Genomic DNA, 72,089 nt, shown 5'->3' on the forward strand with positions numbered 1-72,089 from the left:
AAGATATTTCAGATCACAGAAAAGAATGGAATACTCCCAAACTCATTCTATGAAGCCAGCATAACCCTGATACCAAAACCAGGTAAAGACAACACAAAAAAAGAAAATTACAGACCAATATCTCCCATGAACATAGATGCAAACATCCTTAACAAAACTCTAGCCAATAGAATTCAATAAAATATCAAAAAAAAAAAAATTCACCATGACCAAGTGGGATTTATACCAGGTTATTTTATGCAGAGATGGCTCAATATAAGAAAAACAAGACATGTAATCCATCACATAAATAAAACAAAAGACAAGAACCACATGAGCTTATCAATTGATGCAGAAAAGGCATTTGACAAAATCCAACGCCCATTCATGATAAACCCAGACCCCAGTGCCGTGGAGTCGATTCCGACTCATAGCAACCTTATAGGACAGAGTAGAACTGCCCCATAGAATTTCCAAGGAGCGCCTGGCGGATTCGAACTGCCAACCCTTTGGTTAGCAGCTGTAGCACTTAACCACTACGCCACCAGGGTTTCCAGTTTCATGATAAAAGCTCTCAGCGAAATAGGAATAGAAGGGAAATTCCTCAACATAATAAAGGGCATTTATACAAAGCAGATAGCCAACATCATCCTAAATGGAGAGAGTTTGAAAGCATTCCCCTTGATAACGGGAACCAGAAAAGAATGCCCTTTATAACCACTCTTATTAAACATCATGCTGGAGGTCCTAGCCAGAGCAATTAGGCAAGAAGAAAAATAATAAAGGACATCTAAATTGGTAAGGTAGAAGTAAAAGTCTCCGTATTTGCAGAAGATAAGGTCTTATACACAGAAAACCCCAAAGAATACACAAGAAAAGTACTGGAACTAAAAGAAGGGTTCAACAAAGTATCAGGATACAAATAAACATACAAAAATCAGTTGGATTCCTCTACATCAACAAAAGGAGCTTCGTAGAAGAAATTATCAAATCAATACCATTAACCATTAACAATAGCCCCCAAGAAAATAAAATACTTAGAAATAAATCTAACCAGAGATGTAAAAGACCTGTACAAAGAAAACTACAAGACACTACTGCAGGAAACCAAAAGAGACCTGGGAAAAAAAAATTGGCTACAACATATCCAATCAGTGTCTAGTCTCTAAAATCTACAAGATACTGCAAAACCTCAACAACAAAAAGACAAATAACCCAGTTAAAAAATTGGCAAAGGATATAAACAGGAACTTCACCAAAGAAGACATTCAGGTGGCTAACAGATACATGAGAAAATGCTCAGAATTCACCATTAGAGAAATGCAAATCTACAAGGAGATACCATCTCACCCCCAACAAGGCTCGCATTAATCCAAAAAACATAAAATAATAAATGTTGGAGAGGTTGCGGAGAGACTAGAACACTTATACACTACTGGTGGGAATGGAATATGGTACAACCACTTTGGAAATCGATTTGACACTTCCTTAAAAACCTAGAAATAGAACTGCCATATGAACCAGCAATCTCACTCCTTGGAATATATCCTAGAGAAATAAGAACCATCACACAAATAGATATATGCACACCAATGTTCATTAAAGCACTGTTCACAGTAGCAAAAAGATGGAAACAACCAAGATGTCCATCAATGAACAAATGGATAAACAAATTATGGTATATTCACACAATGGAATGCTAAGCAGCACTAAAGAACAATGATGAATCCATGAAACAACTCATAATATGGATGAATCTGTAAGGTGTTATGCTGAGCAAAATTAGTTAGCCGCAAAATGACAAATATTGTATGAGACCACTCTTATAAGAACTCAAGAAAAGGTTTAAACACAGAAGAAAACATTCTTTGATGGTCACGAGGGTGGGGAGGGAGGGAGAGAGGAATTCACTAGATAGTAGATAAAAATTATCTTAGGCAAAGGGAAGGACAACACACAATACAGGGGTAGTCAGCACAACTGGACTAAACCAAAAGCTAAGAAGTTTCCTGAACACAACCAAACACTTCAAGGGACAGAGTAGCTGGCGTGGGGTCAGGGACCACGGTTTTGAGGGAAATCTAGGTCAATTGGCATAACAAAGCTTATGAAGAACATGTTCTGCATCTCACTTTGCTGAGTGGTGTCTGGTGACTTGAAAGGTTGTTAGCATCCATCTATGATGCATCAATTGGTCACAACCCACCTGGAGCAAAGGAGAATGAAAAACACCAAAGACACAAGGAAAATATGAGCCCAAGAGACAGAAAGAGCCACATAAACCAGAGGCTCCATCAGCCTGAGACCAGAAAAACTAGATAGTGCCCAGCTACCACCAATGGCCACCCTGACAGGGAACACAAGGGAGAGTACCTGGCAGAGCAAAGTGTGGTGCAGAACTCCAATTCACATGAAAAGACCAGACTGAATGGTCTGACTGAGACTGGAGGAGCCCCAGAAGACATGGCCCCTGGACTCTCTGTCAACCTGGAACTAAAAGCATTCCCAAAGCCAACTCTTCAGACAAAGATTAGACTGGACAATAAAACATCAAAAAATACTCATGAGGAGTGTGCTTGTTAGTTTGAGAGATACCTGAGACTAAATGGGCAGCTCCTGTCTGGAGGCAGGATGGGAAGGCAGAAAAGGATAGGAGCTAGTTGAACAGACATGGGAAACCGAGGGTGGAAAGGAAGAGTGTGCTGTCACATTATAGGGATTGCAACTAGGGTCATATAACAATATGTGTATAAATTTTTGTATGAGAAACTAGCTTCAGCTGTAAACTTTCACCTACAACACAATAATAATAATCTTTCATCAATGCCCAAGATTGAGGTCCTGGAAAGTACAAAGACCAGCAAAAGCAAAAATAACAAGATGATAGAAAACAGGGGACTTGGGAAAAATTTCTTGTTAAATATAAACATTTCCAGGAAGCATTCACTTTGGAAACACCTGCTTTTCCTCGTAAGCTTCCTTCAGAACTACCTTCCCCATGTTAATTATTTTGTGATCCACTATGGAAGAGTTTCCCACAATTTTACATAATATAGACTACGCTTCTTAGCGAAAAATCTTCATCTAGCCTTATTGGATTGAATGTCTTTTGCAATTACATTTCCCCTTACTTTATTTTCTCAGGACTTAGAAAATGTTTCTGTGCCTGTCTGGTCTTTTCACACGTGGTGATAGAGCTTATGAATACCCTTCCCTGGGACTGGCACCCTACCAATATATTGTGGGGTGGGTTGTACAGTTCTCCTCTCCCAAACACCCACCAACCAGGTTTGCACAAAGAGAAAGGATTAGTTATTGATAAATTCTTCTGTTTAAGGGTCCTAAAGTGAAAAATACATACGTCAAAGCATTATATAGATTTAAAATTTTATGGGTGTTAATTTGCAGTATCTCATGACTGCGGTTGCCAACACGTTGATTAATTAGAGATTGATGTGCTCATATTCTAATAAATTATAAAATATCTAATTCACTTCTCCTCATTTCCTCTCTACCCTTCCTTATTTCATTATGAAAGAGACAATCTATGGCAAATCTGGGCTTCACTGAATGTCAGGTGTAGGTCACCAGGAAAAAAAATGAGGCAAAGGGACATTAGCCATCTGTCAATGCTCATTCACATAAAAGCACAACGATACATTCTATACTGTGAGATTGTGTGGGTGAGCATACACGTTGAGATGGGAACTTCTTGTTCACATCAAAATGAGTAAGCTGGCATGATGGGAGTGTTAATAGGTTTGAAGAGATGAGTCAATGTTACTTTTCAAAAAAAAAAAAAAATGATGCTGTACTTCTATATAAATTCTCCTGTCCAAATTATTTCAGTTATGTCTTTAAAATTGTTATGTTGAAGAGGAAGTAGGTGTAAAAATAGGGTTATTTTATATATTCAATCCCTGACAATGGAGGGAGCCTGGGCCTTCAGTTGTCATGGGCTTGGTATTTAATGATCCTGAGGTGAGCCCTGTCTGTGAGGCTAGAAATCTTATCTGTCTTCTCCATTGTGTCTCTGGCCCTTATCACAGTGCCACCTAACATATATTAGATGCTCCATATTCTTTATTGAATTAGTGAGCCAATAAACTCTATTACTCACCCAAACTACAGCCTTCCCAGTTGTCCACCATGTTGACCTGAGTTATATATCTGAGCTTCTGATTTTTACTTCGTTCTCCTACAGACAATGGATATTTGTCTTCAGCCCTCTCAACTGGGCCTTACCAAATCGACTACCTCTTACCAGCTTTCTCCCCAGAGGCTGAACCTTGTCTACCATATATGCCCTTCTAATAAATAGATTTTAATATTCACATGTCTTTGATTATCATTCATACTCTACATCTGTGCCTCTTATGCCTCACCAATGCAATTTAGATTCATTGGATATGGTGTATCTCATGAAGTGTGTGGTGGCTTCACATATTCTTCCAGGAAAGGCTGCAGGAGGAATCCTACTCTTTGAAACCTGTCACCTTCTCTAGGAAGTAACCCAAGCAAAGATAAGTCATTGAGAGCTCTATTGTTATTATTATAACAATCATAATAGATATAATAATAGAACTTACAGTATAAAAAAACCAAACCTGTTGCCATCGAGTCAATTCCAGCTAATAATCATAATAGAAATAATAATAGAACTTACAGTATACACATTAAAAATTAGTATTTACAGGGCTTAGAACATGGATCCCAGTGAGAGCTGACTCTAGGCAATGTTTGCATTTAGTTTCCTACCTTGTCTTTCCTTACCCCTTTCTTTTCTAGGTTCTTGTTCTTGATCTTAGTTGGCATTCTACCCAAGGATACTGGCTTTGATATAGTGTCCTATTCTGTAATCTATTCAACAGTCTTCAAAATGTCCTGTGTAACATTCTCAAAAGAGCCCTACTTGGAGCCAGTGGTACAGTGGTTAAGCACTCAGCTGCTAATTGAAAGGCTGGTGACTCAAACCCACCCAGCGGCTCCATGGTAGAAAGACCTGGCAATCTGCTTCTAGATTACAGCTAAGAAAAACCCTGTGGGGGCAGTGCTACTCTGTTATATGGGGTTCTATGAGTTGGAATTGACTCAGTGGCACACAACAACAACAAGGTAACTGGTTTAGTAACCTGATAAATGGCAAACATACACCAAAGTCTTGTTATTGAGCTGAGCTGAGCTGAATAAGGTGCTAACGGGAGAGCTTGACTTCTGTGTATCCCAAATGATACTTGATATGGTTAGAGCTGTCAGGATTTTTCCCCAGAGGTAAGAAATGACAAGGTGATTATTTGGGCTTGCAGACCGTTTTATATGACTTAAAGTCTGTGTTAAAAAATTGATTAGTTGCCAACATTTAAAAATATGAGGATAAAGTTCCAAATTCGGTCTTCTCATGACACATCAGCAAATATAGTGACACTGGGTTCTTCATGGCAGAAATAGCAGTGACTGAGGAGCAACTGGCTTCTTTAGAAGGGGAAGATCTGTCCAGGGTACCAACGTCCCTGCCTGCACCACTTTATTTATTTGTGTGCCCTTTAGGATCTAAGTTTGTGACCCTTATTGAACTCACAGATTAATCTAATTAAAAACTCTATTTCATAACCAGTTTGTCATGGGTAAAATCATGGACAGATGGTTTAAGGTGAACATATGCTGTTCATCTGTTTCTCTTATTTTATCAACCACTGTGCCAGCATTTTAAACAGCCTAATCATATGTCATAAACCATAACTGGAGCAGCAGTTTCTAAGGGGATAATCCAGAGTTTTGTTGAGCTGTTTATTTTTAAATTCCAAATGAAAGCTACTTGGAGTTTTGATCTGCAGTTCAAGGTGTAATTTACCCAACTCTGTAAATGTGAGTTCCAGGAATGTTCCAAACTCCAGGTCTGATATATTCCTGTGGTGTCAAAGTACTAAAAAGGATATTCTGGCATGGGTTTTTTCCAGCATAGATTTACGAAAGGAAGAGTCTTCCATGAAATGTCACTATGAGTGATATGTTAGAGGTAAGGAGCAGGAGACTTGGAGACTTGTTGATATTGGTGATACCTACCAGCACCTACAAAAATCCTCACAACTGAACCAATAAACAACATCATGATAAATGGAAAAAAGATTAAAATTGTCAACAATTTCATTTTAATTGGATCCACAATCAACAGCCATGGAAGCAGCAGTCAAGAAATCAAACGAAGTATTCCATTAGGCCAATCTGCTGCAAAAGACCTCTTTAAAGTGTTAAAAAGCAAAGATGTCAATTTGAGGACTAAGGTGCACCTGACCCAAGCCATGGTATTTTTCAGTTGCTTCATATGCATGTGAAAGCTAGACAATGAATAAGGAAGACCGAAGAAGAACTGATGCAATTGAATTATGGTACTGGTGAAGAATATACCATGGACTGCCAGAAGAGTGAACAAATCTGTCTTGAAAGAAGTACGGCCATGATGCTTAGAAGCAAGGATTGTGAGACTTCATCTCAGGTACTTTGGACATGTTATCAGGAGGGATGAGTCCCTGGAGAAGCACATCATGCTTCGTAAAGTAGAGGGTCAGTGAAAAACAGGAAGATCCTCAACAGGGTGGACTTACACAATGGTTGTAACAATGGGCTCAAACATACCAGCAATTGTGAGGATGTCCCGACACCAGGCTGTGTTTCTTTCTGTTGTCCATAGGGTCACTGTGAGTTGGAACAAACTCGACGACACCTAACAACAATATCACCATCTTCTAGAATTATCTGGATGCTTCATATGCCCCTCCTGTCATTCCCCAAGCATAAGGGAAGGAATGTTGATATGAATGAACCTAAGACAAGGATAAAATAGACCTATGTTAATAGTAGGGGGCAGTTTAACAGGGGGGACTATAAATAATATTGTCTGGGAACACAGTCTTTCTTTTTGCTCTTCAATTTCTAGAGTTCCCTTTTCCTAAAATCTGTGTATTTTATCCAGGAGACTGAGATTAAGGTTTGGGCCCACAGAAAGTGGATCAGAGTGATTGCTTGGTATACTTTTAGTGAAGGCTATAGACTGGAAGCACGAAATGAGTATCTGTGGTTCCACATGGTCTGGAACAGTTCACTAGGCTAGAACTTCCTCATATAGAGGTTTGAGTTTATAGTATTTCTTTGTGCAAATATGGGGACCTTTTAAGTGTGACCATGGCCATGGTGGGTGACTGGTCAAAGAACTGAGAATTGTGGATTCAAAGATAGATACTATCTTGACATTACTAATAGAATCACCAGTTGAAAACCAGTTGTTGTCAAGCCAATTCTGACTCATGGCACCCCACACGTGTCAAAGTAAAAATGTGCTCCATAGTGTTTTCAATGGAAGTAGATCACCGGGCCTTTCTTTCCTTCTGGATAGCAGTCAAGCATGTTACCATTTGCATCACCTGGGGATGCCTTACAGAAAACCAAAAACCAAACTCATTGAGGTCAAATCGATTCCTACTCATTGCAACTCTATAGCATAGAGTAGAACTGCCCCATAGGATTTTCAAGGAGCAGCTGGTGGATTCGAACTGCCGATCTTTTTGGTTAGCAGCTTGAGCTCTTAACCACTTTGAGAAGACACTCTTGTATGTCTAGCTTTGGGCATGGTCCAGTTATCCTGATGGTTACCAACCAACTGTTCATTTATCCATTGGGTTTGGCTGAGAGTGCTTTAGGGCTCTAGGGACAGGTGGCAGAGCAAATGCAAAGAGAACTTATCATTTGAGAACATTCATTGAGACAACGGCCTTCTTGCACAACTAGTAATTCAAACTATCAGTGTCCCTGTAACCTGGTGACTTATTGGCTCAAAATTGTCACAGAAGACCATGGCGATGGAGATTCCAAACCTCTATTTAGCATTTCCTACTTGTCATGAGTCAGGATGAATTCAGTTTAATTAGGAAGAAATAAATGGACAAAAAACATTACAATGATAGTCAAAGGAAAATAACAAATGTGTAGCATGGGGGGGAGTTAGTTACTTTTTCTTCTTGACAAACTCACAGACAAAGTACATGGTAAGATGGCACTCTGTGTCATTCCATCTGCCCGAGCTCAGCATTTCCACACAGTCCTCGTGACCATACGGGTCACTGGGCTCCCCCTCCTTCCAGTTGCTGTAGTTCTGCAGTGGAGTGTTGTCCGTAAAAACATACTGTCCCTCTCTCTCAAGGTCATTCACCCCAATGAACACCCGGAAGAAGCCACTCTTGGCAACATAGTCAGCAATGAGCGTGTTGGCAGCTTCATCCTTTGGCATGGCTAGCATTCCACCCCGGATCCGGCAGTGAGTCAGAGATTCCCTGTAGTTCTTCTCCTCTTGCACGATGTAGTAAAATTTCTCTTCTGTTTCCCTAATCCCTGCTATGACTTTGCAGGGAGGAAAGGAAGGATATGATTATGTATCTCAAAAGCAGGAAAATATATAATATTGCTGGATTTAAAATCACTTAGCCAACATTGAACAATTATTTTGCATGGCCTTATTATAAGGTAAGTACTAGTTTAATTTTTTTCTCCACCTTTCTAGTTATCAAACGGAGAACAAACTTCTACCATTTGTCTTCCTGCCCCTTTCACCTCAACTTCCAACACAGCAGATAGCTATATTGACAGAGATTTGTTCCATGAGCACCCACACAGCATGTCTCATTTTATTTTTTTCCATCCTAGTTTATGCTTTAGCCATACCTGCAGTCCCATGAACATGTCCTTTTCTCTCCTACCCCTGAGTCTCCATGCCTGGAAAGTCTTCTTGCTGATTCTCTACTTTGCAAATTCCACTTGTTCTTACGATCTCAGTGGAAGTGTTACCTCTTATAGGAATACTTCCCAATGCACTTGGACACAAATGCGGGCTGTTGTATGCTCTTCCCCTGTATCTCCGTTGCCCCTTCTACTTTCTCCTTTATAGCAAGCATCATATTCTAATCCTTTGCTTCTGAGTCTCTCCTAATAAACTATGAGCATCTTGAGGAAAATTACTGTGTCTTTTCCACACTGTAACCTCAGTTACTGGAACATTTCAGGGAATGATAAAAGCTTATTGAACTGATATGTGAAGAATATAGAACTTTACGCACTTTGGGTCCAACTCCAGGCTATAAATATGCACACACGCTGAGATGTCTACACATTCTTGCAGGTACATGAGAGAGACTGAACTCCTGAGTAAGCCTCAGGACAGAATTGGCAACTCAGAATCCTCCTGAGCTCACAATATAAGATCTACATATTGGGCTTCAGGGCCTTTATATAGACATTTTACAGTCCATAACTTTAATGAAACTCACAAAGAAATATGGGACCACTAAAATGTTAAGAGCTATTGTTCCATGTTAAACTTTTGAGGTCTGGTAATTCATGACAGTCCAAGTCATTTTGGAGAAGCCACCTTTGACATGGGCCAGAACTAGAGCTATAATTAGGGAGTTAATTAACATCAGGTGTTTCCTATGCCTCTTGTATTACAAGATGAGGATGCACACAAGATGGAATCTATGTCCTTCCAATAATGAACAACAAATATAGCTGGATTACAATACATGAAAATATAACAGAATGAAACCAATTATAACGGTAACTACAATAGCTCCTTCCTTCCTACTGTCCCAGAAGAAAACACAAAAGTTCTTTCCACTTTAAGTGTTTTGGTGCTAACTATTATGGGAAAATGGGCAAGGAATAACAATGACTAATGTGGGGAAGGAAACCCTGGTGGTGTAATGGTTAAGTGCTACGACTGCTAACCAAAAGGTCGGCAGTTCAGATCTGCTAGGAGCTCCTTGCAAACTCTATGGGACAGTTCTACTGCGTCCTATAGGGTCACTATGAGTCGGAATTGACTCAATGGCAAAGGGTTTGATAACATGGGGAAGTTGCAAAACTTACAGAAACACATAAAGCTCCTACTGATAAGTACTGTGGACAGAAAAGTCAGAGAAACTTGTATTCTAATCTCTGTTCCACTGCTCATTAGCTCCGAATCTGGGCAAGTTAACCTCTCTAAGCTTCAGTTTAATTATAGAACCTACATCATAAGAATTATGGTTGATTCCTGTTATTCATAGTAGACATGCCCTATAAAGTCGCCACAGACACTGAACTAGCAAATACTGAATCATTGCTCCTAGAGGAAACACAGGGGGAGGTTCCTGCAAGCCTCTGTTCACAATATTTTGTGTCAACTGATCAATACGAAACTTTGTTTTTCGTGTTCCTGTTTAAAAACACGTTCTTTAATATACATTGTTGATTTATTAACATTGAACTCATGGCCAACAGTGCTATAATTCATGCCTGGAAGAAGTTTATCTAGCACACACATTTTCTCCGTATGGAACATCACTACCGTCTTGTACTTGGAAACACCAGACAGCACTTCAACATCATACTTTGCGACCATTTTGAAAAAGCAAAATTACTAACAAAAAATGTGAAAAATGCAAAAAGGAACAAAAAGCACTAAATAGACTGTGGAAAGGACAATCGTTTATAGCATGGGAACTGAAACAAGAAGGCAGAGCGTTGCCTTGTTCAGCTAGGAACATGTGTGTTGGGTAACTCAAATTTTTCGCCCCCTGTGCATGTCTGCGAATGGCCACAAAAGTATCTTGAGTATTGATTTTGGGGTGACAAATAGATTTTAGCGAGAAGGTGAATTCACAAATACAGAATCTGTGAATAACAGAGTTAACTGTATTAGAGGATTCGGTGAGATGGTATTAGGAGTTGTGCACTATTCTAAATGCTTACGAAATTAGCTATTGTTATTATTACTTCTGTTTTCTGAAATGCTAGCTCTGTTTGACTCTTGCTGTCCCTTTTCATTTTTAAGGCACAGCTCACCAAACTTCGCCCTTTTCTCCATTCCCCTCTTTCTGGCAATGCACATATTTAAAAAAAAGAACAAAAGACAAAAACCCAAACCTATTGCTGTCGAGTAGATTCTGACTCATAGCAACCCTATAGAATGGAGTAGAACTCCTCCGTAGGGTTTCCAAGGAGCACCTGGTGGATTCGAACTGCTGACCTTCTGGTTAGCGGCTGTAGTACTTAACCACTATACCACCAGGGTTCCCTTTGCACATATAATAGCACACACTAAATAGGGGCACTGAATTCTAGCAAAAAGACGTGACTTAATGGTCTGACTGAAACCAGAGGAACCCTGGAAGACACGGCTCCCAGACTCTGTTAACCCAGAACTAAAACCATTCTCGAAGCCAACTCTTCAGACAAAGATTGGACTGGACTGTAAGACATAAGATGATATTTGTGAAGGATATGCTTTTTACTTCAAGTAGATACCTGAGACTAAATGGGCAGCTCCTGTCCGGAGGGAAAATGAGAAGACAGAAAGGGACAGGAGCTGCTTGAATGGGCATGGGAATTCTGGGGTGGAAAGGAGTGTGCTGTCATATTATAGAGAGAACAACTAGGGTCACATAACAATGTGCGTGAATTTTTGTATGAGAAACTAACTTATGCTGTAAACTTTCACTTAAAGCACAATAAAAAAAAAAGTGGCCCTGACGTGTCTGGGGTATAAGTGGATAATCAGCACTTCGTGAAAACTTTAAAGTGGTGACAAAATCTCAATAGCTTTTGCCCAACCCAAGGTATTTCCTGCTGGGGATGTTGGAAAACGGTGTTGAAAGTCACCAAAGAGATAAATATTATTACACAGCACAAAGAAAAATAAAATATGCTGCTCACCGTTCTTCACGAACTTCATAGATGTCTTTAGTCTAGCAACACTAATATCTAGTTGTCCAACAACTTTTCGGTATCTTCCACAATCACAGACAGTACCTTTTAAATGATAAAAACTGTGAATTTATGATGGAATACATGCAGGCCATTCACTTTCTTCCAAACACTGTCTTTTTCTAGTCTTGTTATATCTCTCTATGAACGGCTGTAGTTTTTATTTCGTATTTGAAACACGGTTTCCAATTTACATTTTCTTTAGGAATTCAGAAAATACCTTCTTAAATATTTCGAATGGGCTAAAAGACAGTTTTTAAACTGTATTTTTAAAAAGAAGAGTAAATATGACAAACCACTGTATACACTTTATAGACCATTTGGCATTTTTGTTGAACACAGAATTTGTCTGTCCAATTTCAGAATAAAATCTTTAGGGTTTTCTTAATACATTTTTCTAACCAGTCTTCTGTTACTGCATTGTTCCCTGCTTTACACAACTCTCCCAAGATGAAGAAACCTGACATAGTTTGAATCAAACACTAATCCTGATTATCCATTAGAAGTATGGCTTGCTTGGTTCAAGGGCTAAGTCCAAATCCTATGAGTAGGTCCAATTTACAATTTCAATAGCTATTTGTCCAATTTGTGGATTAACTAGGATGTGACTTCATTCTATTCCCCTTTGCTTACCTGCCTTTTGAACTACCTACTGGCACTGACATGACTGAAAAGGAAGATGACATGAAATTCAAATGACCTTCTCTTTTTCTGTTTAATGGCTGCTTTATGCAAGCACTTCTGTTTGCTTTTTTCATTGGTTGCATGAAAAGTGAAAAGAATTTCATTTAAATCTATGGCTTTATTTATCCATAACTACCAACCAGTTGTCATTATGTCAATTCTGACTCATGGTGACCCTGTGTGTGTCAGAGTAGAACTATGCTTTGTAGGATTTTTGATGGCTGAATTTTTGGAAGTAGATCAGCAGGCCTTTCTTCCAAGGCACCTCTAGGTGCACTCGAACCTCCAACCTTTCTGTGAGCAGCTGAACACATTAACCATTTGCACCACCCCAAGGACTCCTATTTATAACCACGGTTAAATATAAGGAATTTGAAACAGTCTTTAGAATTAATCTCCACTCTACCCCAATACATAGAAACAACTGAAACTATCTGAGAACAATCTGCCTCTTTCCTGCATACACCACTGCAAATAAAACCCTCTTTTAGAATTCAGGGACAATCTCCCTGGCCATTAAAAGTATATTCGGTGACCACTGGGGACTTTCTGGATCTGGCCAGTTTGCTGCTGGCAAAACTGCTGCCAGTACTTGGTTGAGGTGCTAGTGGAATGTAAGGTATGCTGAGGCAGGCCCTATGGTTGGGGCCCTCATGCACTTTTTCTTGGTCCAAAGAACAAGGGCTACTCCCTGATGCTTGGATTTGCTTCCTCTCAGGAAGCACGATGGGATGGAATGTGCCATCATCCCATTCCCCAGGGTTTGGAAAGTCACCAGTGGATGGAGAGGGAAGTTCCCATCTGCTCTTTGGGTTAGTAAACTAGCCTGCGGGAAGTAAGATTAAGCACACTGAGAGGACTCCTGTTTTTACTTAAATATATATATATATATATATATATATATATATATACATGTAGTGCTAGTTGTGGTTGAGTTGACTCGCACTCATGGTGACCCCATGTGTGTCAGAGTAGAACTGTGCTCCATACGGTTTCCAATGGCTGATTTTTCAGATGTAACTTTCCAGGCTTTTCTTCCAAGGCATCTCTGGGTGGACTCGAATCTGCAACCTTTTGGCTAGAAGTCAAGCATGCAAACCATTTGCACCACCCAGGGACTCCGAAATATGCATGTATATCACTGCTTACTTTGGAGATGAATATATTTGGAAAAATGCTAGAAATCAAAGAGAAAAGTAGATATACCTGCTTTGCCCTTTCCTCCAGGTATCCCAGGTAAACCCTTTTCCCCTTTGTCACCTGAATAAAGACAATAACAGCAAAAAGAACAATTAAATAAGATGGTCAGTTATTTCAGGTAGAAAATATCTTATACATTTAAAATTAGGGGAAACAGTTTTTAAGTCTCATTAGAAATATCTCTAACTAATATCCCTTGGCTTTATATAAATAATTCGAGTTGGCTGCAGAGGTATAACTAATCAAACAATTCATTATAATTTATTTATATACAATGTAGAATTCTAGCAGAATATGTAAGGAATATTTGTATTTGTGTTACCTATCCTTGTTGTTAGGAGCCCTAAGGCGCAGTGATTAAGTGCTCAGCTGCTAACCGAAAGGTTGCCGGTTAGAATCCACCAGCCACTCTGCAGGAGAAAGATGTGGCAGTCTGCTTCCATAAAGATTACAGCCCTGGAAACCCTATGAGGCAGTTCTACTCTGTGCTAGAGGGTCACTATAAATTGGAATTGACTTGATGACAACAAGTTTTTGTTGTTATCCTTCTTGTTGTTTACTATCAAGTTGGTTCCAGCTCATAGCGGCCCTATAGGACAGAGTAGAACTACTCCATAGGGTTGTTAGACTCTAATCTTTACAGGAGCAGATGGCCAGGTCTTTTCTCCTGTGGAGTGTCTGGTGGCTCAAATCGCTGTCCTTTTGGGTAATAGCCTAGTGCTTAACCACTACACCACCAGGGATCTCGTTGTTACCTATTCTACTAACATGTTTTCATAACGTGGCCTTCTGAACAAAGGTAATCCAATTCTCAGCATGTTTTTAAATTTTAAAGTTACCTTTCTCTGGCAAATCTGGATCAGTGGATTAACACATTGTAGTATCTTTGTATTTATTATGCTCCAAGTTATTCCATGTGTCTTTGCCCTTAGATTTTCAAAAACATGTATTGTGCTTTTTCAGTTTAATTCAATAAATATTTACTATCTGCTCACTCTGTGTAAGACAAAGGGCTAGGTATTTTGAGAGGATATAAAGACAGACAAGTTGAAGCTTCTGACTTGAAAGAGTATATAATTTTTAGAAGAGATGTGACTGATGTATACAAATATCTGTAATATAAAAACAGTGTCAAATGTATAATATCAAAATATCAACCTTTGTAATTCTCCTTTCTGCTCTTCCTTGTAAGTGACCATTTTCTTACCAGGTCAGAGGCATCCACAAAACAAGGAGAATTAAGATTGTCAAAGCAGAGAGAAAGAAAGAAAAAGAAAAATTTTTTTAACTTCAAAATAAATTTTTGAAGCTCACATTAGACAAAATAATTGAAAGCAAAAACTTTTTGATTTACAAAAGGAAATGTTTGGCTGAGGTTCTGGAGAATCAAAAGGGAATACCCTGATGGTAATAAAATAGAATTTATGCTTCAACAGTGATCTGGAAAAAGAATAAGAAAAAAACTCATGAGGGCTGAATACAGGATAAAGGTCACCTAAGCCGGAAAGAGGTATGGGGCTTATGGAGGGTGGTGCAGCCAGGGAGTTGGGTATAAGACCTGAGGGGACCATGTAAAGGAAGATGGAGTCAAAATGGAGGTTCTGTCTAGCCCTATCCCACACCAACAACAGGGAAAAAGTGGGAGCCACTCTAAAGCTTGTAGGGTGCCCTGTGTTGCCTGCATTGAGGAGGCCCATTAGCTACTTTTCTCGTCACTGCCTGCTGAGCGATGTCAATCAACCAAAAGAAGGCATGCCTGCTGCCAGGGCTCCAAAGATTTGCTGAGCCTTTCTACACCGACCCACGCGGACACCTTTCTTTACAGTGATGCCAGACATTCATGAGCTCTCTAAGCATGAGGAGGGGGTCCTGGAAATCCAAAATGCAGTTTAAGCGTGCACAGGGAAGCCCCAGAACTTGTACTTGGATAGAACAAGACAATGGTGAAACCTATGACGATAAAAAAAAAAAAAAATTTTTTTTTTTTTTTTTTGACGATAGAAGGTGATAAATGTGAGAACAGAGATAACATACTCTGAGAGGGAGCCAGAAGAGATAGTGTTTCAACTGGGGGAATAAATGAAAATTTCCCTGTGGCTCTCCTGTGGAGACAGAATTTGAACTTGGCCAGGAAAATCTTCAGCAGGTGAAGATAGGAGCAAGATAAAAAAAAAAAAAAAAAAAAAAATAGCGATGATAAATAGACAGAGGGAACAGTTGGGAAGAAGCTTCGAAATATGTTGAGTTCTTAGCTGAGGAATATTGATCTTCTCGTGTTTTAACTGTATCCTTTAACATCTTCATTGCCCTTATGTGCAAATTGGAAAAGGTAAGAACAAATTTTGGGTATACGTTAAAAGAACGAAGGAACTATATGTTTGCTGAATGCTGATTATGTGCCAAGTACCATTCCGGATACTTTATATATATTATCATACTAAATCTTACGTGCTAGGTAGCAGCAGGAACTTATTTAAGCACGTTCAGCAATTAAATGGCAATGCTGATATACAGACCCAACCATCTCTGACTCTGCAGTTCATGGTGCTTCCCAGATGAGTTATTCAAAGATTTAATCAAAGAAAACAAAGTGTTTGGAAAATATTATCAAAATCCTAAAGTAATATCCATCCTTACCACCACTAAAAATAATATGGACTTAACAGATCATTTGAGTATGGATCTAATATTTTAATTTAAAATGTAGTTTATTTGCTTTATATTTTAAGTTAGTTGAACAAGGACTGGAAGCTTATTCTGTTATGATTCAAGTTCTGGGCTAATCTCATGGACATAAAAAAAGCATCAATATAGGACTTCTTTTGGAGAAATGATGAGCTTATTAAAAAAACAAAACTCATATAAAAGGCCAAGGACATGGAACACTACCACATACTAACAGTGAAATAAATAAAATGCCTGGTAAGCACTCGGAAAGGGAAAAGATGGTTATGGATCATGGTAGAGATTCACGGAAGAGCTGACCCTCCAGCAAAGGCTTAACAATATGAGAAACAATTTCTTGAATTTATATGGGGCATTTCTTCTGAAGAGATGTAAGCACTTTGGCTACTTTTCAGCATTTTGAGATGAATTCCTTTCCTTTTTTGACAGATGGAAAAGCCAAAGCAATATGGTGGGGTGAACAATCATCAAAGTCAGCAAAACCACAGTTTGAATCCTGGCTCTACCACTTACTAGCTAAACTTGGACAGGTTACTTAATTTCTGTAGGCTTCTGTTTTTTCCTTTGCAAATGGAAATACAGTCATACCTCACTTAACGTTCATGATATATTCTGTGAAATAGGACGTTATGTGATTTGGACGTTGTGCAAACACTGTATTATATACGACATTGCCTCCTAACAATATTACCACTCTGTCTCTCTGTCTTTAAAAGCCTTAAAGACTGGCATTGAGTTGGCATCTTTATGGATGAAGATCCTTTCAGGCATTCACTGGGGCAAATAACCTCCCTCTAAAATTAGTTAATCTAAGGTTGCAACAAATTCTACTGCCTTCACATCAGCACTCTCAGACTCACCACTCACTTTCACATTAAAAAATACATTAGACAGTGAAAAATGCTGTTTGAAGCACTCAAACCACCCAAAGCTAGCACTAAACTGGTATCGTAGTCTAGTCCTACCTTCTCCTTAAGCATCTCGAACAACCTTTTGCCTTAGCAGCGACTGCCAACGTGCTGAGAGGCATTTCCTTTTGTGTTTGGTTCTCAATCCATATCATTAGCAATTTCTCCATCTCTGATATAGGTCCTTCTTGCATTTTCGTTAACCTTGTAGCTTTCAGTGGAGCCGATCCTTTAACAGCCTGGAGAATTTTTGTTTGTTTTTGAGGTTCATCGTGATTGTCAAGTGTGAATGCCTAAATCGTGAGCAATAGCATTCACTGATTTTCCAGCTTCATGTTCCTTAATAACCTTTTGTTTCACTTCCAAATCAATATTTCTCATTTGCCTCTTACTTCTACTACCACTAGCACCGGTTTTGCTGTGTTTAGGAGCCAGGATGCCCTTCACAGTAATATTTTTGAAAGAAAATTAAACAGAGTGTTAACTCTACAAACTAAAGAGAAGTGCGATACATGAGATTGGGTGTTGCTGCCTACGAGCTGAAGCATACACTGTTGTACAGTAAACTTTTTATTTTTAATTAGGGAAAGTTCACCTTAAAATAATGACAGAAAGTTTACAATGCAGTACATAATAAGCCAGTAACATAGGTGTTTATTATGACTATTATGACGTGTTATAGTTTATATGTGTACTGTATCATTATACACCTGGTAACACAATCACTTTGTATACAAGAGACATGAGATACACGTTGCCTGTGGGAAGCAGTTGTGTTTGATTCGTCCAGTTACTTCCACTAATCCTGTTCTCTGATTGGGATTTCTGAACTCTATTATAACCTTTAGAGCTCTGGTGGCACAGTGGTTAAGTGTTCAGCCACCAACTAAACGGTTGGCAGTTTGAATCCACCAGCTGCTCCTTAGAAACTCTATGGGATAGCTCTACTCTGGTCAGAATTGAGTCAACGCCAAAGGGTTTGCCTTTTTTTTTTTTTAATAACCTTATGGAACCACAGACGTACATGTGGCCAGACACTGCCCGAATGGATGCTGTGTGACACGACTATACTGGTATCTAAAATTATAAAATCATTAAACCAAAAAAAACCAAATCCATTGCCGTCGAGTCGATTCTGACTCATAGCAACCCTATAGGCCAGAGTAGAACTGCCCCATAGAGTTTCCAAGGAGCACCTGGCGGATTCAAACTGTCGACCCTTTGGTTAGCAGCTGTAGCTCTTAACCACTACACCGCCAAGGTGTCCATAAAATCATTATGGAGGATAAATCAGATAATGTTGTCTTATCAGGGGATTAGCACAGTACTCAACTGGTAAAGGATGCTTAACCAATGCTAGCTTCTGCTCCCTAAATCAGGCTTACACCACACACACCCACTGCTGTCAAATCAATTCTGACTCATAGCTACCCTATGGGACAGAGTAGAACCGCTCCACAGAGTTTCCAAGGAGCACCTGGTGGATTTGAACTGCCAACCCTTTGGTTAGCAGCCATAGCACTTAACCACTAAGCCACCAGGGTTTCCTAAATCAGGCTTACAGTAAGGAAATTCATACAAAGTACTTAGCAGTATGTGGAAAGTTTGAGCTTAGAATACCTATTTCTTGGAAACCAATTCTGGTTTAAAGTCATCCACAAAAAACTTATTTGGGCACATAAGCAGGAACATGCCAGTAGTAACTGTCTTAATGTTGAGGAATTAAAGCATGCATTGAAACAAAAAAAATAAATAAATAAAATGCTTTCAGTGTAAAACAATTATTAACCTTAAGTGAAAACATTTCTTTTGCTATAAGATTGAATTTGCCTATACTAAATCATTCTTCTTTCTTGTTCCTAAAATGAAATATTGACATCCAGAAAGTTACCTTATCCATGCTAGTGACAACACTAAGGTCAGCCCAGAAAGTTGAGATTAATCTGAATCAATGAAAAATTTAGAAGAGCTATTGACAAAATGAGGACAATAAATTTCAAAGTACAGATTAAAAATGAAATTAATCCAGGTGAGCCAGAACATTGTGCCTCCATTTTTTTAAAGTGTTGATGACATGGTCATAAATTCTGTTGGCACATCTCTGGGGAAGGAAATCTTAGTAGCCAATGCTGAAAATTGATGTTAAAGGAAAGAGGTATTTATATGAACAAAGAGTAAGAAAAAGGTCCATATTGTAGGAAATAATGTCTTTGATCATTCATTCATTCATTTATTTACCCTTAATTCAACAAACATTTTAAAGTTTCCACTATAAAATAGGTACTCAGGATAAAACAAGTAAAAAGACAGGCTCCTCATATACAGTTTATTTTATGTTTATTTAAGCAAATAAAAAAAAAAAAAAAGCAAATAGGCTCAGTAAATCTTTCACTTATTTGTTCCCTCCAGATGTTTACAGTCTATAGGGGAAACAGACAAGCTAACCGGCCATGACAATGAGTACAATGAAAGAGGTGTGCACTGGTTGCTGGAGTAGATGATGCTTGACCTAAGCCTTGAAGGATGAGTTGGCCTGAAGGAGATAAGGACAGTTAAGCCTGCTGCTAGGTTTTCCACATGTCTGGAAGTTCATCCACTTTAAGCTCAGGCAATCATACTAGAAACTCTTGATCTTTCCTAGTCTCTGTCGTCTACCATTCTCCCAGTGACCTATTCTTTTTCTTAATAAAAATATTTTATCATGTTTTCGGTGAAAGTTTACACAGCAAATTAGGTTCCCATTTAACAACTTCTACACAATTTGTTCAGTGACATTGGTTACATTTTTCACTGTATATCTACTTTCTCATTGCCATTCTCATTGTTCGATTTCCTGTAGTCCTGCCTCCTTGTCTTCTCGTCTTTGCTTTTGAGTAAATGTTGAGCATTTGGTCTCATATAGATGATTTTTTTTTAAGGAGCACAGTACTCATAGATGATATTGTTTATTTTATGAGCCAAATTGTTATTTAGCTAAAAGATGACCTCATGGAATATCTTTGGTTCAAGGTTTAAAGAATATCTCAGGGTGAAAGTCTTGGGGAGCTCTCCAGTCTCAATGGCTCCAGTGACCTACTCCTATTTTAAGAAAGGATTAAGACTTAGTTTATGATCACTAACTCTGCCTCTTCCAGTTGGAGTGCCAGCTAGACTTAGTACTCCCCAATCTATGAAAGTGAAACATATAGAATGAATTAATGAAATGAAGTTCATCAATTCTGTACTTGTTCATGGCAGTGACTCACGCTCCTCTTCCACTTCTTCTCATCGCTAGAGCAATACCAGGAATCTTAACCTCCTCTAACATGGCTTCATTTCAGAAATCGTGAACTGCCAACATCCCACTTTCTGGCTACACTTTCCACCCCTTTAGCCAATTGTTAAATGAAGCTGATAAGCCAGAGGCAAATCCATGATGTGTTTGCTCTAAAGCTTATACAGTTTGTAGGGCCCTTTTTAAGAAAAATATGACAAAATTACAAATAGAAAATTCATTATTAAAATGAATATTATGTTCTGGAACAACTGAATCCTCACATATAAAAGAATGAATTTGGTATTACACCTACACCACAGATGAATATTAACTAAAAAAAAAAAAAAGCACATAAAGTGATGCTCAACATCATTACTCATCATTAAAAAAAAAACAACTCATCATTAAGGAACTATAAATCAAAACCACAAAGAGATACCACTTCACCCCCGATGGTCGCCATGAGTCGGAATCAACTCGATGGCAATGGGTAGGATGGCTATTATGAGAGAAATGAAAAATAACAAGAGTCAGCAAGGATGCAGAGAAATTGAAACACTTATCCATTGCTGGTGGGAATGTAAAATGGTGTACCAATTTTTCAGAAAATTAAACATGGAGTTACCATACATCAAAACAAAACAAAAAAAATCAGTTGCCTTCTAGTCAACTCTAATTCTGATTCATGGTGACCCCATGTAGATCACCAGGATTTTCTTCATAGAATTACCATATGACCCAGCAATTCCACATCTAGCTGTCGTCGTTGTTAGGTGCCATTGAGTCGGTTCCCACTCAATAGTGACCCTATTCAAAACAGAACACTGCCCGATCCTGAGCCATCCTAACGATTGTTGTTATGCTTGAGCTCAATGTTGCAGCCACTGTGTCAATCCACCTCATTGAGGGTCTTCCTCTTTTCTGCCGACCCTGTACTTTGCCAAGCATAATGTCCTTCTCCAGGGACTGATCTCTCCTGACAACATGTCCAAAGTATGTAAGATGCAGTCTCCCCATCCTTGCTTTTAAGAAGAATTCTGGTTGCACTTCTTCCAAGACAGATTTGTTCATTCTTTTGGCAGTCCATGGTATATTCAATACTCTTCACCAGCACCACAATTCAAAGGCATCAATTTTTCTTCAGTCTTCCTTATTCATTGAGCAGCTTTCACATGCATACGATGTGATTGAAAATATCACGGCTTGGGTCAGACATACCTTAGTCCTCAAGGTGACATTTTTGCTTTCCAACACTTTAAAGAGGTCCTTTGCAGCAGATTTACCCAAGGCAATGTACATTTTGATTTCTTGACTGACGCTTCCATGGCTGTTGATTGTGCATCCAACTAAAATGAAATCCTTGAAAACTTCAGTTTTTTCTCCATTTATCACAATGTTGCTTATTGGTCCAGTTGTGAGAATTTTTGTTTTCTTTATGTTGAGATGCAATCCATACTGAAGGCTGTGGTCTCTGATCTTCATCAGTAAGTGCTTCAAGTCCTCTTCACTTTCAGCAAGCAAGGCTGTGTCATCTGCATAACACAGGTTGCTAATGAGTCTTCCTCCAATCCTGATGCCTCATTCTTCTTCATATAGTCCAGCTTCTTGGGTTATTTGCTCAGCATACAGATTGACTAGGTATGGTGAAAGGATACAACCCCGACGCACACCTTTCCTGACTTTAAACCAATCAGTATCCCCTTGTTCTGTCCGAACAACTGCCCCTTGATCTATGTAAAGCTTCCTCATGAGCACAATTAAGTGTTCTGAAATTTCCATTCTTCGCAATGTTAGCCATAATTTGTTCTGATCCACACAGTCAAATGCCTTTGCATAGTCAATAAAACACAGGTAAACATCCTTCTGGTATTCTCTGCTTTCAGCCAGGATCCATCTCACATCAGCAATAGTATCACTGGTTCCATGTCCTCTTCTGAAGCCAGCCTGGATTTCTGGCAGTTCCCTGTCAATATACTGCTGCTGCCATTTTTGAATGATCTTCAGCAAAAATTTTGCTTGTGTGTGATATTAATGATATTGTTGTATAATTTCCACATTTGGTTGGGTCGTCTTTCTCGGGAATAGGCATAAATATGGATCTCTTCCAGTCAGTTGGCCAGGAAGCTGTCTTCCATATTTCTTGGCATAGACGAGTGAACACCTCCAGGGATGCATCCGTTTGTTGAAACATTTCAATTGATATTCCATCAATTCCTGGAGCCTTGTTTTTTTGCCAATGCCTTCAGTGCAGCTTGGACTTCTTCCCTCAGTACCATTGGTTCCTGATCATATGCTACCTCTTGAAATGGTTGAACATCGACTAATTCTTTTTGGTATAATGACTCTGTGTATTCCTTCCATCTTCTTTTGATGTCTCCTGAGTCATTTAATATTTTCCCCATGGAATCCTTCACTATTGCAACTCAAGGCTTGTATTTTTTCCTCAGTTCTTTCAGCTTGAGAAAAGCCGAGTGTGTTCTTCCCTTTTAGTTATCCATCTTCAGCTATTTGCACATGTTATTATAATACTTTGTCTTCTCAAGTCACCCTTTGAAATCAGTTCTTTTGCTTCATCAATATTTCCTTTTGCTTTAGCTGCTCAATGTTCATAAGCAAGTTTCAGAGTCTCCTCTGACATCCATCTTGGGCTTTTCTTTCTTTCCTGTCTTTTCAATGACCTCTTGCTTTCTTCATGTATAATGTCCTTGATGTCATTCCACAACTCTTCTGGTCTTCGGTCAAATCTATTCTTGAGATGGTCTCTAAAATAGGTGGGATATACTCAAGGTCATATTTTGGCTCTCGTTGACTTGCTCTGATTTTCTTCAGTTTCAGCTTGAACTTACATATGAGCAATTGATCTGTTCCACAGTCAGCCCCTGGCCTTGTTCTGACTGATGATATTGAGCCTTTCCATTGTCTCTTTCCACAGATGTAGTCAATTTGATTTCTGTGTGTTCCATCTGGCGAGGTCCATGTGTATAGTCACTGTTTATGTTGGTGAAAGAAGGTATTCGCAATGAAGAAGTCATTGGTCTTGCAAAATTCTATCATTCAATCTCCAGCATTGTTTCTATCACCAAGGCCATATTTTTCCTTCTTCGTTTCCAACTTTTGCATTCCAAATCACCAGTAATTCAATGCATCTTGATTCCATGTTCTATCAATCTCAGACTGCAGCAGCTGATAAAAATCTATTTCTTCATCTTTGGCCTTACTGGTTGGTGCGTAAATTTGAAAAATAGTCATATTAACTGGTCTTCCTTGTAAGTGTATGGATATTATCCTATCACTGACAGCATTGTACTTCAGGATAGATCTTGAAATGTTTTTTTTGAAGATGAATGCAACACCATTTCTCTCAAGTTGTCATTCCCAGCATAGTAGACTATATGATTGTCTGATTCAAAATAGCCAATACCAGTCCATTTCAGCTCACTAATGCCTAGGATATCGATGTTTATGCATTCTATTTCATTTTTGACAATTTCTAATTTTCCTAGATTCATACTTTGTACATTCCAGGTTCTGATTATTAACACATGGGTGCAGCTGTTTCTTCTCATTTTGAGTCATGCCACACCAGCAAATGAAGGTCCCAAAAGCTTTATCCCATCGACGTCATTAAGGCCAACTCAGTTTGTCGAACTATGAGGACTTGTGTGTTGCTATGATGCTGGAAGCTATGCCACTGATATTCAGATACCAGCAGGGTCACCTACGTAGGACAGGTTTCAGCTGAGCTTCTAGACTAAGACAGACTAGGAAGAAGGACCAGGCAGTCTACTTCTGAAAGGTATTAGCCAGTGAAAACCTTATGCATAGCAGCAGAACATTGTCTGATATAGTGGTGGAAGATGAGCCCCCAGGTTTGAAGGCACTCAAAAGATGATTGGAGAAGAGCTGCCTCCTCAAAGTAGAGTCAATACCTGGCTATATACCCCAAAAGCTTGAATACAGGGACTCAGATACTTGTACATCCATGTTCATTGTTGCAGCATCATTTATAATAGCTAAAAGGTAGAAATAACCCAAGTGTTCATCAATAGATGACTGGATAAACAAAATGTGGCGCATATAGACAATAAATATTACTCAGCCATAAAGAGAAATGAAGCCTTAATACTTGCTACTACATGGATGAACCTTAAAATATTATGCCAAATGAAATAAGTTAGACTCGAAAGGAGGAATACTGTATGGTTCCACCTATATGAAATATCTAGAACAAGAACTGCGTAGAGGCAAAGTTTATCAGTGAGTAACAGGGGCTGGGGGAGGAAGAAACGAGGAGTTATTGTTTAAGGTGCACTGGGTTTCTATTTGGGGTGATACAGTTTTTTCTTTTGAAATGGTTAGTGGTGATGGTTGTACAGCATGGCTAATGGGATTAAAATGCCACTGAATTGTACACTTAAGGCTGAAACAGCAAATATTTTTCTGGTATATGTTTTAATACAATTGAAAATGAAGTTATTTATTATGAGAAAAGAAAAATGAATCATTATATGTTAAAAGTAGACAAATACTATAACATCATAAAATTCAATTTAAAAATCATAACCTTTTAATTCAATTTTCCATGGTACTGAGCTCCTCTCATCTGTATCTTTGCACAAGTATCTCTTGTGCACAAGTATCATCTCCCTAAAATGCCTCTTCCCAATTTCCATACAGTTTTTATTCTTCAAGACCTAAGTTAGTTCTTCCTAGATTGACCAGTATCAATTTTGCCTTACGTTCCTATTCAAAAACAATCTTTCCTTTCTGATCTTCATAGCATTTGGATATTTTCATATGGTTCCTATAGTAGTTGTATCACTCTGTATGATCATTCTTTTTGAGGAAGTCCTGTCTTCCTAAATAGTTGATGAGTTCCTTACAACAAAATTTTGATTTTCATACAGCTTTGTATCTCCAAACCATGTGGGACAATGCCTGCGTGAATTAGTGTATATCAGAAGCAAGCAATTATGCTACCACTGTAGGACTTTATGAGACAAGGGTAGGGATGGAATGCTTAGATAATGAAGAGAAGTCTACCTATGTTTTATAATATTGACTTTGTAATTGTGCAAAGGATCAGGACATACTTGAAGACAAAAGAATATGTACACATATACTTCAAGTTTCTTATCCTGTTAATAGATCACACTTGAAGAGTTCTTAGTTACTCCACTCAAATTAAGAAAGAAAATTATACCGTCCTCTGTCTGCTTTGTGTTTTATGGATAATTGTTTTCCACTACTGAACATGCCTCATGGTCCATGACACTCATTTTGTCTCAAGGATTAGTAGCCAACCAGGAAAGAATTCAGTATAAAGACTACTAGAATTTTATGCTGGATTCTATCCCTTGTTTATGTTTAATTTTGCTGGACACTTTTATTTTTTGGAATGTGAGACACTGTGCTTATATATGGAAGAAACAGTCAAAATAAAAGAGAGAAATCATATTTTAAAAGAAATAAAAATTATTTTTGTGATTAAAAAACCTTAAAAAAATATTGAGTGTCTGCTCAATTTGCTTTAAATTCATATTGGAGAATAGTAAAATGCAGCTTACCCTTCTTGCCAATTGGTCCAGTCTTGCCAATATTGCCCTGGTCTCCTATATCACCCAGTTCTCCTTTAATTCCTGAAATGCAAAGCATGCCATCTTTATATCCTGGGGTTTGTTTGTTTGTTGTTTGTTTCCTTTCTTCTTAAACGTATGGTTAATATATAATATTCATTTGAAGGAAATACCAGAAAGTCTATTCTGCTACCTGTGACTTATATCCTGTGATAAATTACCCATTTTAATGAAATTATAATGTATGTATTAAAATTAAAATGTGGGTAAGTATGACAATCATGGACATGATGATATTAAAACCCTTAGTGATGCAATATTTCTAGAATTACAACAGCAGGGGACATTTAATCTAGAGGTCAGATGGGGGGGTTGTGTGGAAGGATTCTTGTGCTCTACTCTGGTTCTACTCCTCACCTCTATGTTCATTTTGGCTTCACTTTGGGATTCTATTTCCTCCCTATTTTAAAATAAGGTTTTGATGATGTTACTCACTTGTAAACAGGGGAGGAAATATACAATCATGATACCTAGTGCTCAAGGGACATCAGCCATCAGCCCACTCAGTTATTCTCCCAAAAGATACGATTGCAGATCACTGAGTTCCTCCAAATTGTTAATTTTGTCTATTTTCTATGATGATCGAGAAAACATTCACCAGTTATAAAGCTATATTTTTGTGAGAATAATTCTGCAATTGATATATAAGTTCATAGAGTAAGAAAAGTTTAAGTCAGCATCTGTCAAACTGAGCTCTCAAGAGTCTGTGAGTCTTTTCTTCCTCTAAAATGCTCAAGATTTTAAAATAGTGGTCCAGTGCAATGACCTGGTAGCAGATGGCAGGGAATATTTCAAGTGCTTCAATGACACATGCTTACACATCAAACTCCAGAAACCCTGTTTTGGTGAGGTTACTCTTGGCTCCATGAGTAAAACACTCCCAAACAGCCTCTGTTTTGTTCTCATCTCCTTTGCTCCTACACCTTCAATAGCCCAGCACTTACCCCACTGTACAACTCCTCTGCATAAGAAAAGGGAGTTAAAGAAATAAAAGGACTTTGGGGAAAGGTGAGGAAATCTGTGGATCTGGGTATTGTTTCTGTTCCTTTTTATCTTCCTCCTGAAGCTCTGGGCCAGCCAAAACAGAGTTGCTAAGCAGTGGCTTTTGAAGGAGACATGGCTATAAACACAGTTGTGTTCCTAAAACTCATAGTGGGTTCCCAGAGTATCCCACCCCAGCCAGCACTAAGGATGCAGCTTGAGAAATGAGTCCAAGTCCTGTTGACAGGTGGTCTCATAGGAGTTCTCAGGTGGTGAGTTAATTCATGTCTGTAACATATTTCATGCATCTCTGGGACAGAGGCCTTTATGAAAGCTGCTAATCTCCTGTGCAAAGGTCAGGAGAGAAAGACAAGCAATTCTGATCTTACAATGTAAATTTCATCTCATTTTACCTACCTTTTGCTCCCACGTGTCCCACCTTGCCATGCTTTCCCTCCTCTCCTGGATCTCCTTTTTCACCATCATCTCCTTTTGAAACAAAAAATGAGGGAGAGTGAAGCAGATCAAATAGTAATATAAGCACATACTCCCCAGGGTGTGGTGAACATGGTGGAATACATCCCCCAGCTCAGTCCTTGCCTTCCAAATCAGCTGTAAGTCTGTATGTATGTAAGCTTATGTGGACTAGAACTCAGGTACAAAGAAGTTTCTGGCATCTTTTCTCTTTTACTTCTCTCCCCATCCAACTCTATGTTTAAAGAAATATCCTTGATGATTGCTATGGATTGAACTGCGTCCCCTTAAAAATGTATGTCAGCTTGGCTAGGCCATGATTCCCAGTATTGGGTGACTGTCCACCATTTTGCAATATGATTTTCCTTTGTGTTGTAAATCTAACCTTTATGATGTTAATGAGGCAGGACTAGAGGCAGTTATGTTAATGAGGCAGGACTCAATCTACAAGATTAGGTTGTGTCTTGAGTCAATCTCTTTTGAGCTACAAAAGAGAGAAGCAAGCAGAGAGACAGGGGACCTCATACCACCAAGAAAGCAGAGCCAGGAGCATATGTCCTTTGGACCTGGGGTTCCTGTGCTGAAAAGCTCCTAGACCAGGGGAAAGTTGATGACAATGACCTTCCCTGGTGGAAGGCCCTTGTCATCCAACAGGGAGAGAAAGCCTTCCTCTGGAGCTGGCACCTTGAATTTGGACTTCTAGCCTCCTACACTGTGAGGATAAATTTCTCTTTGTTAAAGCCATCTATTTGTGGTATTTCTGTTATAGCAGCACTAGATAACTAAGACAATGATGAAATTGAAGTTTGTTTAACTGGACAAATCTTTAATCTTGCTGGAGAATCTGCAATGTTCTGGGAGCATCGTGTACATAAAAAATATATATCTACCACCTGTCCGTCAGTTTGTCATACTGTGGTGGCTTGCACATTGCTACGATACTGGAAGCTATGCCAGTGGTATTTCAAATACCAGCAGGGTCACCCATGATGGACAGGTGTCAGTATACTTTCCAGACTAAGACAGACTAGGAAAAAATGCCTGGTGATCTACTTCTAAAAATTAGTCAATGAAAATTCTGCGGATCAGAACAGAATATTGTCCAGTAGAATGCTAGAAGATGAGCTCCCTAGATTGGAGGGCACTCAAAATACACAGGGGCCTCAACGATGGAGTTGAGCACACCAGTGATCAAGAAGATGGCATAGTACTGGGCAATATTTTGTTCTGTTGTATGTGGGGCTGCCATAGGTCAGAGCCAACTCAATGGCAACTAACGACAAATATATATGTATGTATAATTATTAGCCCCTGACTATATGCTTGGAAACTCCAAAACTGTAGGTGCAGATATGGCAGCTCTTAATAGGAGACTAGGGATGGTAGAGCCAACTTTACTGTACCTAACAACAACAGGAGTGGGGAACAACTGCAAAGCAGTTCAGTGTACAGACTGGCTTAGTCATAGGCGGTTCTAGCTCCCACACCTCACACAACAATGAATGGATGATTTAATGAAAGGTACCCTGGGCTGTGAATCAGAAGTCTTGGATTTAAATGTAATGTTAACCACAGATGGCTTGAAAAAGTCTACAACAGGTCAGTGATTGAGGTTATTGGCTTTGGAGTAAAACAGATCTGGATTTATGTTCCAACTCCACCATTCACTAGCAGGAGAAACTTGGATACTTTAGCTCTCCTTCTGAGTCTCATTTTCCTCTCCTGTAAAATGGAGGTAATGACACCTACAACAGAGGGTTTTAAGAAGATTAAACAAAATAATATGAATAACATAATAAATGCTCAGCAATGGTGGCTGTTGTTAGTCTTTCCTTCATGCTTCAGTTTCCTCATCTTTAAAGAAGGGAAAATGCCTGCCCTCCCTATCTCTCACAGTTGTTTTAGGATCAACAATGTAAGTATGTGGATGTGCTTTGAAAATATCAAGCACTACATACACAATATTATGATCAGATACCTACATTATCATAACTGCCATCTCAGAAAATGAAGGAGTCCTATCTAAGCTGAGAAATAAAGTAGAAACAAAGAATTCTAAAGAGAAAAATGAAGGTCCTGGGATTAGGCAGTTTGGGAAAGGAAAGTTGAGGTTTTTATCTATTTACCCTTAAAAAAAAAAATGGCTACAAATTCTTTTTTTTTTTTTTTTCTGAGAGCATATTAGGGATTAAATTGTATCCTCCACAAATAAGTACCATAAATCCTAACCCCTATACCTGTGGTTTGGAGCCCTGGTGGTGCAGTGGTTAAGCACTCTTTAGGTACAATAAACTAGGCTATACGAGAACTGGAAACAAGATTACTATTCACTGAATCTACAAGGACTGCTCTCCAAAGTAGAAGCAAAACCAAATTTGCCCAATGTGACTATTTCCAGGTGCCTGGGTGGCATAAGGAGCCCTGGTGGTACAGTGGTTAGGAGCTCAGCAGCTAACCAAAAGCTCAGTAGTTCAAATCCACCAGCTGCTCCTACAGGTCACTGTACCCTGCCCTACACTGTCTCTATGAGTCAGAATTGACTCGATGGCAATGGATTTATACCTGTGGTTATAATCCCGTTTGGGAATGGGTTTTCTTTTTCTGTTAATGAGGCAATAGAAGTATAGGGTGTGTCTTAAAGCAATCTCTTTTGAGATAAAAAAGAGCACAAATGGAGGGGAAGTTACACACCACAAGGTTGCCAAGGAACCTAGGGATAGAAGCTGAAAAAAGACAAAGACCTTCCCCCCAGAGTGGACAGAGAGAGAGGGAGAGCCTTCCCCTATAACTGGCACCCTGAATTCTGATATCTAGCCTCCTAAACTGTGAAGAAATAAATTTCTGTTTGTTAAAGTCACCCACTTTCGGTATTTCTGTTACAGCAGCACTAGATAACTAAGACAGAACAGAATGTTGAAATTTTAAATGAAAGCATGAGCAATATTTTTAAGTGTTGGTTTTTCAGATTGTGAGGTTGGTCAACCATTGGAATGGTTTACAAGCGAAGCTATGGAATCTTCTTCTATGGAAGGCTTTCAAAAAAGAATGTATAAAACAAAGTTACCATATAACCTAGCAACTCCATTCCTAGGCATATACCCAAAAGAAGTGGAAACATATGTCCACACAAAAATTTGTACATGAATGTTTATAGCAGCATTATTCATAATAAACAAAAGGTGGAAACAACCCAAATGTCCATCAACAGATACACTGATAAAATGTAGTATAGTCATACAGTGGAAGATTAGTTGCCCATAAGAAGGAATGGAGTACTGATATATGCTACAACATGGATGAATCCTGAAAACATTATGGATAGTGAAGGAAGCCAGTCACAAATGACCACAAATATGATTTCATTCATATAAAATGCCCAGAACAAGGAAATCAATATACAAAGAATAGATTAGTGGTTGCCTAGGGCTTGGGGACAGTTGGCTGAGGGAATAGGGGACTGATAGCTAAAGGATACAGGGCTCCTTTCTGAGATGATGAAAAATGTTCTAAAATTGACTGTGATTGCATGTATCTGAATATACTAAAAATCATTGACTTGGGCACTTTAAATAGTATATGAACTATATCTCAGTAAAGGTGTTTAAAAAAAAAAAGAATGCATAGATAATTTGTGTACTCAGGCCAGAGGGATAAAGTGGGTGGACTAGGTGACATTTCCTGGTTCCTTCTAGCTGAAATCAATAGTTAATGTTTATTGAGCACTTATAATGTGCACCAAGCACTGTGCTAAGGATTTGACATGTAATAATCAACAGGAATTCAATGAGGTGGAAGCTATTATTGCTCAAAAAAACTGAGACCCAAAGAGGTTAAGTTGCTTGCATATTGTCATGGAGCTTGAGAGTGATAGAACTAGAATTCAGAACCACGCGTGTCTCTTCCACTCCAGATCTCTAACAGTATACAGTTGTCCCTTCCAGTGAATGCTTCCATAACTCTGAACAGACCGTGAATTTCAGAAAACTTGGCCTTTTGCCAAATTTTTCAGGGAAGAAAGAGAAGACACAGAAAGAAGTGTAGTTTTTGTTCCCTTTTAAACAACAAAGGCAGTGAAAAGGAAAAAAAAAAAAAAGGTTATTATTTCAATTACTTAATTCATAGGGAATGTATCATTGAGATAGTTTAGTATGATGCAGACCTGGGTTTGCCACTCTCTAGCTGAGGGACCCAAGGAAGGCCTTCAGTTTTTCTGAGCCTTGTGTCACTCATTTGTAAAATGGATGAAATAGGACCATTTTCACAGGGTAAGGTAAAGGTAAGGAGCCCTTACCTTTAAGCGCTCGGCTGCTAACTGAAAGGTTGATGGTGAAAACTACCCATCGGCTCCACTGGAGAAATACCTGGTGATCTGCTTCTGTAAAGGCTACAGCCAAGAAAACTCTATGGGACAGTTCTACTCTGTCACATGGGGTCACTACGAGTCAGAATCTATTTCACAGCCCCGAACAACAGTAACAGCAACATAGTAAAGGTAAAATTAGGAAAATGATTTTCCTTCAGGAAACCTTATTAATGCTCCCAGGCTAGGCTAGAAAACCCTGGTGGGTAGGCTAGGCTAAATTTTCTCACTAATTGCCTTTGTTGTTCAAAATATCACTTTACACTGAATGTACCAATTGATCTGTGTCTCTCCCTTACACTTGTCTGTGAGCTTCTGAATGGCAGGAACCATGATTTATTCATTCTTGCATCCCCAGAACTTACTTAGCACTGTGCCTGATCCTGGTGCTTAGTAAATATAGTTGAACTACATATACTTTGAGATCCATAAAACATTTTACAAATGTAATCATAGTATTTATTGAGTACTAGAACTGCTCTTAGTATTTGACATATATCCTATCATTTGGTCCCCACAACAACCTTTGAGATGGGCACTAATCTTAGCTACATTTTACAAATGAAGAAATGGGGGCAAAGAGAGGTTAAGGAACTTGCCCAGGGTCACACAACTCACAAGTATAAAGTCAGGATTCGAACTTTGGCATTTGTTTTCAAAGCCCGTAATCTTAGTTTCCTAGTGCTGCTGTAACAGAAATACACAATTGGGTGGCTTTAAAGAACAGAAATCTATTTTCTCACAGTTCTGGAGGATAAATCAGAGTCTTGGCTGTGTTAATTCATTCCTTGTTGGTAGTCCTGGGTATTCTTTGGCTTTTTGGCGATCTTCACATGGTATCTGTCTTCCCTTCACCCCCATTTGTGTGTGTGTGTGTGTGTGTGTGTGAGTGTGCATGACTGCTTGTGTCTGTGTCTAAGCTGCTTTTTTTATAATTAAGAAGTGATTAGGTATAGAACCCACCGTACTCAGGTATGACCTAATTAGCATAACCAAGAAAATTCTCTTCCCAAACAGGATTACATTCACAGGTACAGGGGTCAGGGGTAGGGATTTTGTGGGGAGTCCAATCTAACCCATAACACCTATGTTCTGAACTAGCTGTGTGATCTGGAAGAAATTCCTGTTTCTACATTTCTGGGTCTCGGATCACAATGCTATAAAAGGAGACTAAAAATGCACGTCCTTCTCACGTAGGCAGAATCAGAGGCACGCACACATGTAAAGCATTCTGTAAATCACAAAGCCAGTTGTTAATTATCAACTCTGTTATTATTTTTCCTCCTTTCTTCCCGTTCCTTAGAGATTTCCTGTTCTTTTTCAAGCAAGTGTCTAACTGGTGGCAGCCAGGTGAGTGACTTAGCCATCTGCTGCTCCCTGGTGGCTCCTGGGGGAGACCTGGGAGAGTGAAAATAGGATTCTTCTTCTTCTGACCTGTGTGCCTGCACTCCAGCCTAGTGGCAGAGATGAAGTAAACAACTTGCGCCCTTGCCTTCAGCTGCGGTCCCAGGTTCATTTGGTCTTTGGGACTTGCTTTAATGAGAACAGAGGAAAGTATCAAAGGGGCCTTGGAAAGGCCCCCTCTACGTGGCTTGCAGTTGTCCACTTTTATCCTCTTGGCAATATTTCATCAGATTAGTAGGGCAATTTAGACTTCCTTTCCTTCCTTTAAAAATAGCCACTTACATTTGAAAATTAAATGAGAAGCTATAAAACTTAAATGAATTAATTTCAATTTTACAAAAATGATTTGTCTGGGCTCCCCCAGGCCAGCTGCTTGCTGTGATAATCTTTTCAGCTGAATTCCAGCAGAGAGCACAGTTGACCAATCTTTCTTAGGTAGTTTTTTCCCCAACAAGCAAAAACTTTTTTAAAATTAAATTCCAGTTTGAAATAAAATAACTGAACGTAGGTCAGCACCCCATGCTCAGAGGAAGTCATTAAAAATTGGTGATTTGGTTTTGGAAATGCTGAAGAAAAATCACTGGAAGCTGTGCTTTTTCCACTGCTAAATAGTTTTATAGGCTGGGGGGGGAGGGGATTCGGGGTGGGGAGGAGTTGTTAGCAATCTCACAATCAGTCTTAAAATCGAGTGGGATAAGCAGCATGGTGTGCTTTATTAAGAAGGAAAGAACTCCTGCCTAAAATATATCCTTCCCACTCCTACTTATGAAGGAACCTTGGTGGCAGAATGGCTAAGTGCTCTAATGCTAACTGAAAGGTTGTCGGTTCAAACCCATCCAGAGGCTCTGCAGAAGAAAAGACCTGGTGATCAGCTCCTGTAAAGATTACAGCCTAGAAAGCTCTATGGGGCAGCTCTACTCTGTCACATCGGATCACGCTGAGGTGAAATCGACTTGATAGCACACAACAACAACCACAACTCCTCCCCCTTACTCATACCTTTTTTCCATCTATTCTAACTGCATTCTTGTTCTTGGAATTTCAGTAGCCTTCATGATTATCCCCTGGACCTCTCACATACAGCAGACACACTAGCATTGTCATATCATGACCACCGCACAGTACCTGCTTTTTACCCTATCACAACGTCATCACTTTGCTGAAATAAATCACCCAGGCTGTTGGGCCTCCCTGGGATCTGTTATTATTTGCCTTCTCCCCATTAGTCCAGTTAACCAGTCCTATTGTGCCTCCATCTCCCTCACCTGTTTTGAATTCTTTCAGCTCAGTCACTTCCTCACACAGCTCTTCCCAAGGTAAAGGGAGTGTACTGCATTGGTTAAGAATGCTCCCGAGCAAGTCATTTCATTTCTCTGAGTCTCAGTTTCCTCATCCACAAAACAGAAGCAATAATCCCTACCTCATAGAATTGTTGTGGACTAAAGAAGACAGTGCATGAAAACTGGCTAGCAGGTGCCTGGCTCACGGTGAAGTCATTTGTTCTTGCTTTAATGAGAACAGAAGGGAGGTATAAAAGTGGTTAGCACACTTGCCATTCTTGTCTTCATCTTCATTCTTTTCAATTTCTATGCTATAATCACTACTCACCTTTTAATTTTACTACGTTTTAAAAGAACCCCGGTGGCATAGCGGTTAAGAGCTCAGCTGTTAACTAAAATGCCAGCAGTTGGAATCCACTAGCTGCTCCTTGGAAACTCTATGGGGCAGTTCTCCTCTGTCCTATAGGGTCGCTATGAGTTGGAATTGACTCCATGGCAACAGGTTATATGTTTTAAACTTTTTACTATGAAAATTTTGAAAACTTTCACATATTTAAAGATACAGATATATACCAACCACTGAGATATAACAATTACCATTTTGGGCATTTCTTCATCTATTATTTTTGCTGAATTTTTTTTTAAAGTAATTACAGGCATCATGACATATATTCTTTAAATACTTCAGAGAATGTCTCTAAAGAGTAATGACATTTTTCTATATAAGCATAATAATATTATCACAATCTTGCTTTTTAATGGGCTGCTGGTAAGTGTCAAAATCACCTTCATAGAGTTTCTGTGATCTTGAACCCGTATCTCTGTGCTGCAATCTTTTTTTTTTTTTAATAAAAAAGATAAGTGAGCACTTAGAAAAGCAGCAATTCAGAGGAGCAAGCCTAGGTTCTCTGAAAGCAAATTGTGACAAATAACTTCATTTTCTCTTCTGAAAGGGTTACTGATAGATCAAGGAGCTGCCACAGAGAGGTTAGAAGAAGACAAACCTCCATTTGCTATTTAAAGAAGACCCTAGCTCCTGGGGAGGTGGGGTGGTATATCGATGAAGCTCTAATCTGACATATCCTGAGTTCAAGTCATTATACTGTTTACCAGCTTTGTGAACTGAGGTGTGACATTTAACCTCTCAAAGTCTCCATTTTTTAAGCTATAAATAATTAGATTATCTACTTGTTCTAGAATCTTTCAAACTGGGAACTATTACTCCATGCTGAGACACATGGTACTTGGATTCCTGTTAATAGCTTTTCAATAGAAACTATAGGTAGAGAAAGAAACTAAGCAAATGATTTCTCATGGTCTTTCTTCCCTGTCAAATGCAGGGCCAAGTAATGTTCTCTATTACCGGTACTGCTCCTGCCCACTACCAGAAGACCCAATTCCTCAACTATCCAAATGGTCCTAGGTCCTATAACTGGCACTGATCACTGGGTTAATGAGCCAACAGGAGAAGGTAATCTGTAACTCGAAACAGGCCTCTTCAAGCTGCCTCGCCAGCCCCCAGAGGTAGCAGTGCACATACTCTGTAGGGAAACTACAGGCCCATGGTGACATTTCATCATAGTTCTCGTCCCTCATTTGAGACACTGAGGGGCAATATCTTCTTTCTTTTAATAAAAGCATAAAAAGCAAGTGAGCGTGATTTCTAATGAAGAATGATTTGTAGACTTTATAAGTTTGCCATCTTCACAGCAGTGATACAGCTTTTCTGTGGAAAAGGGAGACTAGAGCTTGGCCAACTTCCTTAAGAACAATAAATAGCAGTGAGCACGTATTTCCCTCTAATGCTTCCCATGAAGAGAGAAAATATGTAGATGGTAGTTAAGGGGCGTGTCCTCTAATATATTTTTCTGAATTCTTCCCTAACGTTAGCCCACATGGTTATGTTGAATGACCGTGAAATAAATCATTCATGTTAAACAATGTAGACTTTTCCTAACACATTTAAAGTGTTCAAATATATGTATTTGGTACCGTCACAGTAGTCAAAACTGCCTGGTACTGGTACAACAACAGGAACATAGACCAATGTAACAGAATTGAGAATCCAGACATAAATCCATCCACATACGAGCAGCTGATATTTGACAAAGGCCCTAAAACAGTTAAATGGGGAAAAGACAGTCTTTTTAACAAATTTTGCTGCCATAACTGGATATCCATCTGCAAAAAAATGAAATAAGACCCATACCTCCCTCCATGCACAAAAACGAGCTCAAAATAGATCAAAGAACTAAATATAAAATCTAAAATGAGAAAGATCATGGAAGAAAAAATAGGGACAACGTTAGGAGCCCTAATACATGGCATAAACAGCATACAAAACATTATTAACAATGCAGAAGAAAAACTAGATAACTGGGAGCTCCTAAAAATCAAACACCTATGCTCATCTAAAGACTTCACCAAAAGAGTAAAAAGATTACCTACAGACTAGGAAAAAGCTTTTAGTTATGACATTTCTGATCAGTGCCTGATCTCTAAAATCCACATGATACTGCAAAAACTCAACTGCAAAAAGACAAATAACCCAATTAAAAAATGGGCAAAAGATATGAACAGACACTTCACTAAAGAAGACATTGCAGGTAGCTAAGATACATGAGGAAATGCTCAAGATCATTAGCCATTAGAGAAATGCAAATCAAAACTATAATGAAATTCCATCTCACTCCAACAAGGCTGACATTAATCCAAATAACACAAAACAATAAATGCTGGAGAGGCTGCAGAGAGATTAGAACACTTATACACTGCTGATGGGAATGTCAAATGGTACAACCTCTTTGGAAATCAATTTGGCACTTCCTTAAAAGGCTAGAAATAAAATTACCGTATGATCCAGCAATCCCACTCCTTGGAATATATCCTAGAGAAATAAGAGCCTTTACACAAACAGATATATGCACACCCATGTTCATTGCAGCACTGTTTACAATAGCAAAAAGATGGATGCAACCAAGATGCCCATCAACGGATGAATGGGTAAATAAATTATGGTTTATTCACACAATGGAATACTACACATCGATAAAGAACAGTGATGAACCTGCGAAACATTTCATAACACGGAGGAATCTGGAAGGCATTATGCTGAGTGAAATTAGTCAGTTGCAAAAGGACAAATATTGTATAAGACCATTATTATAACTCAAGAAATAGTTTAAACAGAGAAGAAAATATTCTTCGATGGTTACGAGATGGGGGAGGGAGGGGGGTGGGAGAGGGGTATCCACTAATTAGATAGTAGATAAGAACTACTTTAGGTGAAGGGAAAGACAACACACAATACAGGTGAGGTCAGCACAACTGGACTAAACCAAAAGCAAAGAAGTTTCCAGAATAAACTGAATGCTTCGAAGGCGAGTGTAGCAGGGGTGGGGCTTGGGGACCATGGTGTCAGGGGACATCTAAGTTAACTGGCATAATAAAATCTATTAAAAAAACATTCTGCATCCCACCTTGGAGAGAGGCATCTGGAGCCTTAAACGCTAGCAAGCGGCCATCTAAGATGCATCAGTTGGTCTCAACCCACCTGGATCAAAGGAGAATGAAGAACACCAAGGACACAAAGTAATTACAAGCCCAAGGGACAGAAAGGGCTACATAAACCAGAGACTACATCATCCTGAGACCAGAAGAGCTAGATGGTGCCTGCCTACAACTGATGACTGCCCTGACAGGGAACACAAAAGAGAACCCCTGAGGGAGCAGGAGACCAGTGGGATGCAGACCCCAAATTCTCATAAAAAGACCAGACTTAACAGTCTGACTGAGACTAGAAGGACCCCGTAGGTCATGGCCCCCAGACCTTCTGTTGGCCCAGGACAGGAACCATTCCCAAAGCCAACTCCTCAGACAGGGATTGGACTGGACAGTGGGTTGCAGAGGGATGCTGGTGAGGAGTGAGCTTCTTGGATCAGGTGGACACTTGAGACTATGTTGGCATCTCCTGCCTGGAGGGGAGATGAGAGGGTAGGGTGGTAATAAGCTGGCGAAATGGACACGAAAAGAGAGAGTGGAGGGAGAGAGCAGGTTGTCTCATTAGGGGGAGGGCAATTGGGAGTATGCAGCAAGGTGTATATAAGTTTTTGTTTGAGAGACTGACTTAATTTGTAAACTTTCACTTAAAAAAAAAGCACAATAAAAATTAAATATATATGTGTGTGTGTTCGGGTCCTACGGTAGGCATATGGTTATAAAATAAGGAAGTTCATAGGAAACTGTGTGCCTTTAAGGAGGAAAACTCTCCCAGGAAGAATCTTACATGGAAGACGTGTGTACCAGTTGCCACGGAGTCGATTCTGACGCATGGTGACCCCAGGTGTTTCAGAGTAGAACTCTACTCCATAAGGTTTTCAATGGCTGTGATTTTTAAGAAATAGATCACCAGGCCAGGCCTTTCTTCCGAGGCATCTCTCAGTGGATTCAAACAGCCAGCCTTTCAGTTAGCAGTCGAGTGTTTTGCGTTTGCGCCACTCAGGGAGTCCACATGGAAGACAGCAGCTCTTAATGAAAATGCAATTTGCCCTGGGACTCGGCCTTCAGGAATCACACATCTCTTAGCAGACAGGACACTCATTCCAATTCACTCTGGAAGCTTGGTGCAATGAACAGAATAGCTGTTTTATAGTCACACAAAGCTAGGTGGAAATCCGAAATCTGCCATTAACAGCAGTGCAGCTGCTAACCCAAAAGTTGGCAGTTCAAACCCAGCGGCTGCTCCACAGGAGGCAGATGGGGCAATCTGCTTCCAAAAAGAGTACGTCCTTGGAAACCCTATGGGGCTGCGAGCGACTCAATGGCAGCGAGTTTTTTTTTTACAAGTTTGGGATCGTATACTAGATAACTAGCCTTACTGTTTCAGTTTTATATCCTGGAAAATGGGGATGATGACATTTATCTTGCCGAGTTGCCTAAAAACTAAGTGAGATTATGAATGGTCAAGTGTGTCCTAAATGACCCACTAAATATTGAATGCTATAGCGGACACCTGTTGCTTTTGCTGACCCAGTATCCACTCCCTATGTTTCTGGTAACAAACTCACAGTTTTCTATAGGAAACCACAGTCACCTACTCTCAATCCATATGGTTCAGACCTGATCCACAGTATGATAATTGGTTCGGTGATGGGGATGTGACCCAGTAAAAGCCAATAATTCTCAGTTTGAGGATTTCAGTTATAAATCTCAAAAATGGAAACCTGGCCTTTCTGCAGAGGTTGCAGGGAACATAGGCTATCCATGAAGGAGCTGAAGTAACATCTGGCTATCAGGAAGGGAGAAACTGCTTTAAATCGCAGTCACTATAAAGGAAACCCTTGTGTGTAGTGGTTAAGTGCTATGGCTGCTAACCAAGAGGTTGGCAGTTCAAATCCACCAAGCGCGCCTTGCAAACTCTATGGGGCAGTTCTATTCTGTCCAATAGGGTCACTATGAGTTGGAATTGGCTCAATGGCAGTGGGTTTGGGTTTTTTGTTTTGTTTCATTATTTATAGAGGAACGTAGAACCAAGGTATGAAGACTGAGTCCTAAACACATTCCTTGTGCATCTGAATCTAGCTGAGCCTGAATCCATCCGTAAATTCACCTTCTCTTCTCTGTTTGTTTGACTCATCAGTTTAAGTTATATTCGAGTTTGGTTTCTTCCACTTGCAAACACAAATTTCCTTATATACTAGTTTCCTGAGGCTTCCGTAACAAAATACCATAAGCTAAGTGACTTATAAGAATGGAAATTTATTATCTTACGGTTTTGGAGGCTAGGAGTCTGAATTCAGGGAATTGCAGTGCCATCCTCACTTTGTCTACTCTGGGAATAATCCTTCCTTGTCCCTTCCATATTTTGGTAGTCCCAGATGTTTCTTGACATTGTAGATACATCTTCACATGGCTGTCTTCCCCCTGTGTGTCCCTCTGTGACTGTTTTCCTCTTTTGTAAGGATATCACTGATATTGGATTATACCCAAACCAAACCCATTGCTGTTGAGTCGATTTCAACTCATAGTGACTCTATAGGATTAGGATCCACCTTATACTGGTTATGACTTTATGTTAACTAATAACAACTTCAAGGTCCACTTCCAAACAAGGTCACATTCACAGGTACTGGAGGTTAGGATTTCAACATACCTTTTTTGGGGACACCATTTAAACCATAACACCTTACTAATACAACTGCTAGACACTGATCAGGAGAATAAAGTTCCAGTCCATGAGGAGGTCACAGTCTCAAGGGAAGACGGGCATGTAAGCTGATAATTCCTGTGAAAGACGCTGGAAGAATGGGTGTTATGAGATTACAAATGAGGAAGCAACTCAATCTACCTGCCCACACCTCAAAACTCTCCTTTATTCTTGATCAGAAAGAAGTAAATGAGGTTCCACCTCAATGAACGTACATCTCTAGTGTACCTTGCAAACGAAACAAGGTAAAACATAAATGTTGCATTATTTTAGACAGGCTATTAAAGCATTCTCACCAATAAAAATTTATGTGGGTTTTTATCTTCTGTCAAACTCCTACATACTTTATAAGTCCAGCTCATATATCACTTCCTCAACCAAGGGTTCCCCTAATACAGGCTCTTCGGGTCCCCATCTCCCTCTTCAAGAGTGAGAATTAATATCACTCCCTGAACGATTCTTCCCTGGCACTGGATAGCATCTAACACATTGTGTCATAGAGGAAGGGACAGGTCAGGGATAATATATTGTTTTCTTTGTGTGCCTAGCACTTGGCACAGAGTTTGAGATGCAATAGGTGCTTGCTCAATAAAACTTTTCAAAATAAATAAATAGCATCCTTAAAGATAAAATGGATAAATTTGAGCTTAATTCATTTGACAATACAGTCAAATGAATTAGTAATTGATAGAAATGTCATTCCCCAGGAGGGCTGATTCTGCTGGGAGGTCTCTGGCCAGGCAACTACCCAAACCACTGTCTCCACTGCTACCCTTCACTCCATAATTTTCCTATGTCACGTAATATTTCTGCCATGCTCTGATTTCTCAGGCTCAATATTCAAATCAGTTTGATTACTCCCTCTTCCTCACTTCCATCTTGATTCTTAATTTTTCTCACACTCATCCTTTTCTTTCTCTCTCATCCCTAAAAAGAACAAACAAACGAAAAACTCAACTCATTGCTGTTTTGTCAATTCTGACACATGGCTGCCCCAGGTGTTGCAAAGTAGAACTGCTCCCTAGGATTTTCTTGACTGTATGGAAGAAGGATGCCAGGCATTTCCTCTTTGGTGCTGATGGGTGGATTTGAACCATGAACCTTTAGATTAGGAGTCAAGCACCAACAATTTGCACCACCCAGGGACCTTCTCCCATCCCTATTGCCATTATTTTACTACTTCCTGTTCTCATGCTCTAATCCCTGTATCTTTCTAAATGGTCTGCTTGGTGTTTTATCCATTGATGTATATCAAGTGTCTAGAATACTTTTGTCTTAATAAATATTTATTGAAATATTGATTTCATTGCATCTAAATATCACTTTTCCAAATCAACTTGCAAAATAATCTTTATAAATCACAATTTCTTCATGCTACTTCCCCATTCAAAACATGCCAACAGTTCCTCTGTGTTTATAGATCAAGTCCAAACTAATTTGCCTAGTACTTGGACTTTCACAGGTTGGCATCAATGCAACTTTCCAGAGATTTTTTCAACCATTGACCTGCATAACCTTCTATTCCTGTCCAACCTGTTTATTCATTGCTCATCAAAATGTATTTCAATTCCTGCCTCCTTTGAAAGGTATGTGCTTGTCTCTCCATTGGATTGACTTCTCAGAGAAGAAACAAGAAATCATAAGATAAAAGACATATATGACCATTAGGAGAAATATATGGCAGAATATTCCATACAAAAATATAATATTTATAAACAAATAAATGGTAGACAAGGAAAAAAAAATGAGCACTGGGCAAAAAAAAAAAAATCATATTCTTAATACGCAAGGCCTCTTACAAATTATTTTACAGAAAGAAAAAAAATAGAATAGTCCAAAAATACAATAAAAGGATTAACAGATGAAAAAACAGCCAACCTATTAGTGAGAGAAATATATATATAAATGTCTACATCATATGTCACCCATAGGATTTAGTAATAATTCAAAAAGACTAATAGCACCCAAAGATGCCATAGATGCAGAGAGGTGGGTGTTCTCATCCTTTGCTCTTGACAATGAAAATTGCACAACTTTTCTGGAAAATCTGTCAGTAATGATTAAAATAAAAAATCCAGATACTCCATTTTACCTTATGGAACCTATTTCACAGTAGTAAAAATAAGAACAAATGTATATGCAGGAATGCTTGTTTGTCGTGGCAGGAACAGAAACCATAAATAACCTGAAAGTTTATCATCATGGAACTGAGTAAAAATACCATGAAGAGGGTCCTTAAATGGATATTACTAAGTGGAAGAAGCCAGCCTGAAGCATACACATACTGCATGATTCCAACTATAAGACTTTCTGGAAAAGGGAAAACTATAAACCAAACTCATTGCTGTCAAGTTGATTCCAACTCATAGCGACCCTATAAAGAAAAGAAAAAAAAATTTTTTCTTTTTTTGACCCTGTAGCGGCTGTAAATATATCAGTGGTTGCCAGGTGCTCAGGGACGAGAGGGGAAGGATGAATACGTGGAGAACAGGGCATTTTTAGGGCAATGAAACTACTCTGTATAATACTGTAATGGTGGGCACATGCTATTATGTATTTGTCAAAACCTGTAAGACCCTGCAGCAATAAGAATGAACCCTAATGTAAAGTATGGACTTCAGTTAGTAATAACATATCAACGTTGGCTCATCAGTTATAACAACTGATGTACGCATGACACGCTCATGTACCACATGAATGCAAGATGTCAATAATAGGAGATACAGTGTGTGGGGGCGTGTCTGGGAACTCTGCACTTTCTGTTCAATTTTTCTGTAAACCTGAAACTAAAATAAAATCTATTTAAAAATAACACGATGAAGAACATTATGGTGCAACTTAAAATAATGAGTTAGAGAAAGATGTCTGGATCTGGAGTGAGCTCCATATTATTTATGCAAAGAAAATCTCTAGGAGAAGAATATGTATAATATGATTCGATTTAGAAGAAGAATAAATATAGAGAAACGGGTTAATCCCAAGCTATTAACAACAGTTACATGGGAGAAGTAGGTCAGGAAAGACAATGGTGACAGAGAAAAGAGGGGTCATTAGCTTTTTCTATATATGTCTTTATTTTGTACATCTTATTTTTTTTTTTTATGTTACATACATGATACATGGTACAACAAGCATGAAATACTCTTGTCATTTTAAAAATAAAGTAAAAGGAACTATAACACTTGCCTGCCTTCGTAAATCCTATCCTTGAGTTCTGTCTCAGGTTAAATTCTAATTTCTCTGACTTTATTGACAGAATTATTTCATTGGTAATTCACCATCTGGTTCCTTATTACTACTTTCTAATTGCTGCCTTGAAGTATTATTTACATAATGCATTGTTACTTAACTTTTTGGATTAATGTCAACTATTTTTTTACTTAATTAGAGCATAAGTTCTATGTAATAAGAATGATATTCACTTTGCTCTCAAACACTGATTAAGGCTTCACAATTTGCTCACTCGTTCATTTAACAAGTAATTATTGAGGTCCTAAAAAAAAGAAAAACAAAATTTTTTTTCTTTTTTTTACTATATACCAAGCCCTGCGTTGTGTACACAGCTCTGTCTTAGACAAGACGTGATCTATGGTTAATAATTTGGTTGGGAAGGAGGTGCTTAACAAGGTCTTAGAAATGCTGAGTGTTACCAAACGGAAATCGCAGTGTGCTTTGTTGGCATTCAACAAGTTGAACCTTTGGAAAAATCAATGACGTTGGAGTCAGGAGACTTGTTTTTTTATACATCTATATTGCTCTCTCCTCTTTTTTTTTTTTTTTATATTTCTCTCTCCTCAAATTACAAGATTGTTTTTGTTAGCTGTCATCAAAATAACATATGAATAAGAAAACAGAATGAAAGTACTTTTTCAGTGAGTCGAAATCGACTCACTGGCAATGTGTTTGATTTGGCTTTTTGATGCTAAATAAATGTAAGAAAATACAATATGTAAGAGATATATTGTGATTAATTTATCTCATAATAATATCAATAGCAATAGTGATAATATTTATTGGTGCTTGTAGTATCAGCCAGGGAGTCCCTGGGGGTGCAAACAGTTAACACTCTTGGCTGCTAATCAAAAGGTTGGAAGTTTGAGTCCCCTAGACGTGCCTCAGAAGAAAGGCCTGGTGATCTACTTCCCCAAATCAGCTGCTGAAACCCTATGGAATACAGTTCCACTCTGAAACACATGGGGTCGCCATGAGTTAGGATTGACTTGATGGCAACTGGTTTTACTACGACCCCAGCACTTGCCGGTACTTTATGTGCATGATCACGATCTCCACCCACCCCTTAATCAGTCCCATCAATTCCAGGAACCTATGAACTTCCCCGCAGCTGGTTCTTAGATTTTAAGAACCCTACAATCTCTCCTACTTGAACAACAAAATAAGAAAGAGAGAGAGAGAGAGAGAAAGTAACATCGTACTTAGGGAAAAAAACGACATTAAGTTTTGTTTAATACAAGGAGGAATCCCATCAATCTCGGACTAAGTGATGTGCTTCTGCAATACAATGCAGTGGTTAAGAGCATGGGCTCTGGGATCTAAGTGTGGGGTTCAAGCTTGGCTGTGGGGCTGTATAGCAACTCACTTAAATTCTTTAAGCCTCCATTTCCTCGTCAGTAAATCAGAACAATGAAATGCCCCCCTCATAGGCTTGTTGGGAGGAGTAAATATGATAAAGTGCATACAAAGGGCTTAGAACAATATTTGGAATGTAGTGAGCACTCTAGAAATATGACCTGTGATGGTGTCCTGCAAGTGCTCAGAAATTAACCACTGCTGCCAAGCAGATTCCCACTCACAGTGACCCTGTAGGGCAGACTAGAACTGTCCCATAAGGTTTCTAAGGCTGTAATCTTTATAGAAGCGGACTATCACACTTTTTTCCCATAGAGCAGCTGATGGGTTCAAACCATTGACCTTTTGGTTAGCAGCTGAGTACTTAACCACTGCACTGCTCAGGAAAAAGAGGGGTACAAAGAAGAGGCCAAGGGCAAGGGGTGCCTCTTTTAGCACATCTCCTACCCTGTGGATTTGCAGCAGCCTGACTGATGTGTATTCTTGCATCTAGAAGGTTTGTGCTTTGGATAGTGGAAAATATATAACACTCTACGAATGCAACATACTAATATTCAGTCTAAAATTCCTCTAGGAATAAAGTGAGACAGACATAATTTTCTAAAAGAGAATTTTTATTATTATTTAAAGTAAATAATAACTATGTTATCATACACCTCAATATTTCAATTCATGGAATATTTGCAACTGTCAGTAAAAAGGCAGTGTCCTCTCTGATGGCCATCACTAAACAAAACAAGATATAAGAACTCAGGGGTGAGACTAGAGGCTGTGCAATGAGTTTTTGTGGAGAAGGAATATCTAAGAGATATTTATAATACCTATCTCAGACTGCCTACTGGACTTTCCCATTTGTATATCCACAGGCAGCTCAAAGACACTTTGGAACCCATAACCTACTAATGTTGCTTCCAAAATACCTCTCTAATAGATCCCCTTCTCTCTATTCCTACAGCCCTAATTCACTGCGTGCTTTTAATTCATGTCCCACCAGGAGCTTCCAACACTTCTCAGTCTATCTTCAAGCCTGCCAAGAGATTTATCTGTCTGAAAGACAAATCTATCTCCTTCTCCTACTCAAAAACTTGCATTGGCTCTTCTGATTTAAACTATCATTTGTCTGGTAGAATGTGATACAAAAATCTCACAACTTGTACAAAATGACTATGAGAACTGAAAAAAAAAAAAAAACAACTCATGTTCACTGAAAATTAGATTAACAGACAAGCTATAACCAGTTTATTTACATAGAAGCCATTCTATGCTCTATCTTATTAAAAGATCAATCCCACTCAGCTAAAAGAAGGTACGGTAGCACTTATTTTCTCCTCGGACACCCCAGTTTGAAACTCAGGGTCTCTACTGGCCAGAAAAATCGAGGCAATAACTTTGTTGTATTGGTGATGCTCTTTTACATGGCAAGGTGCTATGCTGTTGTGTCCCAAACTGAAAAAACAAACCCATGGCCACTGAGTCGATTCCAACTCATAGCAACTATTCAGGACAGGGTAGAACTGCCCTATATAGTTTCCAAGGCTGTAATCTTGATGGAAGCAGACTGTCACGTCTTTTTCCCGTGGAACAGCTGATGTGTGTAGTGTCCCACCCCTCTATATTTCTATATTCTAAAAAATAAAAAAGGAAGGGCCATAGGAGAACAGGCAGTAGTATGATACATTTTGGGAGATTCAATTCCCACTAAAGCCTTGTAGGCTGGTGTAGGGATAGGCAGGGCCTTGGCAACAGCTAATTCTGGATATAATTTTTTAGATACACTCATTGTTTGGGGCTAAAATATTAGAGAGTGAAACACAGGGAGCAGAAGAAAATTTCACATTACTATAATGCCGAAATGGTACTGCCTTCTCTGATCATGGAGGTTCAAGAAAGACATGCTCTAGATAGGCCAGTCAAAGGTTTGAGCCCATTTTAATTTGGAAAATAAAAGAAATACACCAAGTCTTCATTTATCTGTTTTTATCTGACATTTCACATTTACGACAATAGTAAAAATCTACTGAGTATTTTGTGCGTTAACAATGTATGTCTGGCAGTAACGAACACCACGTTCCGAGGTGAGAGTAGCACTGACTGTGACGGTTAATCTTATGTGTCAACTTGACTGGGCCACGATTCTCAGTAGTTTGGCAGTTACATAATGATGTAATTTGGTGGTTACGTAATGATATAGTCATCCTCCATTTTTGTATAATACTGATTTTCACATAACAGCCTGGTCTTTGGAAACTAACCATGTCAATAAGTGAAGAGTGAGTTTATCATGTTAGTGTACTCCAATCTAGAAATACAGGTCGTATCACATACACTCTATGTGAGCTTTATTTCTGCGCTTTTGGTCTGTATCTAGTATACTTCAAAGAATATGGTATCGTCAGTATGTCTAACCTGCCTTATTAAAGTATGGTCGATTTTGCCTCAGATGACCTTGTCTTGTCTAAGGGATCTCAGCTCATCTCATTGGCCAAGCTGATTAAGGTTACTTCACAGTTATGTAAAATGGTACACGAAATTTCTCTTCAGAACACTTGCTCACATCTGTGTGGTCAAATCAAGTGCATACACATTGGATCTTAGTTTCCTTCTCTTTAAATAAGGGAAGCAATCCCCACATATGTAGGTAGAGCTAAAGCAAAATAATGGATAAGACCCTTGTAAATTCTTGATACTTATGTAATTTAATAATTATGGGTATTATCAAGTAGCCACAAGAGACTTGAAACAATGCCTCCAGAGTTTTTAAATAAAGATCACAATAAATAAGTCCAAGAAAATTAAATTATTTAGATGCTACTTTACTTGAGTCTCTGAGTGTCAGAATTTTATTGTGTATATATTAATATGTTTTTTAAAAAGAGCAGAAAAAGCTACATAAGATATAATTTGAAAAATTTTGTAAAATTATAAGATATTACAGACCAAATAGGAGTCTCTGTGTGGTGCAGATGACTAAGGGCTCAGCTATTAACCTGAAGATTGATGGTTCAAATCCCTCCAGATATGTTTCAGAAGAAAAGTATGGTGATCTACTTCTAAAAATTCAGCCATTGAAAACTCAGTAGAGCACAGTTCTACTCTGAAGCATACAGGGTTACCAAGAGTTGGAATCAACTCAATGGTGGTTGGTTCAGTTAGTTTATAGATCACATACGTGGTTCAGAAACCAGACAGAATGGTTGTGATTTGGAATATCCTAAAAAGATATGGAGAGGCCAAATAAAACCATTTCTAGAGGTGGGGCCAAAATGGCAGAATAGCCAGATGCTCCCGGCAATCCCTCTTACAACGAAGGCCCGAAAAATCAAGTGAGATGATTATATTTATGACAAGCTAGCAGCTCTGAACATTAAAGGCAAATTTAGAAATGGACTGAGCAGCAGGGGGCAGGAGAGACGGTTCAGAAGCAGAGAGGAGCTGCCAGACCTGAATTACCGGGATCCCTCAGGCACCATTCCTGGGAGCAGCTGCGGTGGGCTGCTAGTGGCATTTGGCCACAGTTTCCTCAGGAAGAAGCAGCCAGACGTACAGTCTGCTCACACCTCCAGAACCAGAGAAGAGTGGCGCTCTTGGCAAAAGCTAAGTACTTCTGTATATTTTACTGCACCCCCCACCCGCAAGCCGACTTCAGAGGCTGTTGATTTTCCTGGGCCTGAGTTAGGCCCAGTTAAATGCCAGGAGCCATTCTCCCAGCTTTGGAGAAGGAATAAGTTCACAATTGGGAAAAAAAATAATTTGCCAGCTCTGCTAACTGGGGGAGCTCAGGACAGAAGCAGCTCCTGTCCAAGCATAAACTGTCCATGGATTCTGAATACCTTTCCCCCCTGCATGGACCTGTGTGGGCCTATTTCGAGAGAATAGACCTTTGTTGGAAGACTGCAACTGTTTCAGCTGTGTGGTGGAGAGGTGGGTGTTTGATGTTTGATACCACTTTGCCGATTAAACAGGGTTCTCACCTACCCACATCAGGGGCCTAAGGACTGGTGGCTCCACTCAGGTCACCCAGCCACCCACGACAGGAGTCCAAGGATAACTGGTACCTTCCAGTCCTTACAACCAAAAGTATTGGGGGCCCATGGTCCATTTGCAGAACCAACCCACCTGTACGCTCTAGGGAAGAAGGACACGCTTTCCTCAAAGACACTTGGGGGACGATTCTCAGCCCCCTTCCTTGTTCAGAGCATGATCCCCTGATGCAACCAGATACTGGTACCTACACCAATCACCCCTGCCCCTCTAAGACTGTAGAACGGAGCCTGTACCACACACTTGATGACCAGCTACCTGGACACCTGAGCTGAATTCATACAAGAAAAGTGAATGGACTCCTAGACTGATATACCTGATAACAGCTCTAGCCATCTGGGGACAGGACATCAGAGCTTCAAAAGTGAAAATAATCAGGGTAGCTCACTCAAGCAACCCATTTGGGCATATCAAAACAAAACATAGCAAGAAGTTAGGATACAGTAAAAAAAAAACAAACTAATATAATAACTTATAGATGGCTCGGAGACAGCAGTCAATATCAAATCACATAAAGAAACAGACCATGATCGCTTCAACAAGCTCTCAAAACAATCAAGGGATCTTCTAGATGAAAGTGCCTTCCTGGAATTACCGGATGCAGAATACAAAAGATTAATATACAGAACCCTCCAAGACTTCATTGTTCTTTATCGTTGCTTAGTATTCCATTGTGTGAATATACCGTGATTTGATTTTCCATTCCTTCATTGATGGGCACTTTGGTTGTCTCCATCATTTTGCTATTGTAAACAGTGCTGCAATGAACATGGGTGTGCATATATCTATTCTTGTGAATGTTCTTATTTCTCTAGGATATATTTCCAGGCCTGGGATTGCTGAATTGTAGTTCTACTTCTAGCTTTTTAAGGAAGCACCAAAGTGATTTCCAAAGTGGTTGTAGCATTTTACATTCCCACCAGCAGTGTATAAGTGTTCCAGTCCCTCCACAACCCCCCTAACATTTATTATTTTGTGATTTTTGGATTAATGACAAGCCTCGTTGGGGTGAGATGGTATCTCATTGTAGTTTTGATTTGCATTTCTCTAAAGGCTAATGATCGTAAGCATTTCCTCATGTATCTGTTAGCCACCTGAATGTCTTCTTTGGTGAAGTGTCTGTTTATATCCTTTACCCATTTTTTAATTGGGTTTTTTGTTGTTGAGGTTTTGCAGTATCTTGTAGATTTCAGAGATTAGGTGCTGATCGGATGTCGTAGCCAAACATTTTTTCCCAATCTGTAGGTTGTCTTTTTACTGTTTTGGTGAAGTCTTCAGATGAGCATAAGTGTGTGATTTTTAGGAGCTCTCTGTTATCTAGTTTCTCCTCTGGTGTTTGTGCATTGTTAGTAATGTTTCACATACTATTTATGCCATGTATTAGGGCTCCTAGCATTGTCCCTATTTTTTAGTCCATGATCTTTATTGTTTTAGGTTTTATATTTAGGTCTTTGATCCATTTTGAGTTAGTTTTTGTGCATGGTGTGAGGTATGAATCTTGTTTCATTTTTTTGCAGATGGATATCCAGTTATGCCAGCACCATTTGTTAAAAAGACTGTCTTTTCCTCATTTAACTGACCTTGGGCCTTTGTCAAATATCAGCTGCTCGTAAGTGGATGCATTTATGTCTGGATTCTCAATTCTGTTCCATTTGTCTATGTATCTGTTGTTGTACCAGTACCAGGTTGTTTTGACTACCGCGGCAGTATAATAAGTTCTTAAATCAGGTAGGATGAGGCCTCCCACTTTGTTCTTCTTTTTCAGTAATGCTTTACTTATCTGGGGTCTCTTCCCTTTCCGTATGAATTTGGTGATTTGTTTCTCCAACTCCTCAAAAAATGTTGCTGGAATTTGGATTGAGATTTCATTGTATCTATAGCTCCTTTGGGTAGAAGAGACATTTTCACAATGTTGAGTCTTCCTATCCATGAGCAAGGTATGTTTTTCCACTTATGTAGGTCTCTTTTGGTTTCTTGCAGTAGTGTCTTGTACTTTTCTTTGATAGGTCTTTTACATCTCTGGTTAGATTTATTCCTAAGTATTTTATCTTCTTGGGGGCTTTTGTAAACGGTATTGATTTGATAATTACGTCTTCGAAGTTCCCTTTGTTGATGTAGAGGAATCTAACTGATTTTTGTATGTTTATCTTGTATCCTGATACTCTGCTGAACTCTTCTATTAGTCCCAGTAGTTTTCTTTTGGGTTCTTTAGAGTTTTCTATGTATAAGATCATATCATCTGCAAATAGAGATACTTTTACTTCTTCCCTACCAATTTGGATGCCCTTTATTTCTTTTTCTAGCTTAATTGCTCTGGCTAGGACTTCTAGCACAATGTTGAATAAGAGTGTTGATAAAGGGCATCCTTGTCTGGCTCCTGTTCTCAAGAGGAATTCTTTTAGACTCTCCATCTAGGATGATGTTGGCTGTTGGCTTTGTATAAATGCCTTTTATTATGTTGAGGAATTTTCCTTTTATTCCCATTTTGCTGAGAGTTTTTATCATGAATCGGTGTTCAATTTTGTCAAATGCCTTTTCTGCATCAATTGATAACACCATGTGGTTCTAGTCTTTTATTTATGTGATGGATTACATTGATTGTTTTTCTAATGTTAAACCATCCCTGCATACCTGGCATGAATTCCACTTGGTCATGGTAAATTATTTTTTGATATGTTGTTGAATTCTATTGGCTAGAATTTTGTTCAGGATTTTTGCATCTAAGTTCATGAGGGGTATAGGTCTGTAATTTTCTTTGTTTGTGGTGTCTTTACCTGGTTTTGGTATCAGGGTTATGCTGGCTTCATAGAATGAGTCTGGGAGTATTCCAGCCTTTTCTATGCTCTGAAATACCTTTAGTAGTAGTGGTGTTAACTCTTCTCTGAAAGTTTGGTAGAATTCTCCTGTGAAGCTGTCAGGGCCAGGGCTTTTGTTGTTGGTGGTGGGGTTTTTTTAATTACCTTTCAGTATCTTCTTTTTTGTAAGTTTATTTAGTTGTTCTACCTCTGTTTATGTTAGTTTATGTAGGTAGAGAGTTTCTAGAAATTTGTCATTTTCCTCTAGGTTTTCAAATTTGTTGGAGTACAATTTTTCATAGTATTCTCTTATGATTCTTTTAATTTTAGTTGGGTCTGTTGTGATATCACCCATCTTATTTCTTATTCGGGTTATTTGCTTCCTCTCCTGTTTATCTTTTGTCAGTTAGGCCAATGATTTCAAAGAACAAGCTTTTGGTCTTGTTAACTCTGTCAATTGTTTTTCTGTTCTCTATTTCATTTAATTTTTCTCTAATTTTTATTATTGCTTTCTTCTGGTGCCAAGGGCTTCTTTTTCTGCTCTCTATTTTTTCAAGTTGTAGGGGTAATTCTTTGATTTTGGCCCTTTCTTCTTTTTGGATGTGTGCATTTATTGCTATAAATTGACCTCTGAACACTGCTTTTGCTGTGCCTCAAATGTTCTAGTAGGAAGTGTTTTCATTCTCATTTGATTCTATGAATTTCTTTATTCCATTCTTAATTTCTTCTATAACCCAGTAGTTTTTGAGCAAGGTGTTGTTCAGTTTCCATGTGTTTGATCTTTTTTCTTTGCTTTTTCTGTTATTGATTTCTAATTTTGTGGCTTTATGGTCAGAAAAGATGCTTGTAATATTTCAGTGCTTTGGATTCTGTTAAGGCTTGCTTTATGGCCTAATATGTGGTCTATTCTAGAGAACGTTCCATGTGGGTTGGAAAAGAAAGTATACTTGACTGCTTTTGGGTGGCGTGTTCTGTTTATGTCTATGAGATCAAGTTGTTTGATTGTTGCTTTTAGATCTTCTGTGTCTTTATTAAGCTTCTTTCTGGATATTTTGTCCTTCACTGAAAGTGGTGTTAAAGTCTCCTACTATTATTTTGGATCTGTCTCTTTCTCTTTTCAATGCTGTTAGAGTTTTTTTTTTATGTATTTTGGAGCCCTGTCATTGGGTGCTTAGATATTTACTATGGTTATATTCTCCTGGTATATTGACCCTTTAATTGTTATATAGTATCCTTCCTTATCCTTTGTGGTGGATTTTACTTTAAAATCTATTTTGTCAGAAATTAATATTGCCACTCCTGCTCTTTTTTGATTGTTGTTTGCTTGATATATTTTTTTTTTGCCATCTTTTGAGTTTTAGTTTATGTCTTTAAGTCTAAAGTGTGTCTCTTGTAGGCTTCATACAGACAGATGGTGTTTTTTTAATCCATTCTGCCACTCTCTGCCTCTGTCTCATGGACTAATGCATTTAGTCCATTTACATTCAGTGTAATTATGGATAGGTTTTTTATGAATTTAGTGTTGTGATTTTGATGTCTTTTTTTGTGTGTGTTGTCGACAGTTTCTTTTTTTCTCTTAATTTTCTCTGCTGAGTAGTTTTTCTTTATATATTGTCTTTTCCTGTTTTTCATTATTGTTGCTTTTGATTTGCTGTATCTTTGTGTTTTTCTTGTTTTTCATTTTGATGTGTAGGATTGTTAGTTTCATTTGTGGTTACCTTAATATTTACCCCTATTTTTTTTTTTTTTCCTAAGATTAAACCAATCTTCTGGTGCTCTACACAACCAGAGAAACTTCTCTAGTAATGACTATAAGAATGATCCCTGAAAGTATAGTTTTGAACTTCAGTTTTTTGAAAATTATAATGTATTATCCCTCAAAGTTTATTGAGACAATTAAATTTAAGAATGCTTATAAAGTGCCTGGGGCGGGGGAGTTGGGAACTGTTAAATAAATGTTAGTCCACTGCCATGATCGACATTGTCATTAAAGAAAAAACAGTTACTGATTCCAACTCATGGTGACCCCATGTGTGTCAGAGTATAACTGTGCTCCATATGGTTTTCTATGGCTAATTTTTCAGAAGAAGATGGTCAGTCCTTTCTTATGAGGCACCTTGGCATGGACTCCAACCTTTCAATGACCAGCTGAGCACATTAATCATTTATACCACCCAGGGACTCCGACGTTGTCATTACAGGGATGCTAAAGAGGAGATAGCCATTATCTATCCCATGATTTCATTCCAGGCAACTTGTGTGGAGGAGTCATAACGGTTATTGTAGGTGCTGCAGTACCCTCAGAAGCAGCTGGGAAGTCTTCCTTACCAAAAGAGGTGGCAGCAAGTTAGTGGCCAGGATAGGCTGAGGCAGTCATATCCTAGGAAGCTGTGGCATTGCTGTAACTGGCAAAAAAGCAGTGATCACTGGCCAGGCAGGGAGGGGAGAGTTCTTTGACCTTTGGAGAAGTGACAAAATGACAGTACCCTTCCAGTAGTAGTCCTGCTTATGAGCACACGAGCAACACTTTCTGAGCACTGTGGGGCACACTTGGAGGATAAATTCAGGGAGCTATATTAGCAGGTCAAGCCCACAAGCCAATACTTGGGGGTCTTGGAAAATGTGGACTTATTCATTTAATCAAAAAATACTTATTGAGCAAGCACTTTGTGTCAGGGACTCTCCTGGGCAGGACGAGAAACACACTCAGCAAGATGGACAGAGTCCCTCTTTCATGAAGTTTGCATTCTATGGCTGGCAATAAATATACAAATACATAAATACACAAGAGACTTTCATTTAGTAATACAGATGTACTGACAGATATGTCTTGACAAATATGATGGCAAGTGAGGGGGTAGGCAAGGAGGCCTTTCTGAGCAAATGATATTTGAGCTGAGATCTGAGTGAGGAGAAGGAACTAGCCTTGTGACCATCTGGGGTAAGATCAGACTGAGCAGAGGCAGCATCAGGTGCAAAGCCCTGAGGCAGAAGGGAGACACAGGCCACCATGCCAGGAACAAACTACAAGTGGGAGAGCAGTTTGAGATATGGGAGAAGCAGATCACAAATGGCCTCGTCACACACACTCAAACATCATTGAAAAAAGGAAACCTCAAACTACAAAGCTAGCAGAAGTCAAAGTAAACAATAAAGTGAAATAATGTTAATTTCCAAAAACCCAATGAAGTAATGGAGTTCATTATCAAAAAAGAGACATGTCAACACTTTCAGCATATTCTAGCATTCAACAGTGTCAGGCTGTGAGGTAACATGAACTCTGATTTTTGCCAGCAGTGGACAAAAAGCAAAACATAGCAAATCCTCCTTATGACCATGTTCTCAGGCATTTCCTATCCATCTGTTATCACCTAAGATGGGCTGGTAGACAGTATTTTCAAACCTGATCCTAATACAAGCTAGTAGATGTCACAGGATGACACTTGGCTGGAGCCCGAACACCAGGGGTCAAGTTCAAGTTGCATGACTACATGACACCCAGCAAACAACCTTGGACAATCCACCTGGCCTCGCTGAAATCTTTAAATTTAGAGGAATTACTAAAAAGGAAAAAAAAAACAAAACAAAAAAACCCAAAGCCGATGCAGTCAAGTCCATTTCAACTCATAGCGACCCTTTATAAAGAAATTACTACCACCTTTAAATGTCTTGGATCCTTGGTGGCACAGTGGTTAAGATATCAGCTGTTAAACAAATGGTTGGCAGTTCAAATCTACCAACCACTCCTTGGAAATTCTATGGGGAGTTCTACTCTGTACTATAGGGTTGTAAGAGTCAGGGTTGACTTGACGCCAATGGGTTTAAGGATTAAATGCCTCATCTTTAAATTAAAAACAAACAAATTAAAAAAAAAAACCCTGCTACTACATGGTGGAAATTGTGAGAATTAAATAAGACAATGTATTTGAAAGTACCCTGAAAATTGTGAATCATCACTCAAATTTTTCTTATTGGTCTTAACATTCTTGTTAAAATTTCTTGTCGGTGTTGTTTTTAAGTAAGGCCACTAGAGGTCAGAATTTCACATAAATTGTTTAAAAAACCAAGGAGAAAAGAAAAATTCAGCATGAAATAATAAATTGACAGCATAGAAAGAACAACAAAGGTGTCTCTCAACAAGTTTTGATAACTGTAATAACATTGTTGTCAAAACTGTTACTCAATAGACTCATAGGGAGAGGAAGGAAAGACAGATTTTCTTAAATGTCTGTCTACACAGCTTACAGTTTACATTGATTACATGTAAACAAGTCTACGATGAAGGTCTATTTTGTAAATAAAGAAACTGAGGCACAAATAAATATCATAACATGCTCAAGATCACACTAATTAAACCCAACGTCTGTTTCTTTCCACTATGACGTACTATAAAAATAACACAATACAAATGGAGTCTGAATAGCGGACAACATATTATATGACTGGTCAGCATTACTGATTTTCCACATTCTGCCCTTGGTAATATATTTTTGTTTCATTTTTTTTTTTCAGTCTCTGAAATGAATTGAGGGAAAACTTTTTATTGTATGTTTCTCTGAGTATCTAGAAGTTTCTGAGTGGTGCAGTGCTATGTGAGATGATTAGCCATAAAGAAAAAAAGCAATCAGCTTGGTCTTAGGGAAAATGTACTGAACAGAAGCAATTAACCCAGCCCTTTAAAATAATTTATTCGCCCACATTTTGTAGAGCTGAAAAATACAAATCTGCCTTGTTTAGGGGTGGGGGATGAGTGTCATAGTATTCACAAAGAAATGAGTGAGGGTAGATGGAAGCTGGAGTCCCTGAGTGGTACAGTTAACATGCTTGACTGCTAGCTGGAGGTTTGAGAGAGACCACCCAGAAGTGCCTTGGAAGAAAGGCTTGGTGATCTATTTCTGAAAAACCAGGCACTGAAAACCCTAGGGAGCCCAGTTCTACTCTGACACACTTCGGGTTGCCATGGGTCACAGCTGACTTGAGGACAAGGGGGTTTGTTTGTTTTTGGTTTAGATGGAAGCTGCCGGCTTGAGAGAAGGTGCCATGTCTTGTTTGCTGGTGTATTCACATCTAGCACAGGGCCTGGGGCAGAGGAGTGGCACCGGTGAATATGCTTCTGTTGCTTCATATGCATGGGTAGGCAATTTGCAAAAAAAAAAAGTTAACTGGGTCCTGACCCTCAAGAGTTTGCAATTTATACCAAGCTTGAAATGCAGATACAAATTCTTGGACAAGGGTCTTACCTTTCTTAGTTTCATATCCTTAGCCTCTAATATGACGCCTGGGACTTATTATGTGTTCGGTATAGTATTCCAGACTCACAAAATGTTAGTGTAAGGAAGGGAACTTAGAATCCATTTGATCCAAAGTTCCCAGGCTCCGGGTGAAGAAGTAGAAATCACACTGGAGTCCATGACAGCCTTAGTTCTGGAACACAGGGTTCTACAGCACCCCTTCCCAAATGCTTCTACCCCAGGAGTGCCATGTCTTCATTCTGTCATACTTCTGACTTGCAATCACCTCGTAATTTCTGCATAGGCGCTGGAAGAGAGTTAATCTTAACAGAGTTTCTGACAGGGGGCTAGAAGTTTTGTGTTAGGTAAAGAAATGACGCTAGGAAGACTCGGGTGGATGCCCCATTGGTATTCAACAAATATTTATTGCATATGGATTGAAGTGATAAATGAGATAAAGTGGTTCCAAAAAAGTCTTTAAAAGTGTACTTCTTGTCTTGTTCCTGGAAGGATCTAAGATTTTTATCTGCACTTTGTAAATTCTCAAAAGCTAGGATTAATGGATTTTTTTTTTCTTTTCCCTAGGCACATTCTACAGGTTTTCTCTTCTTGTTTTTGCCAAACTCAATTCACTCCCTGGAAGGACCCCGCCCTCCCCATCCCATCTGCCTGAAAGAATCATACCTAAAGCCCAACTCAAAACCTCCTTCTCCGTAAATTTCCTCTGCCTTCCCTTCTTACTAAGTTGCTTTGTCTCTCTATTGCCCATGACACTAACCTGTATTACTTAATGCATTATTGTAGTACAGTGTGTTTCACGTGAGTCTCACTCCCTCTCATGTCCTGAGTTCTAGTACCTAAAATAGTGCTTGGCACTTAATAGGTGTTCAATATGTTGGCTGAATCGGAATGAATGGAATTCTTGAAGTAGAATGCTTTATATTTTGTACATTATTTTAACAACACTCCATCCTTTCTTTTTCCAGTTTGAAAGTTTCACTTTCTCTGCAAGGAAAATTATTTAACAGTGCCACTCTCAAATGGATTCTCCCATTCATAGGGACAAATGAAAACTTAAATTTTCACGACCCCCGTCCCTCCCACCTCCTTACTTCCCCAACATGGAAAAATTAATACAAAGTTTCCTATAAACCAAAAAACCAAACCCAGTGCCATCGAGTCGATTCCGACTCATAGCGACCCTATAGGACAGAGTAGAACTGCCCCATAGAGTTTCCAAGGAGTGCCTGGCAGATTCGAACTGCTGACCCTTTGTTTGCAGCCGTGGCACTTAACCAGTACACCACCAAGGTTTAGAAAATCCCTGGTGGTACATTGGTTAAGAGCATTGCTGCTAACCAAAAGTTCGGTAGTTTGAATCCACTAGCCACTGCTTAGAAACCCTATGGGAAAGTTCTACTCTCCTGTAGGGTCACTATGAGTCGGAACTGACTTGACAGTTTTACGTTTTTTTTCTGTATAGAAAATCCAGTAACGGTTTTAAGTAAATACTTCATTTCTAATCAAAACTTTCTTTTCTGAACATTTGCCCTTACATTATTCATTTATTCACCCAAGAAATTATTTGGAAGCCCCAAGGTTTCATTGTTCCTCCCTGCATTTATTTTATGGTATCAAAGGTTAAAACTTGGATTGCAATCTTAGGATGAAATTAATTCACTGATTTTTTAAAAATGCACTTTAAGCAATACACATTTAAATTACTGACAAGCATAGGGCAATGTGTTTCTGATTTTTTTTTCAAAGACCCTTTTTTCTACTTAAAATTTTAAGCAGCTTCATTCCTTCTACCCCATAGCCCGGAGAAACATAGCATGAATTACTAATAAGGGAACACCCATCTGCACTGCAGTGACCAGTTTCAGAACAAAAGGGTAAGAGCCGAAGCCAGGAAAACAGTGGTATTTTTTTTATCAACCGGTTGCTTGAAGCAGATTTGGACCTTGACTCTACTTGAAAAAAGTTTGCAATATTTTATCATCCTTCAGCTGAAGGCACTTGGCTCCAAAGACTCCACTTTCAAATAAAGAAATATTCATTTCTATACTACCTCCAACCCTCAACAAAGATTTCCCAGCCTCTTCACTGGAACCCAGGAGCCCATTAATTTATAAAATATACCAAAGATTTAATTCCTATCCTCCCAACATTTCACCAAATAGCTTTCCCAGAATCAATGAGAAGTGAGTTGGAATAAAAATCATCCAAGAAGAGAAATGCTCCTAAAGACAGTTTCCTAAAGACTAATGCTTAATTGTACGTCTTCCCCTAGAGCAGTATGGAAGAAGGAATTCCCCTGCCCTAGATGAGTTCCCTCACAGCCCTGCCCCCAGATTCCATCCCATCCCAATCTTCTCTTACCTAAGGACAAGGGAAAGCTTTAAATAAGCAACAAGTTACTGCTTTTCCAAAAAGGAATGAAAATCACAAAAAAGCTGGAGAGGGGAAGAGAGAAAGTCAAGAATCTAAGATGGGGCTGTGGGATGAGGGAGTAGAGCATATTATTATAGAGGGAGCTTTTATTTCCCTTTTCTCACCTTTGGGTCCTGGTGAAATTGTGTGTGTGGCACAGACGTCAGTGGTAGGATGACTGTCCATGTCCAGGCCCAGACTCTGAATGTGCAAGAGAAATAGCACCAGGAGGATGAACTGGTTTCTTCGAAGCAGGGCTCCAAAGCCATCCATTGCTGTAGTTTCTTAGAAAGGTTACCCAGAAGTACCAAATAAACAGCTTTATTTTAAATAAAACCTTCTACTTGGGAAGAAAGTGAAGTATTTGGAGCACAGGGTCCAAAATGGGCTGCAAAGACAAGAAGCAATCATCTCCAAGGCTGTTTATTTTCTCAGGACTCCAGAAGGACAGTACATTGTCCAGGCTGTTTATTTCCAAGTGACAAGAGTTTATTGTAAATTATCTCCGAACTAAACATTCAAGTGGGCAGGTCAGTAGAAACATCTCCGAGAGCAGAGAGGATGCGCAGAGAGGATGGAGCAGCCTTCCGCTCAGGACTTGAGCTGACAATTCAATACCTTCTCTTGCATTTAAGTGTTGCATGCTAGGAAGGATGTGAACCAGTTTTACCTACATGTTAGGTAAACACTGTACATGGCTTTGAGCTTTTTCCCATGGGAATATTCACGACCTGTTTGTGGGTGTTGAACACAACGCTCCCATTGCTCTGCATGATCTTATTGTCTTCTCTTGCTGCACAGAATTGTCTTGGGATTAAACTCAAAAGAACACTGGCTTTTCTGCAAAGCGATTTGGCAAAAAGTATCAAGAATATTAAAAAACATTTACAGCCACTGGCCTCATAATTGCACTTTTGGTACACTATCTTAAGGAAATATTTTCTGAAATGTGGGCAAATTCCCACATTTGAAAATACGTGACTAGAGGGGAGGGAGGCATCAATTGCCTAACAATACAGTAACAGTTGGCTAATTAAGGTAAATGCAAACAAATGAGAGAGTGTAACAAGGCAATTTTATTAAAATGGTGCATGTAGCAAGTTTTTGATAAAATGGGGGGAAAAAAAGTTGTGATATTCTATTTCTTAAAAAGCGAGATAAAAAAAAAAAAACCCATTGCAATCGAGTCAATTCCACTCATAGTGACCCTATAGGGCAGAGTAGAGCTGCCCCATAGAGTTTCCAAGGAACGCCTGCTGGATTCGAACTTCTGACCTTTTGTTTAGCAGCCATAGTTCTTAACCACTACGCCACCAGGATTTCCCCAAAAGTGGGATAGATATAGATATATAGCTACAAATCTCTTATCTGTCTTTCCCATCAACCGATAATCTGAAAGCTCACATGGCTTTAGTAAGACATTAATGAACTAGAACCAGAAACACACAAAACAGAGAGGCTCCTCACCCCCATTCTTGAAGATGTCTACTAACTAAGAGTTAGGCCAGAAGGGGTGTTAGACCTAGTTTCTTTGAAATTGGAAGAGAAAGACTTTACAGACCCTGCTAAACACTGATAAAAAGTTCTCTCTGAGAGCTGTCATTACAAGTAATGGTCAATCCAAGAAATACAGACTTACAATACGGTGAACTGATGGCTTCATTAGCAGTACAGGAAGAAGGAGGAAAGGAACTATTCCTGACTGAACAGTCACTATGTACAGGCACAGGACTGAGCTCTTGACTCATTATTTCACTTAAGCCTCAAAATAGTCCTGTGACAGTGTCAATAGCCCCTCCATTTTATAGACAAAGAAGCTGAGGCAGAGAAGTTTAAGCAGGTTGCCTAAAGTTATCCACTGAAAAAGGGACCAAAAAAAGAAAAGAAAATTCGAACCCAAATTATTTTCAAAATTTCTACATTTTAAAGACTACTTAGTTTCTACAAAGGTAAATATTCTCAAGCTTTGAGGATGCATTTGTTTTCACACATGCTTAGGGCATCCAAGTGAATGCACTTGTCATGTTAACAGTGACAGGAGAACAGTGGGAATTAATAGAATGGTGTTAGAAACCTCAAATTTCATATCTGTCATAACCAGATATGTGACAGCAAGCAAATCCCTCAACTTCAGTTGCCACAAGGCATACAAAGTGAGTCTGACTTCTACTTAGCACTCTTTCCAAATACTATGATGCCTTTTAAATAGGCATTCTTTAAGTTGTTTAGACTCTTCTAAATCTATTTCGCTTCTTCCATTATCTTTCAAAAATTCCCTGACACAAGGTGAAAATGAAGCCAGTAAATTTAGACAGAGAAATCCACTGGTAACAGTTTGAAGCAAATAATAGTCCTTAGTATTTTTTCCTTAGGATTTCTCTTCCTGCTCTTCCCAACTCCGCTCCCCACCGCCGGCCCCACACACACACATACACACTTAATGTGGCATATAAATAGGTCCACATCCTAACCCCCAGAACCTGTGAAGGTGAGCTTCTTTGGAAACGAGATCTTTGCAGGTGTAATATAAGTTACGGATCTCGAGATGAGATCATCCTGGATTGTCTAATGACAAGTGTACTTAAAAGAGACACCAAAGGAGAGACACAGAGAGAAGGCCACATGAAGACGGAGGCAGAGACGAGAGTCATGCAACCACAGCCGAAGAATGTCTGGAGGAGGCAAGGATGGATTCTGTCCCAGAGCTTCCAAAGAGAGCACAGCCCTGCAGACGCCATGATTTAGGCCTTCTGGCCTCCAGAACTATGAGAGAATAAATTTCCGTTGTCTCAAGCCACCCAGTCTGTAGTAATTTGTAACGGTAGCCCTAGGAAATGAACACACCATTCTTGTGCTATTCGTCCAAAGTTACTGGAAGTAATGACACAGCTAAACATTTGCTTAGTGCCTGACAGAGACCTAGCAACATCTGTTCTTGTGCATTTTAATTATCGTGCATCCAGCCTAGATGATATCTGGCAGGGACATAAAACACAGGATTTGAAGCAAGCAATCCTAAGGCAGAAGTATTTTACCATTAAAACAGAATAGCAACAAAATGACAATCTCAGCTCCTGAAAGAATTTCTTACAAATTGATACAACCCATTTTGGGCTTGGTTCTGGCTTTGTCCATTCACATAAGTACCTTCCTGGACTAAAGTCTCTCTTTGTGAGTTAATAAATATTTTATTTTAGTTTAATTTAATTCAATTTGTAAGGAATGGAAGTTAGTAGAATGGCTTTGAAGATGACATATTTAGCAAGCAACATGCTAACAAACACAAAAAGTTATTTCATTTTTTACAATTTAAATTTAATATTTATAACAACACATTTTTTTAAAAAATCAAATGGCTTTAACAGGCTTAGGAGGTAAAACAGCAACTTCCTGCTGTTCCTGCCCCACTCCTGATTCTTACTCCCTCACATAAACTATTTTAATACTTTTAATGGTTCTTCTACTTCTGCCATATTTTAAATAACATATTGATATGCTTTTTTTTTTTCTATTTAGATACTTAAAAAACCCACCAAACCAAACCCAGTGCCATCGAGTTGATTCCAACTCATAGCAACCCTATAGGACAGAGCAGAACCACCTCATAGAGTTTCCAAAGAGCGCCTGGTAGATTTGAACTGCCGACCCTTTGGTTAGCAGCCATAGCACTTAACCACTATGCCACCAGGGTTTCATTTAGATACTTACTGACTTCTTAATATGGAAGGTGGAGATTTATCTCACTTATACTCTCAGGCTTCCCATGCACTTTCCCCTTTCTTCTATCTTGGCAACTTAATATCATTTTAATACAATATTCAATGTTCATATTATAATGACTTGGTAGCAATAATTCACATCTAAGTCATATACTGCATGATGATTACATTTTGTGCCTTGTACTAATTTAAAAAAAAAAATTTTTTTTTTTTTAAGTCAGTAATTGTGTTTTTTCTCTTTTGTATAGCTTTCTGTTTTCCCATAACAACTATCAATTCTTTGAGATTTGTCAGTTTTGGGGAAGATCTGAAATGTCCAATTAGTTTCCATTGGGGCAGACTCGATATGAATTATTGTATGAAGACATACTAATCTGTCAGCTAAAAGTGGTGCACTTGGTAGAAAATGAATGGGGAAAACGAATTCTTTGTTAGACTAATCAATTTCAGTTGGGGTAAGTGGCACATTAGCCATTTCATGGGAAGACCTCAGAAATAAGAGAGCCATAGAAGGGCTAGATAAGATCTCTGGGCATTTTTGGTCTACCGGAAAACTATACACAAGCATAAACATAGACTTAAGCATGCCCAGAAGAAAGTAAAACAAGGACAACTTGAAAACAGCTGAACTTTGAATAAGCTTATCAAACCATACCCCAGTTGGCCAAGGATGGGTGTCTTGGGGTCTTGAGGAATTTGATGCTACCTCTGAACAAATTCAGTAAGGACAGAGAAGGCCTGAACACCCCATCACCAAATTGACCTAACTGATGTATAGAGAACACCAGCAGGATAAGTTAACGTCACCCTTAATGGTGAAAGACTTTATCCCTGGATTAGAAACAAGGCAAGGAAGGATGTTTACTCTTGCTGCTTCTATTAAATATTGTACTGTGTGTTGTGGCCAGTACAATAAGGCAAGAAAAGGAAAGTAAAGCATACATATTAGAAAAGAAAAAAAGAAATAAAACTGTCCTTATTCACAAACAGCATGATCTTGTTTAAAGAAAGTCCTAATGAATCTACAAAAATGAAATTAAGTAAACAATTTTATTCACAATAGAATCAAAAAATAAAATACTTAGAAATAGTTTTTTAAAAAATAAATGCATGTCCTATATACTGGAATCTAAGGAGTCCCTGGGAGGCACAAACAGTCAAGCACTCTACTATTAGCCAAAAGACCGGTGGTTCAAACCCACCCAGAGGTACCTCAGAAGACAGGCCTGGTGATCTGCTTCTGAAAAGAACCCAACCTTGAAAACCCTACGGAGCACAGTTATACTTGGACACACGCAGGGTTGCTAGGAGTTGGGATCGACTCTAGGGCAACTAACAACAACAATACTGAAAACTACTGAATATTTTTGAGATAAATTATAGTAATATCTAAATAAATGGAGAAATATAACATGTTCACAAATTTGGAAGATAACACTAAGATGGCAATTCTCTCCAATTCTATCTATAGATTTAAAGTAATATGTATTAAAGTCTGAGCAAATATTTTTATAGATATTGATAAGCTAATGCTAAAATTTATATGGGTATATAAAGGGCCTAGAAGAGCCAAAATGATTTTGAAAAAGGGAAATAACGTTAGAGGACTTGTACTACCTGATCTCAAAACTTACTTTAAAACCATTGTAATCAAGACAGCGTGGAGCTAGCATAAATATAGACATACAGGTTAATGTCACAGACTAGAGAGTAAAGAAAGAAATACATTAACCATTAGTTGATTTTTGGCAAAAGTATCAGGGTCATTCAGTGGGGTAAATGATGGTCTTTTCAACAAATGATGCTGGAAAAATTGGATATCCACGTGCAAAGAAATAAACTTAGATTGATGCCTCATACCATATACAAAAAATAACTAAAAATGGATATAAATTAAAACGTAAGAAGTAAAACTATAAAACTTCTAGGAAACAAAATAGGAGAGAATCTTTGTGACCTTGGAATAGGCAAGTTTTTTACATATAACATCAAAATAATGACTATAAAAAACCACATCAAGGAGCCCTAGTGGTGCAGTGGTTAAGAGCTATGACTGCTAACCAAAAGGTCAGCAGTTCGAATTCACCATCCTGTCCCTGAAAACTCTATAGGGCAGTTATACTCCGTCCTATAGTGCTGCTATGAGGTGGAATCAATTTGATGGCAATGGGTTTGGGATTTTTTTGGTTTTGTATACTACGTCAAAATTAAACGTTTGTGCTTCCAAAAAAGAAAAAAAAAATTAAGAAAATGAATATACAAGCCATAGACTGAGAGAAAGTGTTTGAAAATCATGTATTTGATAAAGGACTTGTATCCAACTAAATAAGAAGACAAATAACCAAATGAAAATGGGCAAAAAGTTTGAATAGACATTTCTTTAAGGAAGTTGCACAAATAGCTAATACCTATATGAAAAGATGTTCAACATCATTACCCATTAAACCCTAATGAGATACCACTACACACAGGTAAGTCTAGCTATAACAACAATAAAAAAAATCTTACAATACTAAGTGTTGGCTAGGATGTGATAATTTGGAACCCTTCCACATTGTTGGTAGAGATATTAAATGGTACAGTAACTGAAAAAAGTTTGGTAGTTTCTTAGAAAGTTAAACTTAAAATGCACCAGCGATTCCTCTCCTAGAGAGCTAGATATCCTAGATGAGAAATTAATATATATGTCCACACAAATACTTGCACAAGAATGCTTACAACAGCATTATTAATAATAGCCAAAAATTACAAACAATTCAAATATCCACCTGAGCCATTGAAAGGATGAACAGAACGTAGTGCACTCATTCAATGGAATACTATTCAACAATAAAAAGAAACAAATTACTGATACATGAAACAAGATGTTTGATGCACTCCTTTTCCCCCGACAAATTATGCTTAGTGAAAGGAACCACACACACGTCACTACATATTATAAGACTCCTTTTGTATGAAAGAGCCCTGGTGGTGCAGTAGTTAAGAGTTTGGCTGCTAACCAAAAAGGGTGGCAGTTCAAATCCACCAGCCACTCTTTTGAAACCCTATGGGGCAGTTCTACTCTGTCCTATAGGGTTGCTATGAGTTGGAAATGACTCGATGGCATCGGATTTTGGTTTGTTTGTTTTATATATGAAATTTCTAGAAAAAGTAAGACTTTAAAGATAGAGGGCAGATGAGTGGTGCTTGAGGCTGGGGCTGGGAGCAAACTGCAAATGGGCACAGGGGAATTTTTAGGGGTAATGACCATGTTAGAGCACTGGATTATGGTGATGGTTGCACAACTGCATAATCTACTAAAAAAAGCCAGCTCTTTACTTATAATCAGTTAATGGTATGGTCTCTATTCTAGTCATAGTGGGGCTAGAGGCAAGTTCTTGATTTTTTATTACTTTTGTTCTTTGATTATATACAGCAATCTCTTGAGCAATATTGTACAAAGTAGAGTGGATAATTATGCAGGCATACAATGATGGGAATTTGAGCTTCGGTGATAGAGATGTATAATGAAAATACATTCATTCATCTCCTCATTCAACATATATTTAATAAAATTTTTTTTTTTTTTATCAGATAAGGAGCCCTGGTGGCACAGTGGCTAAGTGCTCAGCAGTGTTGCCCGATTAGGTTTGGTGCCCTGGAGTAGTCGAGCCAATGAAACGTACTCCAAGTCAGAAAGAGAGAGAAAGTTTATTTAGGAGGTGACACCAATGGGAAGTCCAGCAGCAACGCAGGCTGTCTTTATGGAGTCCCCAAAGGCAATTTTACATCAGAGCTTATATATGACTGTTACAAGGGTTAGAAGTATCTTTTTGGCACAGATGGCTGGATGAGTTACATATTACAAGATAACTACAAAAGACTCCTTATCAGGGTAAAGAGATACATGCCGGGCATCCCCTTATCAGGCTAAATATTTACAGACCAGACATCTGGGCCCTAATTTTTATGTGGGGGGTCGTAAAACACAGGTAGCTGGACAGAGCAAAACAAAGCCATTAACAAAATTATGTGGAAAGGAGAAGGCAGGCAGAAAAAAACCCTATAGGTTCATCATGGCAGTAGTTATGTCAAGCTGTCAATCACCCATTTTGAAAAGAAGAAAACATGTTGCGGAGTAATAGGGTCACAGCAGCTAACCAAAAGATCAGGAGCTCGAATCTACCAGCTGCTCTACGGGAGAAGGATGTGACAGTCTGCTTTTGTAAAGATTTACAGCCTTAGAAACCCTATGGGGCAGTTCTACTCTGTTCTATAGGGTCACTATGAGGTAGAATCAACCAGACGGCAGTGGGGATTTTTATTCATCAGATACTGTGCTCTGGAGTTACAACAGTGAATGAGGCATAGCACTTCCTTTAAAGAATTTATTGTGTCTTTGAGGGGACAGAGAAGTATAAAATGAGTTACCATTAGTATGGAAAATATTCTGATAAGTATAGATACAAGGTGTGCAGGTGTCATAGGAACCCAGAGGAGAGGCATCTGACCTAGTCTTGGAGGATCAGTGAAGATTTTCTTTAGAAGTTTCATAAGCAGGATTTGGGAGAACCTATTAGAGTTAGCCAAGTAAAGTGGGGGAGGAATAAACGGAAGTTATCTCACATGTTGTTGTTGTTAGGTGCCATTGAGTTCGTTTTGACTCATAGCAACCCCATGTACAACCGAACGAAACACTGCTTAGTCCTGCACCAAACTCACAATCGTTGCTATGTTTGAGTCCTTTGTTGCAGCCACTGTGTCAATCCATCTTGTCCAGGGTCTTCCCCTTTTTTGCTGACCTTCTACTCTACCAAGCATGATGTCCTTCTCCAGGTACTACTCCCTCCTGATAACATGTCCAGAGTCTCATCATCCTCCCTTCTAAGGAGCATTCTGGCTGTACTTCTTCCATGACAGATGTGTTCGTTCTTCTGGTAGTCTGTGATATATTCAATGTTCTTTGCCAACATCATAATTCAAATGTATCAATTCTTCTTTGGTCTCCCCTACTCATTGCAGTGAATAATAAGGACAATGAATAAAGATTCCACACATATGGCATAGCACATGCAGAGGTCTGGGTTACATCTCATTGGCCGGGATTACATCCCATGCTAGCAGCAAGAAAGACTAAGAGATCAAGCATTTTAGTTAGGCAAATCAGGGCGTTGGAAGGAAGAATGGATATTGAGTAGGTAGCCAGCAATGCCTGATTCTATAAGAATGCTGTGAAGTATAGCAGTGACAATGGAGATGTAGAGAAACAGGCAGATTCCAAAGGTACTAAGTAGAACTGACAGGACTTGCTGATTGTTTGGAAATGGAAGGTAAGGGAGAGGAGGGAGTCAGAGTAATTCCCAGGTTCCTGGCTTGAACTATAGGAAGTGGTACCATTAATACACAATAATAGAATGTGTGTGTACTGATACAGGAAATGTAAATTGGGGGGAAAAGATGATGAATTAAATTTTGGAGTTAGACTTGCTCTGGAATATTCAAGGAGAGGTATATGATGGCCCAAAAGAAATGTTAGTTAGAAGTACAATTTAGAAAGTCAACCATATATAGATTACAATGAAAGTCATTGGAGCGGATGAAGTCACAAGAAAATAGAAACGGAGAAGACAGTATTTTAAAGGAAGAATCCATAGGACTTGGTAACTTATCAAATCTGTGTAGAAGAAACACACTCAGATTTTATAACAGAGATTCTTTGATGTTTTTGGCAACACAAAACAGAAATTAATACTTTATGGCAGTTTTTTTTTTTTTTCTTTTTGACAAGGCATTTTTACTCTTTGTAGTCAGCTCAAATACATGATCTCTTTTAAATTGCTTTATGCTATCTAGGACAAATAGATGATTAAATTGAGTATGTTTAATAGAAACTATGTTAAACAGTCGTCGTGACTTGACATTCAAGAGGCCTGGGCCCAGCTCTGAATTCCATCACAGATTTCACCACTGGGAAGACTAGTTACTTTTTCTACATCTTAGCTTTTCCTTTTGTAAATGTGGAAACTGTAGTCCATGCTCTCCATGTGAAGATGGGTCTAATAAAGCGCACAGTGCCTAGGCTCCTACAAAAAAAGGCACCAAACAGAAAAAGATTGAAATACTAAAAGGCATCTTTGCCTCTCTCCTTGCCGTCCACAGAGGTAAGCGATGAGTGTTCTTCAGGGTGACTGCCACAACCCACTCCACCTTTACTCACTGCTTCTGGAAAGCCTGAAGCCTTGGGGGTTTCCGCACAGACTCAACGCTATGCTATTGACCTGCTGCATTTGTCTGATAGTCAACACAGAGGAATGAAGAGAACTATCAGGCATTTGTTGGCCTGATGAAATACAGAATATGACCCATTCCTGGGAAAATATTTCTTGCTTTATGGAAATATAAATATTTATTTCAACTCTGCCGGGAAGCATGTGCTTAAAAAATGATATATTCTCTTTTTTAATGGTCTGTTTATGTTTTAGAGGCTCCAAATCATGCATTTGAGTTGCTTACATCATATACAACCCTCAAAAAATATTTTCATGAAAGACTTTTGAGAAGTTCTAAACTTAATAACCAAGAAAACAGCCTTCATTTTCTAAGTTCCCATAAATGACTAAAATTTCTTCTTCATAGCATGCATAGATACTGAAATCTTTTACTCACATAATTACTTTTTCTTTCAAAGGATCCAAAAGCTTACAAGGACATGCCACAATTAATATAACACTGGGGAAGAATTTTGTTTAATAATGAGCATTCTGCTGCTAATTTTTTTTTTTTTTTTTTAATAAGTTACTTTCAGAGGCAAGAACACATCATAGAAAATGGAAGCTGGAATCTAGGAACTAATAGAAAAAACCCTGTGACTGATTCTGGAGGTCGTGAGGCACGCGAGTTTACAATTTAGGGTATAAGGGCCATACACTCTATTTTGGTGTTGTGTTCCATTCTTTAAAGCATTCCCAGGTTCCTGGTAGCTCTGGGAAGTGGCTTCTTGTCTACCACATGCTTCCTATAGGAACATCTTCAGCAGGTAGTTTTTTAAATATAATCATTCCTACATGACCTTTTTGTAATCTGTTGATAGGAAGAAGTTCCTTGATGAATACTCACATTCACAAGTCCCATCATTACAATTGCTTCAAGTTGATTTACTAAATCAAGAAGGAAGGACAGAACTGAGCCATTTTGCAAATGTGAGTATGTGCAAGCCGCCATACTGCCCCTCTGGGTTTCCAAGGAGCAAGCAGCTGGTGGATTCGAACTGCTGACCTTTTAGTTAGCAGCCAAGCTCTTAACCACTCTGCCACCAGGGCTCCACCCACCATACTAGGGGCCATTATTTCATTATTTCTTGCCTGCAACCCTGAGAGATATGTGTTATCCACACTTTACAGATGGGGAACTGACCTTAGAAAGTTAATAACCTGTTTAGGTTTTAGGGAAAACTAGTAAAGTCAAGGTTCAACCACACTTCCTCAAACACAATTGTCTTCCATACTGTAGATGTTAGACAGTGAGGGTCCTCAAGTTTTCCTGCTGTGTAGGGTCACGATTCCCTTTAATACTTAAATACAATTGTGTTGAGCCTTCGCCTTAGAAGCTTTGGTAGCCTGGGGTCCTGGCGAAGACTGCTGAGAACTCCAGAGGAACTGTCTTCTTCCAATCCCCTCTCACTCCAGTTTCCTGCTGCTCTTTAATCCTCTTCTCTCTCTTCCTGCAGCCCATCTCGTCTCTCCGTGTTGCTTTTATCCAAATTTGGGGCAGAGTCCTCCTCTTTGATTTCCCTGAAGCACCACCAATACAAGGTAGTTATGTGCAATGAATTCCTACCAAAGTGCTGAGGATAAGAGGGTGGTCGATTCAGAGCACAGCAAACAAGCTAAAATTGAATGCTAGACAAGCCTCTTCTACGAAGTCCTTCAGCCAATCACACACTAGGTCTTTACTTTTTTTTGGCATCTTTTTGGCATCTTCTCTCAGGCCTTTCCTTCTCGACTTTGTTCTCTAGAATTTCACCTTGTCTCTTTCTTCTTGGTTCCCAGGTACCCTCACTCTCCCTCTTTCCTGAGCTGCAAAGAAGCTCCAGAATCATTTTGATGGGTGTTTGTTTTTCTATCATGCAGAGAATTTAGCTTTCTTACCTGTATGCCTTTCACTTCAGTCCCATAACTAAAATTGCCCAATAATTTCTTTAAATAAAATACCTTCTTTTTTTTCTTGAGAGAAACATTGCCACCAGTACTGTTACCTTTAATTAAAATGTAAAAATATTAAAAATAGAACAAGCACAAAAACATTACGAGCTAACCTTTGTCAAGGGTGTTGACTTTTTTTTTTAATCGCTCCATGGACATTATTTTATCTGAGAGTCTCGTCAAGTCTGTGAGGAAATACAGACTCATGGACTTTAAGCGACATAGCAAATTTGCATAACTAGCAGTGCTACAACCAGAACT

General features: G+C 38.9%; 1 protein-coding gene across 1 annotated transcript; it reads right to left on the reverse strand.

The window, feature by feature from the left end:
* Positions 1-7,978: 7,978 nt before the first annotated feature.
* Positions 7,979-60,202, reverse strand: COLEC10 (collectin subfamily member 10). Its single transcript, XM_049854284.1, has 6 exons — positions 60,055-60,202; positions 27,537-27,608; positions 26,070-26,141; positions 13,660-13,713; positions 11,719-11,814; positions 7,979-8,370 (listed from the first exon to the last, which is right to left on the reverse strand). The coding sequence occupies exons 1-6, from the start codon at positions 60,200-60,202 to the stop codon at positions 7,979-7,981; spliced, it is 834 nt and encodes a 277-aa protein (XP_049710241.1).
* Positions 60,203-72,089: the final 11,887 nt, after the last annotated feature.

The sequence above is a fragment of the Elephas maximus genome, chromosome 15 (genome assembly GCF_024166365.1).
Source record: "Elephas maximus indicus isolate mEleMax1 chromosome 15, mEleMax1 primary haplotype, whole genome shotgun sequence".
NCBI classification, from domain to species: Eukaryota; Metazoa; Chordata; class Mammalia; order Proboscidea; family Elephantidae; genus Elephas; species Elephas maximus.

Coding starts and splice junctions, on each gene's coding strand:
- COLEC10 (XM_049854284.1), bottom strand. CDS start 60,202: ATGGATGGCTTTGGAGCCCTGCTTCGAAGAAACCAGTTCATCCTCCTG. Junction 27,609..60,054: donor AATTTCACCAGGACCCAAAG/GTGAGAAAAGGG, acceptor TTGTTTCAAAAG/GAGATGATGGTGAAAAAGGA. Junction 13,714..26,069: donor TGGACCAATTGGCAAGAAGG/GTAAGCTGCATT, acceptor GTCTTTATTCAG/GTGACAAAGGGGAAAAGGGT.